We start from the raw sequence: 72089 nt of genomic DNA, 5'->3' as shown, positions 1-72089 counted from the left end.
TAGTTGCACGCAAAAAGAAGCAATTTAATAAACACTGTAGATGAAGTAGTGTCCTGGTTTCAGCTGGGATAGAGTTAATTTTCTTCTTAGTAGCTGGCGCAGTGCTGTGCTTTGGATTTGGTGTGAGATACTGATGGCACACTGATGGGTTTGGTTGCTGCTGGGTGATGTTTACACTCAGTCAAGGACTTTTCAGTTTCTCGGTCCCTGCCAGGGAGAGGGCTGGAGGGGCACGGGGAACTGGGAGGGGCACAGCCAGGGCAGCTGACCTGAACTGGCCATAGGGATATTCCATACCATATGGCATCATGCTGAGTATATATGTAAGCAGGCAGAAGAAGAGGGAAGGGGGGGGACATTTAGCATTATGACATTTGTCTTCCCGAGTAACTGTTGCGTGTGATGGAGCCCTGCTTCCCTGGGGAAGGCCAAACACCTGCCTGCTGATGGGAAGTAGCAAATGAATTCCTTTTTTTCCTTCACCTTTGCTTAACTTATTGAACTGTCTTTATCTCAACCCATGGTTTTCTCACTTTTACTCTTCTGATCGTGTCCCCCATCCAGCTGTGGGGGGACTGAGCAAGTGGCAGCATGGGGCTTGGTTGCTGGCTGGGGTTAAACGACAACAAGTAATCTAACCAAATGATTTTTTAAAAATAATTCTGAATTTTAAAAATTCAAGCCAAAATATATATATGAAACATTTCTGTAGGAAGTATCTCCACAAGTGCAAAATGTCATACATGAATTGAGGTATGCATATTTGTTGTTATTTTGTAGCTGTATAGGGGATGAGAAAGTGGCTGTGAATATAGCATTTACAATCCCTGAAATCTTCTGAAGAGATTTAGTATTTACATTATGTACCCCCTTATATTCATGTAACAGAAAAAGGTCTGATGCAAAGTTTAATATTGCTCATCATTCGGACTGACTGAAAAAATACTGTTTGAGGATGCTTTTCAGTGAAACATTTTCAACTAAATTAATTTCTTTACTGAGATACTGTCAGATTAGACCAACTTTGCAAGAAAACCTAGTAGGAAATGCAGGAGGATGTATTTTGGTCATTGAATGGCTGAAAAATACTATCTAGTCAAATCCTGTAATACAACTATGAGAAAAATACTGTAATATGCCATTGTGGGATTTTTTGATAAAGTCCTTCCTTCTGTATTCCGGAAATGCCTCCTTTTTCCTGGGAGCTCCCACTTCCTAAAGTTGCTATAAAGCAATATGCTATAATCTCTTAGGTCAACTTTTTAAAAGAAAGAAATGACTGTTGGTTTAGGACATGGAAAAAGTCAATGAGTCACAATTCACTATTTCAGAAAGAAACAAGAAATCTTTCCTCAGAGGATTAATGAATGAGATACATTAATTCAGCAAGTCCTTCTTATTTCCTTTGCTGAAGGATATACTCACATTCTGGCAGCCAATAAAGCCTGGGAGGCCAGAAAATGTATTTGGTCCAGCTGAGTGTGTTTGCCTGCCAAATTAAATAATAGAGCAGAGACACTGGAATAGGACTAGAGGATGCAGAAGATAAGTGAAAGCAGTGCCAGATAAGAGGTCTAATGGTCTTACTGGAAAGTGGCTTGAACAGCTTGCAGCTGAGATGAGACAAAATGTCCATGTGGGTAGGAGAAGTCCATCTGTCTCTGAATGCATTTTTCCACTTAGTGTTTAGGAAAGATGCAGAAATTATTTGGCTTCCTTGATTTGCATAATAAAAGGAAAATGGAAAAAGATTGTTATGTTCTTCTGACATTGCCACCATAACTTCAGAGCAGCTTTTGCTTTGTCCAGGTAAAAACCTTCCGCTTGAAGAAGCATTAAAAGATGTGTCTGGCATCAAAAAAATCCCTATTAATAAAACTGAATGAATGGTCAGAAAAAAATCTATAGCACATAGCTGATTCTAGCAGCGAATAAACTCTATCCAGATGAAACTCATTGGACATATAAAAGACATGCTTTCTATGGTTCAAGAAATATTGACTGTATACCTGAGAAGTCCCCAAAAAATGTCTCCTCCAGAGGAGGTGAGTTTAGAGGAAGAAAATCTTTCTGGAGTTACCCAGCATCCTGGAAGCATGAAACTATCTAAAACAAGAGGTAGAGTCCATAGTTGCCTTCTAGTGTGCAATAAGCTGATGGCTGACAGCTGATCACAGAATTTATTATTTTCAGTGTGATGGTGGCCTTTTAGAGAACGAATAGCTCCTAGCTAGAAGAGGACTGGTTGAACAATTTCGGTATGATTCAAGCAATCAGTATACAGTTGGCAGGTTTTGGAACGGTACTTAAATTGAGGTGGATTTTGTTCTTAAAGGCTTATATTTTTCAGGCATGGTTCCCCAGCGGTCTAAGTGTATGCTTCTCTCCCTGCAAATCCAAGAACAGATGAGACTGAAGGACAGGTGCTAACAAAGCTGTAGTAATTTTTTAAATTTATAGAGTATCACCAGTGTGAGCTGCATTTGTCTAAAAGATGTGGCAATGCAATGTGTTTGCCAAAGTGCTTAAAATCTGAAACAGTTACATTTATAGCCAATACGTTAGATTAAAGAAAATTATCCAAATACTACAGAATTATTTTTTTATACTGTAACACATAGGTCTAAACACAATAGACTAAAAATTATTAAGGCAAACAGAAAAGTCATAGTCAGATTTATGCAAAAAATATTTTAGGGCAGATGATATTTGGAACACAAGTGTAGGGAAAAGTTCTAGGTATTAGTAGACAATGGAATATGCTTCAGTGAGAACAGCAGGCAAAGGAGCAATCTAATGATTACTGCTGTCCTTATAGGCTCTACTGTGCTAACCAGGAGCCACAAATAGAAAAAATCCCAATATTTTTTCAAAGTAATTCCTCCTCTGAAGAATGTACCCACATAGAAAGAGAAAAAAATACAGGGATGAAATAAACATGTAGAGGAAAAGAAGGCAGAAGCACAAAACAAATAATGAATGTTCTTGCTTATTTTTAACTGATGGGAGCAGCAGGAGGGAAAGAAATAAATGCCTTTGGGATAGCAAAGAGCATTTTAGAGAAATGGAGGGAATAAGAGATCAGTATAGATGGTATAGTGTAGGTAAGGGTGACTAAGAAACTTGAATATGATGCCAAAGGAGAAGTGAGGCTGATCAAGGGATTCAAAGAGGAAATTGTACTGTACTGCATGCAAAAGACCAGTTAAGATGGAGAAGCTACAAAAAGCAGTCAAAGAGAGGATACAATTATTAACAGAATCAAAACAACACAGATAGAGAGACAAAATATTTTTTGTTTTTCAAAACTCAATTTGATGGCCTTTACATGCTGTACTTTATGAGTTCAGCACTTTTACCATAGGCAGCCAAGAACATTAGGAGATTGTTGCTGCTACTCACTTGCAAAGAAATAGCCCTCATGAAGCAGCTCTTACTTGACGAGACTTATTCCAGGGATGTACTGCATGCTCCAGGGTCTCTGAAAAAAATGTTTAAACCAAATATTATATTTATTAGCTATTCAGTTATTAAAGACTTTGGATAAAGTAAGAGTCACAATGGCCTAATCACAGCGGGGCTATAGTCAAAACCAGATCAGATCAGCCTTGACTTTTTCTAGCTGCATCTTGGAAATCTCCAAAGATTTTCAGGAAACCTCTAAGGATGGAGATCACAGAATAATAGAATGATTTGGTTTGTAAGGGACCTTAAAGATCATCTGGCTCCAACCTCCTTGCCATGGACAGGGACAGCTTCCACTAAACCAGGTTGTTCAAAGCTCCATCCAACCTGGCCTTGAACACTTCCAGGGATGGGGCATCCACAGCCTCTCTGGGCAACCTGTGTAAGTGTTTCACCACCCTCACAGTGAAGAACTTCTTCCTTATAGCTAATCTAAATCTACCCTCTTTCGGTTTAAAGCCATTACCTCTTGTTCTGTCACTACATGCCCTTATAAAAAGTCCCTCTCCAGCTCTCTTTAGGTACTGGAAGGCTGCAACAATGTCTCCCTGAAACCTTCTCTTCTCCAGGCTGATGAACCCCAGCTCTCTCAAGTTGTCTTCATCGAAGAGGTGCTCCAGCCCTCTCATCATTTTCATGGCTCTCCTCTGAACTCCAACACGTCTATGTACTTACAGTGGAGACCCCACAACCTCTGTGATTGCCAGTGTTACATTGTCCTCCCAAGACAGGTTTTACCTAATGTCCTGTTTGAGCCTTAGTTATTCTCCCACAGAAATGCCTATAAATTCTCATAATTTATATCAAAAGTTAAAAAGTCCCTTTACTTAAGACAGTTTCAATGCTGGAAGACAAGTTCCATGCATTCAGCTACACTTCTCATAGACTCTTTCTGCTGTTAGAGAAGCAGCAACAACACTAAACCAGTCAACATCTGAAAGGGGAGAATCACACAAACATACCTAACTATTTATACTGTTAATTTTATATTTAGTGTTTGCCTCCATTTTACCATCACCTACCTATGTTACGACAAAAATGGCACATAGTTCTTGCAGTCATGTTTCCCCTCATGATGCTAAACAGAGCTTTAACCTAAGAGCAGAGTGGTAAAAAGCTTCTTGCTGCATGCAAAAGTAGAAGTCTGAGATTACACCTTCTCCTGGATTCATGCTACAGGCTGCCCCTGTTATGAATGAGGTTTTGGTCATTTGAGCTGGGGAATTGAAAGCAGCTGGATATAATGCTTGCCTTATGTGCTGTTGGCTACAGATGATGGCATTCCTTAGCCATGCAAGTTTCCTCTGTCCTTGGGGAAGCACTTTTTGAGCACTATAATGTGCGCTGTAGGTGTATCCTCCTACTGTCACACTCCAAGCTGTTCTTCAACCCATTCTTTCTCCTTCCCTCCTCAAAAGATTTCCCAGTTTGGAGAAATCTGATACAAGTATGTATATTGGATGCCTGTGCTGCCTCTCATTTGCAACTTGTCAATGCTAATGTTTTATTTCTCTCTGCTGGTTCTAACAGGAAAGCAATTTTCTCCATGTATCTGAGTGAGGAATCAGTCAGTACCAGCAACAGGGGGTACTTAATAGGCTGTCAGTATTTAGCACGAATCTTAGATCTTACAGTTTTTAAATGCTGATCCCTTAATTAGTAGTCTTCATGTTTTTTGGTTTTGTCTTTAATGAAATGAGCACTCCAACTCTGTTGTGGAATCATTCATGCAAGTCTGAATAAGCCCAGTTATTCCCCTCATGAAATGGATGACCACAGCATTGGAATGACATTTGTGGTTTATTTCTAATTTGTATTCTCTTGACAATGTACGTTTTCAAGTGTAGAAGTAACTTTAAAATGAGTAACTTTGCCCTAACATAACCATCTGCAGCAAAAGAGTAAGAACTTGGCAACACTAACTAGTTCATAGAAGTTCTTACTAGATATAAATAATCTCGTTTTCTGGCAGAGAAAATCCTCGCAGTGTGATCTTTAGTTAGAGGAAAGAAAACTTATGTTAGTTGGCACATCTAACAGCATAATGTAGTTATTATTAAAAAAGTGACCATGTAAAAGTGGCACCTTGTTAAATAATGTAACAACTCTCTGTGTGTATTCTGGGGTAGATTGGCTTACACTGTTTAAAACAAAAACAAACTTTTACTGCTTTCTACTCCTATTAACACTGCTGAGCCAACACATCCACACAGAGCAGCAAGAGGCCAGAGCCAAATACTGACTGAAGTGTTTTAGCAGGACCAAGGTGGACTTTAAATGTCAGTCATTAATGCAGATTAAAAAAATGGGGCTACTGTAGACGGAAATTTCTAACAGAATCCTCTCTCTAACAGAAACCCTGATCACAGGGGTTTTGAAGAACATGCCTGGAATTTCAAGACCTCTTGTGATACTGGCAGCCTTGGTGCTTCCCACCCAGCAGCTGCATGACCAGAGGTCTCAGACACACTCCCCTGTTATGGGCACGGCTGAGATTTCTGGACATGCAGCCGCCTGGTCAGAGCCACGCTGCATTTTTTCTCCACTCTGAGCCCTCTGCTTCAGGGAAGCTTGAGGTGGATTAGTGATGCATGCTGCATGGTGGCTGCTTCTAGACCAGTGAATTAGATGTGCTCAGGATGCTTTTCAGCACAGAGGCCACTGGAGAGAAATGCGCCTTATGCCTGCTGTTAACTCTATCCTCCTCCAGTTCACAGTGCCTGTATTTCCCTGCAAGAAGATTCAAACACCAAGCCATGGAAATGTACCGAAGACACCAACTTTTTGACAAGACTGGATGGGGGGTGGCGTTCTCCACTCATTTTCTTGAAGCTAGATTGTTTTGTTCCAGCAGATGTAATGGGCATCAGGACAGTGTCATTACAGCTTTGCGACAAGGTCTTCCTTTCATAGAAGTCTGCAATTCTTGATTTCGATGTTGTCCATGCCTTTTACATTAAGTAGTTGCTACACTAGAAGGAAAGAAACAGGCTCTATCCGTAGTTTAGGACTGGTTCCTAATGATTTCCAGGTGACTGCCTGCCACTGCATCCGCGCGCCGGCCCCCTGGTTAAAAAGTTTGAGGACCCCTGCCATAGACTATTGAGCAGATTTTTTTTCTCTTTTCAGGCAGATGGTGTAAAGAAAGCTTTTGATACCCCTATCCTTGTGCAGAGCATATGATTGTAGATGTGTTCAGAAACAACTACTGGTTAGGGACTGATGGAGAAGGATGACCCACATTTAGGTGCTTGGGTGGTCAGCTGTGTAATAGGCGTGGTGTTTTTGCTAATGCCCATAATCAGGGGTGTAATCACCTGGGGGACACTGACATTGAAAGCTGAAGTGCCTACACACTACAACCACCCTGTGGGCTGGTGAGAGGAAAGGGAGCTGAAGATGCATGTTTTGAAAACAGATGTCTGATCATATTTGAGTTTAATGGATCTAGGGCTTATCCATATTTGGCTTTAAGTAATTCATGCACAAAATTGTGATCTTCCCCAAACTGTTTGTTCATTTTTGTCATGGAAGATAGTAATACATACAATGGAAAGAACCTCACTGGAGGTAGGTTTGTCCTTCTGTATAGAGGTGAGCAAAACATTTTTTCTTAAAAATTGCATTTGAATGAAACCATACCTGATCTACAGCTACTGACAGCCTGTTGTCTCCAAGAGATAGAATTTGTACTTCTTCAGTACAATAAAAATGCAGCCAAAGTTATTGTTTCATTTCTTACTTTTTTAAGGTTTTCCACCACATTGCATTGCAAACCATTTACATCACAGAATTTTCAGTATCTGATGTCTTTGAGACTTTTAGTCCTGGTTTACTAGAAATCTTAAACTCCTGGATTTTTTTGGTTATTATTTGTTCCAGCTCTAAATGAAGTGATTAATGTTAAGATATAAATAGAATAAAAATTAAGTAAGGTATTTTGTTTTGCTACAGAATTATGTTTATGTACTCTTTATTTGTTAAGTTCTACCAATAAATTGTATTCTTAATTCCACTATTTGTATGCAAGTTTAAACCAATGTTTAAATGGAGAAAATATTGATATGGTAAAACCTACTTTTATTTAACATTGAATCTAAAAATGTGCACATAAAATTGCAAAATTCGTGTCTTCTCTAACCAAAAAATGACAGATTGCTACTGGCAATAATCAATGACACCCACCTTCTAGGGGATTTACTGTAAACCCTCTGTGATACAGTTTTAGGATGTTTCCTCACATTTTCAAAGGAGTCTTTGCAATAGATTTTTGGCCATTTAAGTTCTAATACCTGTTTCCATCTTCAAAAAGCTTTGGATTTTTTTTTACTTTTCTGGAAGAAAAGCACTATCCTGTGATTCACTCAGATAATCGCCACAGGTAATTTTGGTTCTAAAAAATGTATGCTATGTAATTTATTTTTGAGCACTTTTGAAGGTCTATAGTGCTGACTCAGACATAATGGTCAGTTGTATGAAATGACATTTAAAGCAGCTTTTAGAAGACTGGTATGTAAGCCTTAAATGTTACTATTATAAGTTATATTCTCAAAGGCTATTCTTGCTTATATTGTTAGAATAAACTACTTTGAGACAGCTAGAGTGAGGTAGGAAAAATCCTGCTCATGACATCCAGAAAAGTATCTACTGGCACAGACTAGGAGAGTGCTACAGGCACATATGTAAGAAGTCGTATGTGGAAATATATTCTCTTAGCTCCAATGTGGATTAGTCTGATGCACCAGGAAGATGACCAGTAAGCCATTCTGTAGCTATTTAATTGCAATTTATTTGCCTCAGTGTGTTAGAGTTTTAAAACTGTGTCTCTTTCCTTTAAATGGTTGAGAATGAACATGTGAAGGAATGGTTTAAATAGTGCCAGTTGAAAAGTAAACTACTTAGGGACTGAAGGAATTTTCCTCTCTCTGAAGAATGCTGGTCCCACTGAGCCAAAATTGATGCTTGTCCTTGATTTAAGTGAAACCAGATTTCATCAGAGGCTCACAGGTGTCCAGCTCCATTGACAGATGTGGAAGTTCAGCATTTCTAAAAGTCAGCCCTGAGTGATAATCCAATTCAAATCTAGAAAGTTCAACTGGAAAGTCAGGTATGTCTACAATAGCTAAAGTTAAAGTTGTGTTTTCAAACAAGAACTTGCAGACCATTTCTGCCTGGTTTTCCAATGCAGTACTGCTTTTACAGCCACAGGTGAAATTTTGTGCTGCAGTGTTTGCAGAGCCCGGAGGAGCTGAGGGAATCAGTTCTGACTGGTAAAGGCGGCAGCTATTGACATGCTGTCTGCCTTCCCAGCTACTTCATATCATCCATTAGTGGAGATATTATCTTAGCGGGTGCATTAGTGCCCAGCATTGCCAATAATATTTAGGTGAGTACTCAGGTACATTATGAAGAGAGGACATTTTTTACTGGTACCGGTAAATATCTATAGTTATCACTCCTGTATCACTGCATTCTCTTTCCTTGTACCTTGGTCTTGTCCCACAGTGGGTTTTTTAACTCCCTATTGTTCTGATGTGATTTTTTGATGATGATACAAAACCTGTCAGATGAGGTCAAATAAAATTCTCCAAACCTTCAAAGATACTGCCTCACACTTATTATATTTATGATGTGTTCTGAGACAAATTCGCAAAATTCCTAGCAAAGTTTTGCTAAAGACCATTCTGTATAATTCTATCTTCAGAAGTCCTACTTCTTGATAATGAGAGTTTTGAAATGTGGATTAATGGCTAGAGCTGAACCCTGTCTCTTGACAATGACATTCTCCTTTACAATAGCAGAGAACAGTCTTCCTTTTCAACAAATTCTTGAATTCAAGATAGTTACTTTAAAAATAAGATTAAAAAGAACTATATATAGTGTTACCCACACAGGTCTCTAAAGGCATTTCTGAAGTCAAATAAATTGCTAGTAAATCCAGACTTGATCTTAAATTAGTTATTGTCATGACCCTCTGAAAGGCTGAGAACTTTCTGCAAGATGTTCCTGTGAATATTTATGTATCTACTCTGTAGTTCAGCAGTCAAAAAGATAAGACCTGTGGCACCGAGCATATTGCCAGATGCTCTCAACTTCTAATACAGTGATTTTATTCCCATTAAATCCTGTTGAGGAGAATTTACAGGTTTGGCCTGACCTGGAATGTAGCATGGGTTACAAGGGGAAATTCAAGCAGCTTTCTTTCGCCATGCTTATTACAAAGTAGGGAGAACATCTCTCTTATGTATGACCTGAGGGCACTGGCAGCTCCAGAGGAGCCAGGATAGAGAAATTAACGCACTGTTCCTTCTCTGTAAAAATGAGCAAATTGATACCAAAGGGTTTCTACAGCCTACATCCTTTTTGTAACATCTGTTCATGTGACTAGTTTAAGAAAGAGGATAAGGAAAGGAAAATTCAGAACGATATTTTCCTCATGGTGCAAGCTGTGTCATGAGTCTTGCAGAGGCTGCCTATTCACCACTGTGTTTATTAGCTATAAGTAGACATTTCTTACACATAATTGTTTCATCTTGTTCAATCCCGTTTGTACTGATGGCAAAACATTCAGACACAGCGAGTTCCCAGCAACTTTATACAGGATGTAGAAAAACTTACTTCTACTCTTTGCTTTTGACTTGATGCCTCATGATTTCATTTAGTTCCCTCCAATTCTGGTTTTATGAGAAATAATGAAAAATTATTCAACATTAACTTCTGTGCCATGCTTCTTTAATGTGTTTCTTTCACTGTTTGTTTTCTAAGTGAAGTTTTAGTGAGCTTAGGCTCTGCTTAGGCTCTCCATTTTCTTTGATTCCTCCTGTTGCCTTTTGTATAATTTCTTCCTCTGCAGTTTTGTTTTGGTTGTTTTTTGGTGGTGGGTTTTTTTTCGGTGTGGGTTTTTTTTTTGGTTTGTTTGTTTTTTTGTTTTTTAGGTGGAATGACCAGAACAAGGCATGATAATTAAAAACAGTTTGCATTAGAAATTTGTACAGCAATATAGCAGATTCCCATTTCATTTTCTATTCTCTTCCTACTAATTCCTAGGATTCAATTTTCCTTTTGGCTAAACACTGAGATGGAGATTTTAAAAACCCGTCTCTTACAGATCTCTTCCTTCAGTGCTAGGAATTCATTTAGAGTTCATCATTTGTATGTATAATTGGGGTTGTTTTTACCATGTGCATTAGGCAAATTACTGACAATGGATTTTATTTTCCTTTTTTATCACTCTGCCACTCAGTATTTCAAAATGGTTTTAAAGAACATTATTGTAAATTTTAATTTTGGCCACTGAAGCTATTTTTGTATCATTTGCATGTTTATCTGTGTAACTGTTTGATCTCTTTTTCAGATTGTTTAAAAATATGCTTGGTCCCTAAGATAGTTCCATATAGGGTTCCCCTGACAATCCTCTCCCTCTTTTTAAGAATGAACATGTATTGCTGTAATTTGTTACTTATTTTTCAACAGAATACTGATCCACAAGACAACTTCCTGCTTTTCCACATGACAGCTTAATTTCTTTTAAATAAAATTGCAATAATTCCTTGGAAATCCAAGATGAGTTAGATGGGTAACCGTCTCCATACGACTACTGACTCCTTGAAAGAACTAATACCTCTCAAACTTGGAAATTTGGGAGGCATAATTTTGCTCTTCAGATGTTAAATTGCCTCAGTTTTATTATATTTTTTATTTGATTACTGATACAATTTCTATTTATTTCTATAATTTCTCTTTGATATCTTTTTTTGTTTGTTTAATTTGCATTATCTTTTTTCCCTGTGAAATGTATAATTCAGCAATTTTATATTTGGGCTTCTTTGGATCCCTTAGGTGAAGCTCTTTTGGTCACGCTGGTTTGTTTTTATACACATTATGAACCGATTCCAAAATTCTTTCACCAACACCAGTCTTGCAGAACAGGTGAGGTAAACCAGGCAGATTGATTCAAGATGGTTCCCTTTATGACTGTACTTGTCTCCCAGCAAAGATTTATCTCCCCTCCAGATCCACACAGGACAGTGACCTCATGTTGTCTGTTGCTGCCTCTCATACCTAAGAGATGCAATGTACCCTATGGTAGTGAAAATCAAGTTACCATTTCACACGCACCAGAAAACCACCATTCAAACCATGTGTCTGAAACCAATGATCAATGAAAAAGGGCAAGCCGTATTTCCTATTTTATTTGAAATTATTAAGAAAGTGGATGACTGTGAAAAAGACTGTGTAGAACTACACTGTAAAAAGTTTAATCTGCTAGACATTTGTAAAGGCAGCCTACAAAGAGACTGAAAATAAGGGGTCTAAGCTTTTTTGCTTTCTTTAGAATCTGATCTGAAAAATGATATGGAAAAAAGGGACTCATTCTCTTGTTACATATTAACAAAACAGATATATGGAAGGCAGGGGGCAATGATCAGTATTTGACTTTTCTATAATGAAAAATTCAGATTTTGTTTCTACACCTGTATTTTTCAAGAGTTTTTTAAAAAATAAATTATTCTAAGACAGGCATGCATGATTTTTCTTTGCATTGATGAAATCTTGTCTGATTATTTCATTTTAGCACCTATGTACACATAAATACTTGGAAAAAAGAGTGTATGAACATCTTTAACGACATCCCTTGTTCTCTCTTTCAGCTTTAATCAACAAACAGGTATGAATGTGGGTAAAAAGTCCAAAGACAGTCCAAAAGACTGACATGACATTACTGATATTTTTGTGGTTTAACAATAGCAGAATATTAAAGTCTTTAGAAGGGAAAAGCAAAAGCTTGTTCACAGTGGTTTTATCATAAAGAAACAAAGGTTACCTGTTAAAAGAAAGGAAAATTGGGTTATGTTCTCTTTAAGTATAAGTATGTAACAGGTCAAAGAGCCATTTGAAAATAGTCTTCAAATAAATTTTCTGGTACATTGTTATAACTTTTTTTTTCCCAAGCTTAACAAAGCCTCTCAGTAAGAATTTGTAGAAAATTTGAACAAAGCCACAAGCTATTAACTACTGTTAAAAATAACCACTATCTTCAGAAAGTTCTTTGCTACTTCAGCTACAGATGGAACTTGCTATTCCTTAAGGAACATATGAAGTAGTGTTGACTTAAAACCAAATAAAAATTATTCTGAATTGCAACATTTAGCTAGGTATAGTATCTCCATTATGCAAGAGGAGCTGTATTGTTTCCTCTTTGTTTTCCTGTACATGCTTTACACTTTTTTGTCCTCAGGGTTCGGATTATTGCCATGACTGAGAAAATATCCTGGAGACTTAAGACATCTTTCATGTTTCACTTGGAGTAGCTCCTGTTGTTGGAGACATTAATAGTTACAGAGAAACTCTGCTGTTTTGGATGGAAATTTACTATGATTTGAAACTTAAATAAGTAAATACAGTGGTAGGCATAATGTCTGATTGTTGAAACTACATAATGACAGGTTGTTCGAGTAGGTAAGCAGAATTCCAGAGTATTTCAAAAGCAAGCATTTGAAGTGAATGCAGAGTTATGACCTTTTCCTAATGACTTTTGCAGTAGGTACTGTCTCTTGGCTGCCATAAAATCTTAACCAGTATTTTCCCCTAAGAGTAAGCTCATCATATATAGAGGAAGTATTTCTAAGAAAACAGTATCTGGTAAAACCATGAACATACTCACAGATAACACCATTTTTTCATTGCCATTTCCATAAGAAATTGCAGTAGTAAATATAAAGTGTTAGTTTAAGATTAGTGTAAGTATAGCTACATTTACAATCTGCTAACCTGAATAGATATATCTCTCCAACATCTCTTTAACAGAGCTTTAATAAGACTTTGTATGAGTTATAAACCTTCATTCATATACCACACTAAAGGGCAGAGATCATGAGTTAAGTAATTTTCATTTATCAGGTACTATGTTTTCTTATATGTTTATTAGTGCATAAATAAACTTTTAAAAATAAGAATGAATCAAATGGGACTCTTTTACTCCCTCTCATCTTCTCACTTGTCTCATATTTGCTGCCCTTAATCTTTCCTTGGACCTTTCTTGCCAAACCATAGGAAAATAAGAGCTTCCACCTGTTGCCACATCGCTACTGAGTCCAGCTGATTGACCAGGAATGCTTACAGCCAGTGTGAAATGCATTACAAACACTCTCAGGTTGATCCCAGAAGATGTGGTCACTTGACTAATCTTTTTACCTCCATCCTTCAGATAACGCAAGGCATTAGCCTGTAAGCAAGTCTCTGAAATCCTTCCCTTCATACAGATTAAGTGGTAGAGTCGCATGCATCTTAGTCAGCAAACTGTTTTGGGAATGATGATTGATTTTTAAAAGCCTACTGATACAAATGCCTTCATGTTTCTTCTCATGCTGTTGTACCATCTATACATGCCTATATTGCAGCTGTGTCCATTCTTCCTGACTGCGTCTCAGGCATTCTTCTACAGGGACCTGGTAGACTTCTTGTGTTTTCTATTTCTTGATCCTCTGTCAGAGACTTGTCAGAATAAGAATATGTCATGCAGGTTTAAGGCTTTGATTTTTGAAGGCATTGTAGGGGAAATCAGTACTTAGCTGCCATTCTTTCCCAAAGTCCTGAAGTCACTTATGCCCTCTAAGTGGCACGTCAGCCTCATAGACGAGCACAGACCATCTTCCATGCTTAAGGTACATGTGCAATGCTCAAGGCCATCCCAAGGAAGTATCTCGTCTCCGAGCCACAAGAAAGAAGAAACCTATTAACATGAAATCCAGGGCTGGGAGCAATCCCAGGAGTGCACTATTTCAGTTGCCTTTCCTTAGGTAACCAGAGGTTCAGAAATGTGCTGTGCATCCCGGTGAAGGACCTCACTGAACTTTCCTCCTTCCCCTTATAATCAGGCTGTCCCAAAGTAGATTCATAAATGCTCTTCTTCTTACCTGATACAAATACTGTTCCTTTGAAGATGCCAGGGACACACTTAGATCCCCAAGCATATTGCTGGATTAATACACTTGAAGGATGGCAGCTTTCTACCAAATTTCTAGTTAGACAAATGGGTTGCTCATTACAGCTTAGGTGTCTCTGCTAGGTGAACAATCCTGTCAAGGCAAGTGAAGAGTCTTGGTATGGTAGAAGGTGTCTGAGTAGCAACATTCTGTTTTTGTGGCAGAAAATAAAAAAAAAGATTGTGGTAGTGAGTCATCTTTCCAAAATTTTGGTGTAGGGAACACTCCTTCCTACCTGGATAGAAAAGGGAGTGTGCTGCTGCTACTGAGATGTGCCCAGGCGGGCTGCACACTTCTGAGGCTGCCAGCTTAGCTGGGCTGGCGGAGGAGAGACTGTAAAAGCCTGTGCATGTCAGCCAACCCACAGAGTGATACTGTGCAGCATGGCGGGGGGGTGTGGTGGTGAGGCACAAGGCTGTTGTGCTTCAGGGTGTAGTGGCAGATGCAAGGATGCTCTCACCAAAGGCCTGAGTTTCTATCCTGTAGACAAATCACATAAGCGGAATATCCCACAGAGCTTCTTGGGTTTATCAGGTGGCATACTATGTGACATTCACTCCTGTGGTTAGCTAGCACAGGCTCTTCAGGAATTTGTCTTTGAGGGGAGAGATGAAGGTGCTCTTGCAGGACTGTAAATACAACTACTGATTCTTTTGCATTTTTTCAGAATATCCACTGATTTCAACCAGATCTATAACTGCATAGCTCAAACTGGTTAGGGCATCCATTAATAATTTACAGTATAATAACTCATATTCCACAATCAGCGACCTGTCTGCCACAGCTTCCAGTAGAGCTTAATGTGTGCTCATTAATGAACTACCTCTTAGAGAAAGAAAAAAGTAGAATCTTAAATTAATTTTCTTCCTTTGCTTTAGAGTTTCTTAGCTGTTTCCTTTTCTTGTGTGTGACAATCTTCTTCCTCAAATTTACTAGACTTTCTTTTTATATTCTCAAACAGAACTTGTTTTTCCATCATTGCAGCAACATTTATTCAACCAGGATTATTTAAGCATTTGAAAATGCAATATGCACCCTCCACGTGGGAAGATTTCTGGATGAAAATATAAACTGCATTGCATCAGTGTAAACCAGAAGTATCCTCACTGAAGGTGATGTAGTTATAACAACATAACAATAATGCAAATGAGATGTCTTCAACACCTAGTATTGTAATCCCTTGAGTAATTAATTTCTTAGTTTGTTTGTACCAATCAATATCAATCAGAAGTGGGATGAAGAGAGAGAAAAAGAGAAGTTAAATAGAATCATTATACACACCTTAGTTTAGTAAGCATGTGATTCTATTACTGTAAACCTTACCACATTTTTTACTCTGTTTTTCATTTATTTTCTTATGTTTCTTTGGACAAAGAAATTACTTTCATCAGGTAAGTTCTAAGCACATGTCTGAATAATAATTAGCAAGAAGGTTATACTATCTCTTACTTTCAGGCCCACAGAACATTGTAATTCATGTTCCTTCTTTTCTCTGAAAAAATCATATGATCTTACCAATTTGCCATCTTTTGATTTGATTATATGATGTTAATTTTTTTTTCATCAAATGTGAATCATAATTTTTTTTAATTTCCAGTTAACCTTTTCATGCCACAAACACACCAGCTGAATAATGCTGCTTTTTCTGCTTGGAACAGTGAAAACTGTTAGTTCACTATCATCTAATCTGCCTACCTATTCTTTGTCTGGATAAGGGTTTAAATGTATAGATAAATACTTAGCGTATCTAAAAAAAGAGAAGCAACATAACAGTAATCCCTAAATCAGCTTTACATGCCGCCTTAAAACAGCAGAATACTTTGTTATCATTTAAATAGTAAACTCCAAAATCTATTGTAAGTTAATTGCTGTACTCCCAGGGCAGAAGACCTGCTGAAATATACTCCTAGACATGGGGTACCACAGACATGTGTTGGTCTGGATGAGTAAAAATAATAAGGGCTACTGGTCTTTTAGACTATGACTAACCCACTTTCTAAGTCAGTGACACCAAAGCAGTTTATCTGTTTTCTTGGAAACATGCCTGTTCTTCTGTCCCCTTCCTTCTTGAAATGTACTGCACACAGAGCAGCTGCCAAGCCAGATGAATTGCACACTAGGGGGAATTGTTGAAAATAAGCAGAATGCAGACTGAAAATCGGACTTGGGAATAATTGCAGTAAAGGAAAACAAGCATGGTTTTCTCCACTGTGGTTTCCTCTTAACCACTTTCTAAATGCTTCATGTACTATGGAAAATATTCTGGAGAAGAGGTGCAGTGGCCTGAGCTGAAAAGAAAATTCATTGTTGTTAATGACTTTTGACACCAAAGGTTGACATCAGGCCCTCAGTCTCCCCGCATCCTGCATTCAAGGACTCGTGTATTAGTGACTAAGACCTAAAAGAGTGTGCTCAAGTACAATATGAAGTTTGGTGCCTTTGTCCAAAACTGAAATCAAGTCCTGCCTAGCTTGGAGGCTGCCAGACAGTAGGAGCATGTTCCTGACTGCCCAGGCACTTTCTTCCTCCTGCGTCCCTGGGTAGCTCTGTCTTTTCAGGGCTGAGCAGCCCAGTGGCTATTTCACAAGCCATCATATAGATCATCCAACACACAACTGGAACAGACTCCTGAAAAAAAAATTTATGAGGTTGACTTTCTTAAAAGACAGCTAGATAACCAATTTCCCCTGGGTATACAATTTGAGCACTCATCCTAGAAGCAGGGAAAGGCTTATTTCATGCCCTTGACTACCCAACAAGATGCACACTTACATTTTCTGCTGCTTCCTAACCATTATAGACACTTTAATGCACTATGGGAGAAAGAGGGAATATTTCCAACCCTTCCTGTTGAAGCAGTGTTATTGTGCAAAAGAATGTAAGATTTATTGTTCTATAAAGGCAGTAAGACACAACACAAAGCAAAACTGCCTTTTCGTATTCTAGCTTGGAGGCAGCCATCTAGGTTTCCTGTCCTGATCAGAGGCTTTATAAGGATTTAAGGAACAATCACTGTGTAAAAAATGTGTAAAGGCTGTTTTGAAAAGGGTTAGGATCCAGATATCTTACTCCCAGTGTCTTAACCATTAAGCTATGAACCAGGTTCATATATTCTGATTCATTTTTTGTTCATTCACCAATCCGATGGGTGCTGATTTTTTACTCTACAACTTAGTTTCATTACCATAGGGACCTGAATTTCTCTATTTCTCCCTAAATATATTTCCAGCTAAACCCAAACACTTTTATATGAGGCTACAGGTAGCATGATGGTTAAAATATTTTCCTAGCGTGCTTTTGTACTCAAAAAAGAAGTGCCCCACTTTGTTATGAATATTCCAGCAATTGCATGGTGATAAAACAAGAGCAGGAGCAATGTTTTAGAAGACAGTAGCAATAATTACACTTGTCTTGTTGTCCCTATTGGGGCATGCTTAGGGGTTCTGGGAGAATGCTTGTCAAACCATATCCTTCTAGCTACGCAGATGGAGGAATGCCAGGCCCAGCCATTCCTTATGCATCAAGCTTCTCATCTAAGTCAACACTGAGAAAGAGCTACACATCTATCAATTAGGTGCTGCTGGGATCAGGAAGCAACAAAACTGGCATATACAGAGTCATCATTTAGGACTGCAGAAGAATTTAGGCTTCCAGCTCAGCTTTTAGATGTTTAAATCCTTCAGTAGGTCTGGTCCTAAATTAACCAAATACATGTATGCCTCCATGAGAGAGCATCAGGTCAAGAAGCAGAGTAAAGTCTAGTGTGTTCTTAACTACCATATATATCTTATTACTGGGATTATTTCGTACTGTGGAGTTAGACTGAGATCTATGTGACTGTAGATGGTTCCCAACCTAACAGAAGATGTCAGGATCCATCCCACATGGATCCTTCAATCACTGCTGGTTCTGCAATATCACCCCAAAAGGAGCTGGTGTATATATAATGGTCTGATATAGCTCCTCCATGGGGTTACACTTGAGTCTTTAATAAGAGGCAGCACAGTCTCAAGTGTTGTCTTCAAACTATGGAGCAAATATAACCTGCACCTAAATGCAAGCATGTGTCCTTACACCTCTAGATGCTAGTCCAAGCTTGTCTGAGTCCCATTTTTTAATAGAATGTTGGGGAATTTGGTCTCCAGTACTTGAAGACCGGCTACTTTGGTCTCTTTGGTTAGTGGGTGATTACTGAAAACAGGAATAACAAGAAAAAAATTCTGCTTGTCACCATTGATGTTACTTTGGTTTTTGTCATTAACACAGCTACTGTAAGAACTGGCCAGTTATCTTGGCTAGTAGAAATGCAGGTCTATTTATATTACAAAGAAAGTTAGGCCTGATCACCAAATTACAGACCATACTCCAAACTCTCAAGTGTTTTGCTTTCTCAAACGCATGTATTGTATGAATATTTGGTTTTAACACTACAGTCCTTATTCAAGCAAACCCACCCACTATGGTCAAAAATAGTGTAATTTGGCATCCAGTAACAATCTATTCTCAAGTGACATTATTCTCCTACCATCACCATTGCTTCTTGCTTGAATAATTATTGTTCTCTCAGCTTTCTCCAGCTTTATTAATTAATTTTATTTCTCCTTCTAATAAGAGTGATTAAAACTTGTCAGAACTTTAGGATGAGGACACAGCATTCATATACTGTTATTATTTCTTGCATATGCTAATAAGATTGCAATTAATAGTGTCATATTTCTTCTTTCCCCTTATTAATGCAGTCTTAACATACCAACCACTTTTTGGGGGCTCTGGTAAATATTGAGCAGATCTTCCAGTGTGGTGGTTGCATAAAACCCCCACCCTTATGTACACTGGGTTTTTTTCATCTATAAAGAGCAATATACTTATTTTCAAGGAAGGTGACTTATGATATGGAAAGCCAGCAAAAGACAAAGAAAATATATTAGAAATAGCGTTTATTTCTCTTCTGCGAAGACCTTCCATTGTGAACACGTTTCTAATCTTGCATAGATACATTTTATATTTCAAATGTATTTTGAGAGAAAATAGCATCAGAGATTTAGACCCGAGACTTTTCTTAGGTCTCATTATTTGGAAAACAAATTGCTTTTGATTGTGCATGCATGTATACATATGTGCAGTCATACATGTGCATGCCAATAGTTATAGAGTGCCATCTGCTGTCATATGGGACTAAATAGTGTTATTTCTGTTAAGTTCTTAGGATCAATAAAGTTGTGTCCTTCAAGGACTTTCTAAGTCACCCTCACAGACAAAGCACATTTTTAAAATGTAGGAAGATTGGAGTGTTTTTTTCCTACCTTTGAACACGTTGACCCCTCTATACTGTATTCTGCTTTAATTCATATAATTGATTAATCTTCCTGGCTGCCCTATCTGTGCAGTCTCTTTATTCTTTTGGTCATAAACGAAAAAATACTTTTGTGACAGGCTTGTGCAAAATATTGATTTTCTTAAAACGCTAACTTATTTAGACCAACACGTTGTTTTCTTATTGATCTAGAAATAAATTACAGAGTCCAGGCACAATGTAAATAGCAGCAGAGGTATTCACAAGCAGCATTCAGTCTCCTTTTTGGGAATGAAAATCTAAACTTGTTCTTCAGAAGAAAAGTCTGCCTTAAGAATAGGAGTCATAGAAATGTTAATGCAAAAAATAAACTTTGCCACTTGTCACAGCTTCCTCAGAGAGGTAAATCCATCTCCCCCAGCCATATGGCGTTTCATTCAAGACTGAAAACTTGCTCAAATGCTGTGTCTCTTAAGACTGTTCAGCATTTCCCTCTGGTGCCTGTCCCATAAAATATTTCTCACAAAAGTTAAATTGCTTAAATTACTCTCTCTTTGAACTTAGGAAATGTTGCAAAGATCTAGATGCATAGAAGTTTGCACCAGTTTTCAGATGGGGTCTAAAGTGGTTTTAACTAGAAGGTTGTAAAAAAATATTTTAATATTATAGCATGTTTTGTAACAAGATCTTGGTTTCCAGTTTGGGTTAGGTGGGTCGTATTGGTGAAATTTATTTAAACTTGAAATCTCAGGAATATCACAAGAGCATATTTACCTCAGTTTTTAAGAAAGCAAGAAGAACGAAAGCCAGCTATATACTATTCTGGGCAGGCTGACTTTTTAATCCTTTTAGGAAAGGTAGCCAGGGAATCAGGACATATTCTTGTATCTGACATGATTGTACAACTAAACCTTCCACTCTGCCATGGCATCTTTATGTGCTGCCATGATTATTTTGTGTTCCCCATGAAATGTATTCCTGTGGAAATGTCCTAGTCTTGAGATTAATAAGACAACATTGTTTGCTTTTGTTGCTTATGTATTTTCAAAAACAAACCCAACTTTTACTGTTCCCTCTTTTGGCATTCAAATGTGGACACCTGTAACCTCATTTTCAGAGTTACTTGCATCAGCATTTTCAATATTTTTTGGCAGTGAGCACTTAAAATAGGCTCTTGATACAGGTATCCACATAAAAAAGAGGAGGTAAAAGGAGCTAATAACTATGGGTAGGATTTGAAAAGTGGTGCCACTTTCTTATTCACTCTCATTTTCCTGAATCACTCCTTTTTGTCTTTTACTGTGCTTTTCAATGCAAGTTACCTGCCATTCATACTGTTGTGCATGGCATTCTTCTGTGAAATATTTAACTTTCTGCTTTTTTCTCATTATGCATTTGATTATGTAGTCTTCATTATTTATTTTTATACACTACTGTGATTACATGAAATATTTAATCTGTGAAAAGTATATATTCTGTAAAAGTTGCTACCCTCTTCACTTTTTCACCTCCTTCTACAAGACCATATTTTAAAGTCTTTCTTTCATGGAATACTGCAGCAGTGACTTAAAACAGCAGTCAATGTAAAATATGGAAATAACTGAACCTAAACTGAAAAACTCACTCTGTTAGGTCTCATGCTGATGCTTTTCACTGTTGCCTAGTGTTTTCAAGTTTTGGAGGATGCAGGAAAGACAAGCATATCCAGGCCATAGATCTATATTTTATGTATAGGAACCTAAACAGAGTTAAATGTGGACCCGCCTTGAAAAGTGAGATTGCCACTGGAAGGATGGTTCAAAAAATATTAGCTGGAGGGAACTCAACCCATTTGTGTCAGCCTTCAGTGTTTTCTTATACAAAAAAACATTTCTAAATAGAAAATGAGTGAGACTTATGTTGTCATGTAAAACTGACAAAAATGTGTATTTTGGAAATAGTACCATAAAAAGCCAACACTGAGGTGGATATCTGGAATGGATTTAAAATTCCTATATTTCACTAGGTTTAAATTTTGGCAGAAAAAGATAGAACACAATATTCAAATGATTTACTTAAGATTTGTGTTAGGTGATTGACTGTTCTATGGGCCATGATCAGGGACCAAGAAGGAAAAAAGATACTGTATTACCTACAGCTTGCCAGAAATCTGGCAAGAAATGTCATTTAAATTAATAATATTCTTGAAGTGAGACAAAAAATGATGTTTGGATTTATTTTTTGTGTGAAAGAGGAATAGTGATTTTAAAAATCTGTTTAAGAGAGAAGCAACAACAAACAGAAAGTCATTGCATTTTCAACTTTCCCTATAGCTAGACACATCCCATCTTCCTAAAGTTCCTGAGGACCCAACAGTGTAACTCCAGAGGCAGATGGAAATTTGGTAGTTGAGAGAATATGGCAGTCTGGCACACCGTTCAGGAATGCCGGCAAGCAGGCAGGTAAGAAACCAGGCAGAGAAGGAGACAGTTTGTCTTAATCCCTTAATTCCTTAGATAAATTCAACAGAAGCAATATAGTATCATGTAGTATTTTAGTCTGGTGTAATTGGTTTATTGTGCCAGAGAACAGTTCCAGTGGTAGATTTTCAATCTATCCTAAGGGTAGTTTGCACTGCCAGAAAGGCTTCTACCAGGGATCTCAAAGCACTTCCCAAATGCTCATGAATGAAGCCTTGTAACATATCCTTCTCACTGGGCAAGAAAAAACATGGGAATGAATGGAAATTTATCCTTTCATTGGAAATGATCCAAATTAGCATCACTGAGCACTCCCCCTTCATTTCAAGTGGAAATATCAATATTTATTTGACACACATCCTCTAAGAGAGAGGACCTATCCTTAATCTTGTTCTTTCACAAATGTAGGTATGTTCTGGCAAGAAAGACAGGAGCAAAGGAAAAGGTAGATCCTAGTATTATAAACAATCCTTATTTTTGCTTTAAAATTGCTTAAGCAAGGCCAGATTTGACTTCCACAGTAATCAACTTGAATAATTCTCTTTTCAGATGTGTGCTTTACCTGTAGGCCTGCAAATTTGGCAAGAGTTTTATATGCCCAGTTTTATTTATAGACTTTTTACAACATACGAGTGATTATTTTAAGAGTAAATAATGCTCACTTTAAAGATGGGCTGCTGTAAGTAAAAAGGTTGAGGACAAAACCAGCTCATAACCCCACTTGCCATCGAAACCAGGAAAGTGAAAAAAAAAAAAAAAAAAAAGGAATTTAAAGCCTTCAAATGCCTCCCAGGTTCCAAATATTATTACAGATATAATATCTGTAATCTGTCTGTGAATATACACCATGACTTAACACATAGTCACTAAGCACTGGTTTTCTTGAATTCTTTAATGAAAGTAAGTCACTATGTGTCCTCTTTTTATGTGCAATATTTACTGTTTGTCTTTTCACTGTATATATCCATCGATTAGGTGCCTTTACCAAGGAACTTGGATCAATGAATTCCACTTTTTCTTGTAACTGAAATATAAGCACCTGGTGTAATTTTTAAGATCTATGAAGTGCCAGTGAGACATCAAACTGAAATTGATGTCTGTGCAAGACCGTTCTGTAATTTTCTTACAGTGTCAAATATCAAGGTCAGATGTGATTACAACAGTACAGTGACAGGTAAAGAAATCTTTGGGTACTCTATCCCATGAGAACAGGCTTTTCATTACAGATCATAAATCAGAAGAAAAATGACAATGTTTCACACTCCAATGTGAAAGCACTTATTTCCCTTTTCAAGCTTTTGTTATTGCACTATTATTATAGACCTTATCATCATACACTTACATTATGGTGCATTAGTACCATCAAAAAAAAGGGATTCACTTTGAATAAGACAGATCATTATGCCTTCTAGAATTAAGAGAGTTTTGAGGAAAGCTTGCATTGATGTCCCTAGGGTTTGGAAAGCCTTTGTTTAGCTCTTGGGGATGAATGCTGCCCTTTAGAATTGTACTGCTCTTCTTTTGTTACCTCTAAAAAAGCTCCCAACAATAAACTGTCATTGACTCCAGAGAATAATTAAGTTTAATAGTATCCCCAGACATAATATTCAAAACACAAGCACTATGCTACATAGCATAATGTTGTCTTGCAATAATAAATATCTTAATGCATTTTGGATGCTTATTTATCTCCTGTTTTTTACACATTTGACATATATTTAGGTAATTTTTTCAAGCTTTTCATTGAAACTTGATTTGGGATAAGAGAACGGTGGAAGTTGTTTTATTGATGATGTTTAATGAAAGCCAACTTTCAGTTACAAGAAAAGAAATCTGGTAGGTAGTAGACCAACCACAAAACTGTGGGAACTGGCAATCCTAATACACCTTCACAAAGATGCAATGTGAAGTCATTTTTATATCACTTTTATAACTAGCCGAAGCTGAGTCCTACCTTTAGATTTCAGGGGACAATTACTAGGAAAGCTCTTTCATGTTTGGAAGAGCCAATTTTAAAAGTTATGAACATGGGCACATAGAGAAAAAAGTTTCTAAATTAAAAACTACTCATCTTTTCCAGGAATGGAGAATAGCATTGGAGTTACACTATCAAATGCAAAAGCCATACAAAGAGAAAAATAAATCTATTTTAAGAAACTTAATTTATTTCTAAAGCTAACAGATATAGAAGATAAAGATACTGGTATAGAGTTTCTATATAATTTTAGAAGGTTTAAAAATAGAGTTTTAGGGGAATACATATATTTTACAGCAGTCACTTTAAACTTAGGAAGCACATTTCAAGGGAGGGAGAGAGAGATGGAAATTGCCAGAGCATGGCAGTTCAGATTCCTGCAGTAGGGTGGGAAGAATTGCTGTCTGGAGAAGCCTGCCTTTCTCCTCTGACTGCAGGCTGTCTTGAGCAATCAGCTTATACTTGATTCCTAACATTTAGATAGCTAAAATTAGGCAAAATAAATTCCACCTTATGTTAAATACTTCTCCATGAAGACAGAAACATGAAAAAGACTGTGAGGTGGAAGATAATGCTATTATCTGCATTGCTTGTGCCAGGGGTGCACTGAAGTACCTCTGGTCTTTAACCAAGCTCCTAGTATGCAATGTACAACGCAAGCACAGAACAAGAGAGCGTGCCATGCCCTGAAGAGCTTGTTCATTCCCCACTGTCAAAAATACTGATAGTTCTACCAAATCAGGATTATCTTCCCACGCTGGTCTGCTAAAAAACTATGATCTCAGTCATAATTCAGTAATGAGCTTTCTAACGCAAGTAGAGAACACATTAGAAATGAAAAAAATATTAATACATTATATTGGTATCTTCTGTGATTCTTAAGTTTGTCTTATTCATAAAGTCTCCCCACAATAAAAGGTCTAACTTCCATCACAAGCTGAAACTGTTTAAGAAACTGATAATTTTAAGAATTCAAAAGCATTTATAAGCATCTGGACTCCTATCTTATGTGTACCAAGTGGTAAGATAAAGGTTTCTGTGTATGTATAGGTGGGTTAGTGTCCCACTTCCTTACTAGAGTATATAGAAGCATCATTTTCTAAGAGATTTAGTTTAAAGATCCAAGGCTGAAATCAGATAAAATCTTATGAATTTTATGGTATATATTCCAGCCCCACTATCCATCCAGTATGATTTGTCTTGTTTTTCCTTTAAGCTGTACTCAAATAATCACTGTGCAGACTATCACAGAAGTTCATTACAATGGACAAAATCTCTACAATACTGGGTGTTTTTTCTTATAAAACAGCTTATAGAATCTGTCTTTGCCCAAATTGGCTTCCTCCTTTCTGTGTGACACACCAAAGATATAGATACATCAAATCCTACATTAATATCCCATACAAAATGGTGACCCTGATAGATACACAGTTGATGTATGCAGGGCATGCCAGAATTTGTTTGACATGAAGATGTTACAAATTCTCCCATATCAGGGACTGAGTTATATTAACCGCATTGTATTAACTAGTTTTCAAAACTCCAATGACATCTATAGGAACTAAAAACATTAAAGCCGTAGCACTGTAAAACAAGGAGAGGTCATCCAGAATGCATAATACATTGCAACACAAAGTTTATTTACTACTAGTTTGCTTTTTAACAAGCTTTAACATCGTTTTGAATTTTCAAACATACCCAGATGTTGGGGTTGGTGACTATTAATTCATGTGTTTATTTTTAACCAGAAAAATGCTGTAAATTACTTGTTTCTATGAGGCATACAGTAGCTGATGAATAAATCCAGTAGCTGAAATATAGCTGGACATACAATAACATCTAAGATGAAACTTCAGAAGTAATAGAACAATAACTGTAATGAATTAAGAGATGATGGAATTTGAAAGCAATTAATCTGGTGCAATTTTTTTAGCTGATATATCAGTGACATAACTGTAAAATTTGAGCACTTCCATCAGACATTACTGGACACCTCAAGAGACAGACAAACCTCTTATTAAAAGGGTTTATGTAGTTATGGCATCAAATTAAAAGCTGGTGATTCATTTTGCCATTACAGAAGAAATAACATTACTTCGAATTTATACATTATTCTTTTTGTCATAGAATGCATAATGAATCACAATTTTTGTTCATCACTTGCTTATTATTAATTTAACAGGCATAGAGATAGTGTAATATATTTTCTTCCATTCCATTTTTTATTAATAGAAGTCTTCCTTTTCAGGTTTAGCATGGTGCCCAAGAGGAATGTAGTGTTGGGGTAATGAAGGAGCAAAGAAAACAAGTCTCCTTGAATTTCAGTTCTCCTGATTTACATAGCAGTCTTCTCAACAGGGAAAACGATTCTATTACCTGCAACAGAACACACACCTCATTATGGATGAGTGGTGCACACTGCTTTAATGAAGCCACAAACTACAACACAGGAATCGTGAAGGGCTCATCTGGGGTGCAGCTGCTTACCTGGTTGTAGAAACACACAGAGAATGTATACATTTTATCCTTTCTCCAGCTAATATGCAAAGAGTTGTAAGGGTAATTAAATTAATGATATTACATCAGTGTTTATGTAGAAAATATTTATTTATATGTGTTTAAATATAAAATATCAGCCCTCTTTCCATCCAATAACTGCCGTCATTCCAGGATCTACTTTCAACGTTTCTGTTTCTCTGGAGAAAACCGTACAAAAGTTATTAAACACAGAAAGGAATTTTGCTAAATGTTCCTTTTCAAGATATCAGCAATATATTAATATATATTAAGGCTCATTTAAAATATATTCCATTGTTTTCAAGACAACACATCTATTATTAACGCTGCATTTCTCAATTTGAAAGCAGTGCAAGTCTCAGGAGGAAATCCGCATGGCGCAGATACAGCAGATACTGTGGGTGTGTGTTGAGTGCCTGTTTGGATATAACAGTAACAAAGGAGTTTCTGGCTTTGTTCATGTTGCACAGCTATAGTACCCCTGAAACTTTCATTTGACTTTCAAAGTGAATCCTCTGAGTGCCCACAGCGTCTGACCCCAGGACATCCTGAGCACAATCTGGCTGGAGGAAACCAGTGAGGAGAAGCTGCCCTTTCGGTACCTGTCAGAAGATCCTTAGGCACACTGTGAATCACCCTGACATGGAGCATGTCAAAGGCCCAGCAACCCCCAACACATGTCCCATCTGAGAAAGAGAAAAGGGAGGAGCTGCACCTACAGTATCCCATTGTGTGGATCTTCATAAGGAACACCTGTAAGCCATTCAGCAAATCCATGCATTTTCAGGTTCTTCTGATCACAGATAAATCTCTAGTCTTATGTGACAGTCTCATATCACAAGCACATACCTGCCTGCCATGCAGCCCAAGTCAGCCATCTATTAGGAGTAAAAGACATGTAAGAGACCATCATCCTGCTGTGACAAAGGCAGTAGAAACATGATTTCTCTGTAAACAGTGCAAGCACAATCTTCTCATCCAGTATCCAGGCCTCCTCCAACAGTTCACCCATCCCCAGGGCTGAAAACCAGCCATTCTCCGCCTGGAACCAGGTTGCAAGTATTCATCTGGGTCAAGCCTCATAGCCAGTAAGGAAAAGATGAACTGCTCTTTTTGGGCAACCACTTTCTGGGGCGGGTCCCAGAATGCTTAGAGTCATCTGCTGTTGCTCTTGACACACCATCAGGTCATGTTCCTGGATATATGCCCTGTAAAGTGTATGGCAGCGTAGCCCCTCACAACAATATGCCTTGATCTTTTCTTGCATGACGATCCCTAGGACCTTTGCCTTTCCACTGTCTTCCAACCTCATTTATGATAGCTTGTGACACATACTAATGCGAGTGAGACCAATACAGAGACTGATGATGGGACATTTTAGAGTAAGATGTTATTTCATGGCACAGACAAGTAGAGTGGGTGAACACTAAGAGTATCTTGCTAGACATGCTGTGAGGACTGGTGAAATGTCTTGATGAGAAAACCTTATCCAGTTGGGATATATCTGAGCTACCCTAGAAATGTCCTGGCAGTTTGGTGTGTTGACAGCAAGTATGAATGCAAGGTGCTCTTGCTGGAATGGTCTTTAGAGTGGCTGAAAAGCACAGTGGAGACAGAACCAGTGAAAATGAGAATTACTAAGTTAAACCTCCAGCTTGCCAAAAGCACAACTTCCATGGGGTAACTGTGTAAGAAGGGGGGTAGAGGTGTGAGGCAAAGAAGTTACCAGTTCCAAATTACCTTCAGATATAACACTACAGTTAATACTCACAAAGTTTAGGCTTTATTTTCAAGCTGTCTATATTTCTGAAAGCAAAAGTGAAGACAGAGCACAAGTATGGGGAACGTGGAAGGTCTATACAGTCTTGCTCTAATTTTCTTGCCACCGAATGAGAATTCAGGTGCCTGGATGAGGGAGAGTCCTGTGGTAATTCTTCAGTGCTTGCTGCCCTGAGCCCCGTAACCCTTGTGAATGCAGAGGTCTCCCATCATTCCCTCAGCTGCCTCTGGACTTCTGTCCACTTTCCTGTCTCAGATCTGCTCTGAGTCCTTTCAGCCCAACCTCTTGCCTCCCATCACTCAACTCTTCCCATCTCAAAACCTTCCCTGTCCTCTGCCCATCTGTTCCCAAATCCCATCCTGACTTAACAACCCAGGTTCATGCTCCCTGACACTTCTCTACTACCTTTTCCTACTCATGGCTATCTCTACGAGGCACAGCTTTCGGCATGCAGGCTGTTGTGCTCCTCTACCCCTGTAGTGCCTGCAGCCTGTGGAGGCAGCTGCTGCCACACCAAGCCACCACTGCTGCAGGCATCTGCCTGTACCCTTCAGCTTGTCTTCACCCACGTCCTCCCAGCAGTGGTTGTGGCTTTTATTCTGGCAGGGATTTAAAAATCCTGCAGAGAAGTTACATTTATAAAATACTGCCCTAGATGCACTTCAGAGGAAAAGTTCAGGAAAAAGATTGGAAAAGAGAGGTTTCCTTGCAGGAGCACTCGCTCCTCTACCAGCCGTAGAGATTTTCTGGGAGAATCGTTGAGGGTTAAATAAATCTTAAAATGGTTGGAAAATGTTTTTAGGAGATCTTGGCTTTGCCTCAAGATCCTAATATAGCATTAAGGAGAATTACATAATTTAAAGACGGCAAAGGCCAAGCAGATGACCCAGTGCAACCTCTCAGCAGTACAATCTTGCACTGTTTAGCATATTTTGTGGTGTCTTTGTCCAGTCTAGATCCGATTTACAAGAGATGAGGCTTCCTGTACTCCTTTGACAGTTTACATGATATTAACCTTAAGAAGTTTGCAACATAAGAAGTCTGATACCTGTGACTGTCATTCAGACTACAGAAACTTCCATTTTACACCATACTAATTTCAGTTATGTACAAAAGCTGAAACATACTGTTATAGTTCAGCAGCAACATAAATAAAAGCAAAAATGGGCTACTCAGTCATTTTCTCTTTACTAATCATTCACAGGGAAAAAGAATTCTGACGAAGCAAGATCTCTCTCTTCCTATAATTGTCAGTGCACCTCACCTGTTTTCAACACTTACCTCTGCTCTTCTGGCTGAGGGTGTCTTTTTTTTTTTCTTCCTTTCATTTCTCTTTTTAATTTTCACCTTTTCAGTCATTTCTCAATACCTTTTCTCAGTTGCTTTGGGGGATTTTATGAAATACTTCAGATCATTCTGCAAAGCTGTAGGATGCCTGAAGTTCACAGTAACTCTTACTGATTTACTATAGTGTGTGAAGGAACCACTGTTCCACCGAAATCAAAAAGGATTTTGATACAGATTTTTCTGGGGTTCAAATGCCACCTTGTTTCTGCTGTTTTTCAGGTTTATTTTCCACTTCCAATAAAACTTTGAAATCACTAATTCTGATAAGAGTGATTTGATACCAAATATTACAGCAGCAAATAAGATGTGTCAGATTGACTTTTAACACTTGTGTCAAGCAGGATTTTGTTCTAGTAGGCCACACACAGTACTACAGATTTGTGTGCTTAGTTGTGCAGATAAGAAAATCACATTGACTTGAGCAAGACTACATGGAGGCACAAATTCATTACAGATGACTGTGTGATGAAGGATGTCATTGTCCGCATGACACAATGGGAACAGCTTGGCTTGCGTTAGTGCTGAAAAACTTCAGAACTTCAGGATTTGAGTTTTCTGCATGAATTGTAACAAGGCCATTCCACCAGTTACGTTGCTCTGTGCAATGAAAAAAGGTGAGAACTGTACTAGAATTGGCATTGAAATAAAGAGATAGTATAAGTGCTTTTGCTCTCAAGCGCTTGGGGTGCCATTTGAGTTGTCAAGTCTTCTTATACTGAGTAACATCCACACCTGTCACGTGTTGTTGAAAGACACTTCTAATTCTTCGCCAATATATTTTTGGACAGAGAAAAGCATTTCTTGTTATGATAGTGAATGACAAGCTTTACAATTTCATTTGTGGGGTAGTATCTGCAGAGAATTTAAGTTGAAATGAGAAAGACCTGGCCTCTGCTTGGACATGTATGTACAATGGATGTAACATTACCTGTCATACAACAGGCTGGGACTACTCTTCAGAATTTTTCTTTGTAACTGTGTGGCCTAGATATATTTGAAATAAATCTGGGTAAAATGTTTGCTATTATGTAATGGGTATTCTGGCTCAGATACCTATACAAAACACAATTTTTGCTTTGTTGTAATTTGATGTGCTCATTTTGAAAAGGCATTGGCTTTCCCCATTGGGTTGAAATATTCATAAGGAAAAAAAATATTTTGCAAAACTTGCATTTTTCCATGAACCTAACAAAGTGAAAACTTAGTAAATGGCTCAAGTTATAAACTATTAATCAAGCTGATAATTTGACATTATATTGTTATAAAAACAATGTTTTTGAGTCACCTTAAGTGACTCAGTCCTCCTGGAATAAAGCACTGAACTTCCAAGAGATGATAGTCTTTCTGGTAATCTGAATGCTGAACAAGATAATTGTGATTAATGGCTATCATAATTAATGTAGAATAAATTAGTAATTGCTTTCAACTTTGCAGTAAAATGCTGAAGATAACACGTATCTTCTGTGATGTACTTACTCTACATCTACAAGACATTAATGTTTTAATGCATACTATTAAATGATGTGAAACTGCTATTATTCATTTGCTTTGGAAAAAAATATTTTGTATCTTACTCTTGATCAGGTAGTAAAATCTCATTAAATTAGAGATATTTACAGGGGAAGTATGTAGGATATGTCCTTAAAAAGAAATTACATTTTTGGACATGGAACACTTAATAATGAAGTATAAATGCATTTTCACCCCAAAAGTCTGTTGCCATAAACTGGCAAATTCTAAGGCTGCCTTAATGGAATGGCTTTTGGGCATCCTTACAAATGAAAGCTGCCATATTGAGACAAAGAATCTGATGCAGCTCTTTTACTGTTGTTAACTTAAAGCATAAGAAAAAAAAATCAATGAAAAAAAGAGGAGTGAGGTAGCTGAAACTCAAGATTCAAACTCTTACTGCCATTTGTTTACGTTCCTTGAGAAGTGAGGAAAACAGTTGTTTAGATTGTCCCTGCATTTAAGGGAAATGTCAATATTCAGGCTGAATGTCTTGTAATTGAATCTGAGTGTGCTTGCTTCCATGCCTGTTTGATATAGATCCTCCATGTTCCAACACCCAAAAATAGAACCAACCTTAAATGTCACATCCTTTCACTGTTCACCGCTAAGAGAATAGAGGTCAGTTAAAGACACCTAGCAGCATTGTACAAATTAACAGTTAAGAGAAAGCAAGGAGATCTGGAAAGCAAAAACGCTCAGCCGTCTGCCTTCAGCCTGAAAGATCACACACAGTAGTGCTTATCTGCAAAGCTGTGGAAAAATCCCATCCACAGAAATCAATCTATCACAAGGGATGTGCATTTTTTTCATTTGCTCCATGTCCTTTCTGATGTTTATTTTCAAATGAAGGACCTGCTAGGCTGACTCTAACTGAACAGCTCTCAGGTCTGCTGGCTGGCTTGAGGAAGAAGAGGGGGCTTGGTGTGGGAACTGTGGTCAGCCAGCCACCATTCCAGTGTGCCTCTGGGACTGTCATGCAGGCTTAGCTCTTCATGATTAACTCCTGCTGAAACTTCACTGAATTAGATGTCTTAATACTTCAAAGCTGTAGAACAGGATCAGCTTTGAAAAAATCTTTAATTTTGATTAGTTGAAAAAAAATTGGTGTGTGACCAAATTTCCTGGGCCATTTTCTGAAGAGAAGGTCTGCTGAAGCCAAGTGCTGGAGCTCCACCCAGAAGCACTGGGGCATGAGGTTAGTTTTCTCCTTCTTCTAGCGTTATTGTAGATAAGTTGAGCTTTTATTTTCACAGGTCCCTATTGCTATGCTGGGAAAAACTGTCAATCTCAGGCAATAACACTTATTGCCTTTCCCTTTGTTACCTATAAAAAAGCTGTTGTGCATTAGTTTTAAAAAGTAAATGGAATTTGTCCACCTCAGCCACTCTTGTTTTTTCACCAGCTAAACAGGGCAGTCTACTTCAATTGTTTTTTTTTTTTGCCTACTGGGAGCACAAGTAATAAATAGCAACCATATTTAAAGATCACTGCAGTAGGCTTGTGATAGCTGTTCAATAGTTTCATTGCCACAGGAATCTTTATTTGATGGCTATGTGGGTTCCCACTAGGTCTGAAAACATTAAAGATCTTAGGAAAGCCATTTTCCTTCTTGACAGGAGAATCAATTGGACTGAACAGATAGGTTCATGCTGATATGATTAAATGACATGTGATAAGAAGATGGACTTCTTGCCTTATATTTTAGCATCTAAAGAGGCAAATGTTAACCAGCGCTGATCTTCATATTAGGTCAGCTAAGAGCATGAGGTTGGACAAGGCGATTTTTCATTTGTTTTATTTATTTTTGATGTGTAAAGGAACAATATTACAAACTACTTTCTTTGATTTATTGCCTTTGAGGCAAAAGAAGTCTGAAACCTAAAGTAGGCTTTGGGGATTAGAACTCAGCCAGCAAAGGACAATTTCTTTTTTTATATATACCTATGAAGTCCATTGGCAGATGGGACAGGACCTAATTTCATTTTCCTTCATTTCAATGGACATGTGATCAAGAAAGGCTGCACATAGTGCAAGATGCCATTGACTTTATTGACCTCAAAAGCGTAATCGGCAAAGTTTTGCTCCTTGTGATAAAAGAAATTCTTGGTGCCATACACAGTTGTCCCCTTTGGCTGTTCCCCTTTCCAGTACTCATTACAATTTGGTGTTGTTACATGTATTACGAAATGTGGAGGCATTTAAACTGTTCAGTTTACAAATAAATCTAAAATAAACTTTTTTTTCAACATTAAATAATTAGAATTCCTACAAACAACAGATGAAGGATATGTTTATTTAAGAGTTTATTTTGTACCCCATTTCTTATCTATGCATATATAGAATAACAAGTACAATTTTACATTTTTCTACACCACTGTAAACTATTGTCAATGTCAGAATGTTCATTCCTTCACTAACAGATATGAACCTCTTCAAAGTTTAATTTTAGATAAGAGTCGTCACACAAATGCAGCCTCTGTTTACTGAAATGTTGTAAAGTTATTTCCATTAATAGTAAAAAGTGTGGTTTATCCCACAAAAACTATGTGGTTTTGATAATTTGCTTCACTTTACAGAAACTGGAATTTCTTTTCCCAAAATCCTACTCTTAGTCTCTGAAGACAGTGACAGCACTGACATTGACTTTACTAAAATTAGAATGTAAACCTTCAATCTCCATGTAATCAGTATTAAATACACAGATATCTTTTTGTCTTCTGTTGCACTTGCTTTGTAATTTTTTGTTGTTTTCTGAATTACGAAGATTCATCTTTCAGTAAATTACTTAGTAACCCAATGGCTTCCAGATTCTTCTCATGGTCTCTTTTTTTTTTTTTTTCCTCTGGAAGGAGCTTTTCAGTCATATTCTATTGGAAAATGTCATGGGTGACATAGTAATATAAAAGTAAAGATTCAGCTAACGCTACCCATATTTGGGGCAGGATATGCTGCAATCCAATTAGAAAGTGGAGTGGATTGAACTACACCATTCTGAACTGTTCTCACATAAACCTTAGGTGATGGTTGCTGTACAGATTGTGTGCAATATTCTTGTCTCTGGAGGAAATTAATTAAATTTTTAGATATGCCATCTTAATTGCAGAATATTGAACTATTAAGCTCTTATCCATCCTTTCTTAGAAAGGAAATAGCTGTATTCTCCTCATTTCTGTTAGTTTTACATGTAAAAGTCATTTATCCATCAATAAACCAAAAATGGTCATGATTTCATCATTGTTAAACATGTATCAGTGTAAAATCACATAACCACTGACACAAAATAACAAGTCTCCTAGGTGCAAAAAATCCCTGCCTGAATCTTCTTAGCCTATTTTGGGAATTCTTGAGAGAAATAAGCTTGCAATTCTGAATTCCTCATGGATCAAATAATGTCTGTTGATTTCTGTGGAGCCTCTCAACCTGTGCTGTGTGCACCCTTGAAACTGCCCACACAAGCATCCAGAGAACTTACATCTTCAGGTCAAGGCCAATTCACCTCCATGGATCGTTATAAAAGTTTTTGTTTCCTGAGGGGAAGTAACATTACGTTCAAGAAGCGTCAGACTACAAAGGCTCTGAGAATGGGGAACACACATCTGTATCAGTGGCAGAAAAAGCAAGCTACAAGACTTGGTACTTATTTTAAGCACTGCAGTGATTATGTAGTTTGAGAAATTGAAGGCCCAGCACCTGGGGGAAAAATTTACTCACTATGCAGCAGCATGATTTTAGGTACAATGTGACGTTCGCGAGTCTGTCTAAAAAACACCAAAATGTAGTACTAAAGAGGACCAATTTTCTCTCCTAAATCAAAAGGCAGAGGAAACAACATAGAAAATAGTAAATAACATGCTTATTAATCCCAAGTTAAGCTGCAGTTGATTATTTTCTTTAGATTTTCTGGGCTTTATGTCTTCGTTTCTATGGCAAATTGTCAGGGTAAATGGAAGAAAATTACTAAGCAAAGCATTGCATGATGATCATCTCTCATACATTAACTCCCCCACAACACGCATATAACTTACTGTTAGGCGTGCACCGAGGACAATAGGAGTACAACCCTCTTACTCTTCACGACAGACTACACTGCCAGGAATGGAAATACAACTCACTGACCTTTAACACCCAGGATGCCTTCTACATCCCTTTCTATAGATAGAAGTTAAATTTGCCATCCAGCTGCGATCCAGGGGCTGCTTGTAATAGCATGTTACACAGCTTGGCTAGCAGTCCTGTGGTTTCATTAACATATTAATATTTAACTTAATTATTTGATCTAATATTTCCTGCATATTTGCTTCAAACTCACCTTGTGCTTCTGACCTATCTGCACACAGGATGCATCAGCTATGGGATTCTCCTCAACTTCTTCAGCAGTAAAGACCAATGGAGAGAAGTCATTGGGCTCTCCTGCTGTGGCTTTATCAACCCTCAGTGACCTCCTACACTTCTGCCATCAAGCTGTCCTGTCATTTTGTAGGTGGTTTTCTGCTTTTGATGTACTTAATGAATTTTCTACCATCAACGTTTATCCTTTGCTAAGTGACCTTCAAAATATTTTTTACCTCTCTTAATTCCTGGTTTATAGTTCATAGACTCACAGAATCATTTAGATTCCACTTCCCTGGGCAGCCTGTTCCAATGCTTGATAACACTTTCAGTGAAGAAATTTTTCCTAATATCCAATCGAAACCTCTCCTGGTACAATTTGAGGCCATTTCCTCTTGCATAAGACTTAGTACCTGGGAAAAGAGACCAACACCCACCTCATTACAACCTCCTTTCTGGGAGTTATAGAACATGATAAAGACTCCCCTCAGTCTTCTTTTCTCCAGACTAAACAACCCCAGTTCCCTCAGCCATGCCGCATCACACTTGTGCTCTAGACCCTTCCCCAGCTCCGTTGCCCATCTCTGGACATGCTCCAGCACCTCAGTATCTTTCTTGTATTGAGGGGCCCAGAACAGAACACAGTATTCGAGGTGCAGCCTCACCAGTGCCCAGTACAGGGGGCCAGTCACCTCCCTAGTTCTGTGGCCACACTATTTGGATACAAGCCAGCATGCTATTGGCCTTCTTGGGCCACTGCTGGCTCACATTCAGCTGGCTGTCGACAAACAACACCAAGTCCTTTTCATCCATACAACTTTCCAGACACTTTTCCCCAAGCCTGTAGCATTGCATGAGGTTGTTGTGACCCAAGAGCAAGACCCAGCACTTCTTTTTGAACCTCATACAATTGGCCTTGGCCCATTGATCCAGCCTGTCCACATCCCTCTGAAGAGCCTTCCTGTCCTCAAGGAGATCAACACTTCTGCCCAACATGGTGTTGTCTGCAAACTTACTGAGGGTGCATTTGATCCCCTCATCCAGATCATTGATGAAGACACTAAACAGGACTGGCCCCAGTACTGTATGGCCTCATGACATCTTTCTAGTCTTCCTGGGTTGCCTGACTCTTCTTCTAAAGGTTGTATACTCTGTTTTTTTCCTGAGTTGCAGCCAAATCTCTCTGCTCAGTCGGGCCAGTCTTCTTCCCCACCAGCTTGTCTTTCAGCACATAGGGGCGGATTGCTCCTGTACTTTTAAGATTTCCTTCTTGAAGAATGCCTAGCCTTGCTGGAGTCATTTGCCCTTCAGGACTCTGTCAGACCCAAATGACTCTGTCAGCCAGGCTCCTAAACACACCAAAGTCTGCCTTCTGGAAGTCCAAGGTGGCAGTTCTGCTGACCCCCCTCCTTACTTCTCCGAGAATCAAAACATCTCTCATTTCATGACTGCTGTGCCCAAAACATCCTCCAATCATCACATTTCCCACAAATCTTTCTCTGTTCAGAAACAGGTCCAGTAGGGTGCTTTCCCTAGTTGACTCACCCACCAGCTGTGTCAGGCAATGATCTTCCACACACAACATGAACCTTGTAGGCTGCTTCCTTTCCACTGTATTGTATTTCCAGCAGATTACTAGCAAACTGAATTCCCCCATTTGAACAAGGGCTAGCAATTGAGAGGCTTCTCCCAGCTGCTTATAGAATATTTCATCTGTCTCTTCATCCTTCTTGTGTGGTCTATAACAGACTGCCACTATATCTGCCTTGTTGGCCTTTCCCTTGAGTCTTACCCATAAACAGTCACTCTTTCATCACCGTTGTCAAGGTTTAGATAGTCAAAACACTTCCTAATATACAGGGCTACGTCACTGCCTATCCTTCTTTGACTATGCCTTCTGAAGAATTTATATCCATTGCAGCTCTCCAGTTGGATGAGTCATACCAGTGTTTCTGTGATTGCAACTGTATCACAGTTTTCCAGCTGCACAATGGCTTCCAACTCCCTGTTTGTTGAGCTGGGGTATTGATCCTGTCACCTTTCTAGGAGGAGAAGCCATAAATCCTATGTCACTCTTTTCATGTGCTTCTGAAGTTTCTAACACATCAACAATACTTGCATCTTTGCTGCCACATGAATCTCCATCCCCTACCTCCACTAAGATGGATGATTTTACCTGTTGTGTTTCATGAGTTTTCCTGTTGTCTTCATTTGTAGAGGTATTTTGCTTTAAAAATATCTATTTTTTTTTCCTTACACCAAACTTTTCCACTGAGACATAAAAATGCTTGCTTTTCTTTTTTAATTTTAAATTTAGGCACTTTTTTCTTGAGATTCTAGCAAATAATTTTTTAAACAGATTCCAGGTGGCTTAGGGGATTCTTGCTTTTTGCATTGTTCTTTTTCCCCCCTTCTTTTTGTTATTATTTTTGTTATTTTTTCCCTTTTGTTTTTGGTTTGGGTTTTTTTCCCCTCCTTTTTTCTTTTTTTGGCAATTTGCTCATTTACACAGTAGCCTTTCTTAAACTGAATATGCATGTAATGATTTTAAGATCCTTTCTCAGTTAAATGGTGATTGGTACCACAAAGTGGATCATCCATTCATATATGTTGAACTAGGCCCTATGCTCCACTGAAAATCAAATCCAGAACAGCATTTTACCTATAGAATCTAAAACAACGTGTCTTATTAAACAGTCAATCCTTATCTTTGTATGCCAAACCTGTGTCTCTACACCTTGTCTTTAATAGGTATTCATCCAGTCTGTATGTAGGCAGTTGAGATCTTCTTACTCTTCATAACTGTCATAAATTTGCAGTTTCTCTTGTCTTACGTAACATTTCCTGATCATTGTCATTGCCCCATTGCAGCGTTCAGAAGTGTAATCCTAATAAAACAATCTTTACCATTAGGAGTAATCCCATCTGGGATTTCCACCTATAAGGATTCTACAATACCTTATATTCTACAATACTTTATATTTTACCAAACTTCTATGCTGCTACATTAAACTAGTAGGAAGTCCATTGTCTTATCATTAAGCAATACTTCCTATTGGTTTTGCTTTTGTGGTTTAGGATTATTATGTCACAGACTGAAAAACAGAGAGGACTGAACAGTCCTGACAAGCTAACTACATCAGATGAGACTGAAATAGTTGATGGTTCAGTAAACAGAAGGTCAACTGGCAACCCAAAGTGTGAAAAGCTTTTAAGACTTCTTCCCTGCAACAAAAAAAATCCTTATATTATCACTTCAGAAACAAAATGTTTTTATGAAAAAACACTGGTTCAAGTATTCAACTAGGAAATAAGAACACAATTTCCCCTGTAGTATTGAGAAGAGCATTAATTACTGTCTGGGGTGTGTGTATGTGTGTTTGTGAAAATACTCCTGATGATTATTTTCTTGCCAAGAGGCTCACTTATTTGCAATTTCTTGTTGGTGAAAGAGGTATTGGAACTAATGCCTGACTAATTAAGTAACCACTGACTACCATAATGAAATAAAATCCCATATTTGACTACATCTTTCTGTATAGTCCTATTGAGCTTGGAAAATAATACTGAAATATGTCCATTGATATGTGTTTAGTTATTACACTGGTATTTCTGTGCCTCTCCTAATTTTTCACATTAATCCTAACAATCTTATTTTTCATGTTAATGCTTTCTAGAAAAGTTATATGTATGAGTTTTCATGGAAAATAAATTTTAAATTCATGCACACTTGCATTCAGGCAAAAGAACAAACTTTCCCTGCCTGCCAGGTTATGCCTGCTTTGTCTTTAAGAGCTGTGTCCAGAGAAGACGCTGAAGCCTGGTGTGATCCCTGAATTAATCCTGTGCATCTATATCCACATGTGATATCTGTAGCAGATCTGTCTGTACTGTAAGGCAGTGATCAACTCATTTCTTTGGTTAGAAATCCCACCACTCTGGGGACAGATGAGGACTACCACGTCACGAGGCATGTTTCAATTGCCCAAACATAGGCAATGACAAGGTCCTGTGCCATTAGTGCTCTTCTAAAGTTGCAAACATTTCTGCATGAGGTTAAGAGATATTACACAGGATATGAAGAAGACCTCTGCCTTTCTGGAGTGTCAGCACAAGGCCACATGGCATCAGAAAACTATATTTAGGCAACTAGATTTTGACACCTTAATGAGAGCAGATGAGATACCTGGTGTTGTCAGGCCATGGACACTGTGACTACTCATCTGCACTATGGAAAAATAACTGCTATGATACATAAAAAAAGGCCTACCACAGGTTCAAGCTTTCTTCTCTTCCTCCCTCTCCCACCTCTGTCTCTGCCATCACCCTCTGGAGGTACTGCAGATGAGTGGCCTTGAACATGGGTTCAGGGGCCCATGGTTGATTCACACAACAGGTAGATCAAAAACCAGCAGCCAGAATACATGACTTCTGTGGAAAATTTCACCTACAGAATGTAATACTAACAGCTTTCAGAAACAAGCAGATTTGGCTGTTTTTTCTTTGGTAACCTAGGAGATAAAAGGTTGTATATAAACCATTCCTAACTCCCTGAATCAGTGCCCTGAAAGAAGATATAATTATTCCTTTAAAGGATGTCAAACACTGTTTATAGACAATGAGATTAACTTGATTAAACATCAACTTCACCAGTGAATATAAATGATTAGAATTCACTAATCATAGTTTACTGTATTTTATAAGTTCTCAAAAGAAAATGGGTGTTCTTAGGATTCAGTCATTTAAAATGTTGCTGTCAATCTTAGAAATAATGGCAAGAAAATGAAAATAATGAATTCTCTGATATCTGTGCATGATTTTGCAACAGATTAGAGAATAAAACTAGCTGTAGTTGCAGCATTAATAATGGCAATAATAATAATAATAGTGACAAAACAAGCAATACAGTGCTTGGAGATTATAGGACACAGCTTTTGGATCACTTTAGTATTTTTAAAATGGAAAGGAACTCTTCTAATATATACACCTGTCACATCCAATTGATAGAGGTTATCAGTGCCTGCTAGTGGTTAGTACTTGGATGCCAAAGACCTTAACAGGAAAGCATTGTAGTCAATAACACGTTAATTCGCCTCATTCCATTGATGTTATCAGAGCTAGAATTCACTTCACTGCATTCAAATCTGGCCCTTAATATTTACAAATAGCACATGAGAAATATTTGATCAGTTGCAATTACTCATAGCTCACTGCAGGGTTATGGGTGATGGCAGGCTGGGAAATGTGCTGAGTCTGAATTTCCAAGCACAGATGGATAAAGCTACACAGGAATCACTATGCACATCTTATGGAGAATTTGAGATTATTTTTTTTTTTTTTGGTAAGAAAAAACCCAAGCAAACAGAAAACTGGAAATGCACATCATACCATGCATTTCTTTGAAGAAAATTTCAAGGCAGTGAGGTGGCAAGGGATACAAGCTATTGTGGTAAAACAGAGAGCCCAAGAAGCATGTATTACAGTATTCAGCCAGGCAGGTCTGGAGGTAGCTTAGAACCTACCTATCTACCTCCCAGGTTTTCACAGTTGTCATGGAATCTTAATGATCCCACAGAAAACTTTAGATGTGTTGAATCACCACTTACCAGCTGAGATCCAGTTTACCTGAACTCTTCCAAACAGTTCTAAAAAGACAAACTCAATTTTCCTCATACTGGAGCAAGATGCTTTCTAGTTCACATTTTAATCAACATCCCTGCCTTTGTAAACCAATGGGAAACAGCTGAATATATTTAAAATCAAATTATGAAGCAGCTGAAAATAGTAGCTGTGTTTGAATTACTACACAACAACATGAGGAGAAAAGGTATTCCTGAATAGTACTAGCAGCCGACAAGACAATACAGGGCTATGATAAGAACATAAACAATTATTATTATTCTTGCCTTGAAATAGCACTTGCATGTAGACAATTTATGTTTTATTTTAATAACATGCTAAAGGTAAACAAGATAAAATACGTTGGGATGACTTGCCTGATTCTGAGGAAATTACTCCCAAGAATTATCTAATATTTTGCCTCAGATTTATTGTTGTTATTTCCTGCTAGTCTTATCTTGTCTGTGTCTTGTTGTCAGAAGCCCTATAGTGCATTTTTTATATATATATATATATATATATATGTCCTGAGGGTATTGGCAGATCATTTCTTCTTTCTGTTTCCTTCCCTTTCAACTAAAGGCTGAAGAATGTTAACTTCTTTACCTCTCCACCCCCTGAGACCATCTACCCTGTAGAAAAATGGAAGTTAGACCTGATCAATCTAGAGACATTACTTTTCAGTTAATTTCATTCTCATTCAATAATCATCACTAGTAAACAGCACAGGGCTGTTAATGACCTTTAATTTGCTTTAGAAACTTAAAATAGAAGTAATTTTATTCCCCCTTGGTATAAAAAATGAGGGAAAGCAAAGACTGCATATGTGATTGGTCACAGAACAGTCATTAAATCTATTCATTGGTATCTAGCAAATTCTTATTTGACTCAAGTTCAGAGAATTCAAAACAGCCAAGAAAAGAACAGTGACAAGTACAGGGAAATGTGGTTTTATGGCTCGGCCTCCATTCTGCTGCGGCTTTCATGGTGACTGAAACAAGCCACTCATTGCTGGCATGTACTTAAAAGGAGAACAGCTGTTTTAGCCTCTCCTCCATCCCTGAAAAGGTGATGGAACCGCTCATTCTGGAGGTCATGTCTAAGCATGTGGAAGAAAAGAAGGTTACCAGGAGTAATCAACATGGATTCACCAAGGGGAAATCATGCCTGACCATCCAAATAGCCTTCTATGATAAAATGACTGGCTGGGTAGATGAAGGGAGAGCAATGCATGTTGTCTGCCTCGACGTCTGTCTCCCTCAACACCCTCACAGGTAAGCTCAGGCAGCGTGGGTTAGGTGAGAGGACAGTGAGGTGGGCTGAGAACTGGCTGAGTGGCAGAGCTCAGAGGGCTGTGATCAGCCGTGTACAGTCCAGCTGGAGGCCAGTAGCTAGTGGTGTTGCCTAAGGCTCAGGACCGGGTCCAGTCCTGTTCAACTTAGTCGCCAATGGCCTGGCTGAAGGGACAGAGCGTGCCCTCAGCAGGTTTGCTGATGCCACAAAACTGGGAGCAGTGACTGATACACCAGAAGGCTGCGCTGCCATTCAGAGAGACCTGGGCAGGCTGGAGAGTTGGGTGGACAGGAACCTAATGACGTTCCACAAAGGCAAGTGTAGGGTCCTGCACCAGGGGAGGAATAACCCGGTGGACCAGCACAGGCTGGGGGTCTGACCTGCTGGGAGGCAGGTCTGGGGAGAAGGACCTGGGCGTTCTGGTGGACACCAAGCTGACCATGAGCCAGCAGTGTGCCCTGGTGGCCAAGGAGGCCAATGGGACCCTGGGGGGCCTTGGGAGGACTGTGGCCAGCAGCTGAAGGGAGGTTGTCCTCCCCCTCTGCTCTGCCCTGGTGAGGCTGCACCTGGAGTGCTGTGTCCGGTGCTGGGCTCCCCAGTTCAAGGGAGACAGGGAAGTACTGGAGAGGTGGAGGGCTACCAAGATGTTCAGGGGACTGGAGCATATTCCTGTTGAAGAAAGGCAGAGAGAGCTGGGCCTGCTTAACCTAGGGAAAAGACTGGGGTATCAACGTCTACAAATATCCTTAAGGGCGAGTGTCATGAGGATGGGGCCAGGCTCTTTTCAGTGGTGCCCAGCGACAGGACAAGGGGCAATGGGCACAAACTGCAACACAGGAACTTCCATCTGAGTATGAGGAAGAACCTATTTACTTTGAGGGTGTCAAAGCACTGGGACAGGCTGCCTAGAGAGGTTGAGGAGTCTCCTTCTCTGGAGACATTCCAAACCTGACTGTACATGATCCTGTGCAACCTGCTTTAGCAGGGAGCTGGACTATATGATCTCCAGAGGTCCCTTCCAACCCTGACCATTCTGTGATTCTGTGATACACATAAACAGTGGGATATTGATTAAGAAGGATGATTTAGAGGAAGAATATTAAAATAAAAAATAATTAAAAGAAATAGAAATGTAAGAAAAATATTTTTTAAATGTGGTATCTATTGTGATGCATGCAATACCCTCACAAGTGAAATGAGAAAAACCCTCTTCTTTGTAAAATTAGTTTATAAATAGAAGTACAGTAAATAACCAAGCATTTGTAAATGTACTTGCAAACATTCAGGAAAAGCAATGCAGTGTAAATTAAGGACAACTCCTTAGCAGTCAGCAGTTATATAAGCGTAAAATCAGCACAAGTGAGGTCAGACCAGGGTCTAGGAATGTTAATGTGTTTGAATTGGAATGTTAATGCATCTGAACAGGAATGCCAGGTACAACTTTACAATGCAGCGTCTGGAATTAATATTCAGTACTCTTCCCCTCTAATAGAGTTTGGTACTGTGGAAAATACAAGAAGCACAAAAGAGGAAATCTCATTCATCTGCCAAAACCACAATCAGCAAAGCAAACTGTGAGCTGATAAACAGCTGGGTTTCCATCTTGATGTAATAGTACCAGAAAGAGAAATATGAAAACTGGAAGGCTGCAAATGAGGTTGTTTCCTTCCCATTCAACTCTTGAACATCCCAAGGAGCAAACAGCACCTGAGTTTTGGGTGTCCTTCTCTGGCATTGACTTATTTTCACTCTTTCAAAGCGCTCCAGTGCTCACTTGTATCTCACAAGTGAATGCTGACAAGCACCATGTATGTCACAAGAAATCAGTCGTTCAAAAAAGAACAACCATTTTGTGTCATTTCAAAGAAAGCTCTCTGCTGAAGCCACACAGCCAGAAGAAAAATAAAATAAAATAAAAGGTCTCCCCCACCCCAAAGACAGCAGCCAAGCAGCAGAGTGCTGAAAGAAAGCTAATTCAAGAGAAGCACAAAAGAAGGAGAATGAGAAAGAAAGTGGGTTAGCCCGACTGATTTAGGATGGGGATGATTCAGAGTTGAGGCCAGCCCATTGTGAGCTGAAGTCAGATCACAGTGGACTTGGCTGGTTGTCTTTTTGATTAATTTTTGGGCTGTAAGCCTTTTGGGGGGAATACTATGAATAGTAACAGGTGCTCATTTCACAGCATTTTAGCTTCTGACATTTCACGGTTCTGTGCAAAGATACCATTCTGAAGAAAGTTGTATTGCACCACTAACTTAGCAAACATTAAGACTATAAAAGGACTGAGAGGTAAAACATAAAAACACAAAAAAAATTGAGCTTCTTTACCATTCTTTCAAAAAATGCTGCTGAAGTGATTGTAAGTAGTTGTTGAGCCCTCTTCTTGGCTAGATCCATTTCTCATAAAGCAGCAAGAAGTGCAAGATTAAAGAAAAACAAACATAGAAGGGTAAAAATGTCCTCAAGCCTGCCATGCATTCAAACCTACCTTTGACCTTGCCTTTTGCTACTATGAGACAAACCATTTCTCTAACTGGCAGGACCTCAAAATTAAATCAGGTCCCTGCCTCAAGGTATTTAAATTAAGTAGCTCTCTTAGCTGGGGCAATGTAAGTCAGCCACTCATTTGACCAGGCTGGGGAGGGAAGGACTGGCTTTTCTGGCAAAGCTCCAGGCAGGCAGTTGCCTTCAGAGCCCAGCAAAGCACCTTCCAGCACAGAGCAGAGAGAAAGAGATAAAACACTTCTCCCCAAGCCATCATCAGCTTAATATCTACTTCTCAATGAATCCCTGCTGAAGGGCTATTTAGCAGATGAAGGCTGTTTCTTTTGGGCTGAAGGAGCATGACCTCTCCTATGGCAGAGAAGGACTTTTATCTCCTGTAGATGGCTGGCTGTCAGACACTTGGTTACTCTACCCACACAATGCTGCATGCATCCTCAGGTGGCAGCAACAGCAGCCACGCTCACATGCTGTTTTCTGGAGATGTACCAGCAAGTCTCAGCTCTGGCCTACAAAGGGACTCAAAAAGGGGCAACCAAGCACTGCAGGTCGCCACCCTGAAGAATTCTGCTGGTGGTGGGCTGTTGGGTGGCATTTCTCAGCCAGGGATGCTTCTGCTTGTGATGGCGGATGTCTAGCATGCCAAATCTGTACTTTTCTGAATAATTTGTTCTTCCATAACTAAAATCCCCACCTTTGGGTTTGTTTGGTTGGTTTTCTGTTTTGGTTTGTTTGGGGTTTTTTGTTTGTTTGTTTGTTTGTTTGTTTTCCTGAGCACTCTACCCTCGCACACAGTTCTCGTAACAGGGCAATCCTGGTTATGCTCCTGCCACTGGAAAGGAGTTTTCAGAGCAGCTAAAGAATCAGCTCATTCCTCAGTGACTATTAATTATATTTATTTTTAGGCAATAAACCATGTTAAATTCTAAAGTTTCAGAACTACAGACAACAAAATCAACACCTGAAAGAGACAAATAAGGCATAAAGATAGCAATGGAGAGAGTTGTATCCTCCATCATTTAAGAAATCCGGGGCTTTGTTTGTGGAAGGGCAGTAGTAATGGTCAGGTAAAGAAGCAAAACAAAACAGTGCAGAAATTAGCAGCAGACCATGGGATTTTCTGAATAAGGTACTTTGGAGCAGACAGGGCTAAGAAAATCTCCTCAGAAGGTACAGGGGAAGTGGGTAGATGAGGGAGAGAGAAAACTTGGCATCATAACTAGGGAATTCTACACGTTTTATGATTTGAAAAGCCAGATCAGAGCATTTTTTCTGGTTCTGCATGCCCAATAAATGTCCTGCTGGAGAGGAGTAGGTGCACAGGTCATTGTAGAGGTGGAGAGAGCTAATTGATCCTGATCTGACAGCCTTTACAGTGGGGCCGTGCCTTGGGAAAACAGAAGCAAAAGTTAATTTTCTGTCTAAAAGGAGGATATTAATAGTCCCATGTCATTTAGTATGATTTGCTCTTTTGATCTGCCTATGGCTTTGTCTATCCTTCATTAATTTACTTAAGTGTTTGCAAGGAGGGGCCAAGGGGAAAAGGTTTTCATTACAGCTACAGAACAGCTGAGTTGTTTGACAGTAATTCTATTTGGAATTCATTTATTTAAGTACAGACAAGGTGGGGTTGAGGAGTGGTTTTGGTTTTTTTTTTCTTATGCGAATAGGGTAAATAGTTAAATGGATGTGTGCATTGATGACTGGAATTACTAAAAGCTTATCCCTGAGCAAAGTTCACCTAGTGCAATGCTGTATGGTATAGTGACAGGGCTTCCTTGCTGTGCCTGGCACACTCATTCCTGCTCTAGACCAAAACCAGGCAAATACACATGTGTACATGCAAGTACATACACAGGAAAAGCCACAGTGGAAGCTTTGCCTGTATTTTTCTCTCAGCGTGTCCCAGGACTCCCAAGGGAATGATTTATTAGAGACAGTATTTAATTCCCCAGGACTATATTCCAGCTTCCTTGCAGAGGCTGCAGAGATGACAGTTGTGTTGCTGGTTGCTAAAATGTACTTATGCAGTGCACTGAGGTTGTACCGAAATGACCAACAGACTTTTCACTTGAGCAGCAGTCTCTTGGGAACAGATTTCAGTCACTATTAACCTAAGCTGTGTTTAAATCATTGACATGGAGATAAAAGGCTTCATATCTTGTTACAAGTTCTTCAAGCCAGCTGCTCCTCCCTTTTGTTAAATAAAGTAGAACTGACTCGATATGAGTTGTGGTGTTCATTGGCTTTCTTTTTTTTTCTCTCTTCAAAGGGGAAAAGTGAAGAGGATGAAACGTTAGAAGTCTCATGTCAACAGCCTCTCTGCAGACCAGTTGTGACGTGCATCTGTGCTTTTCCACACTACTCTCTGTACCAAGGAATTCTGTGTGGTCACTTCTGGTTGGGTTTACTCTACTTGGTAAAAGAAGCAGAGATGAGAGACCCTAAATATGAAATCTGAAGGAAAAAATGCCATAGTATAAAAAAGAAGGTTATATAATAACATGATGAATAGCTTATTAAATGCCAGAATTTTAAAACAAATAATAAGTGAAAAATGCAAAAGAATTCATGATAAGAAATTCCACTAACTAGATAGTTTTCTATCAGGAAGTAATATAAAATTAATTATAAAACATAATTTTTCAGAATATATTCTTTAAATGATAGTCTGGTTTAACCAAAAAGTCTTAATGTGTATTAGTACTTAAAACTTGAAGTGTTGATTCATTATAATAACCATTATGTACTATTTTTCTCTGATTGCAAAAAATATTATTTTGTTGTCTAATTAGTACACAAGTAAATTGAAATGAATGTTTCCATGAATTAACTTGAAATAATGGAAATTCTGGAAGTATTTCTATTTATACCTTTCAAAACCACTTACTTATAATGAATTTATTTTAGTAAAACTTAAACACGTAGTGATCTCAGTAAAAGATACAACTGATGTTAAAGAACTGTTAAATTAAATAAATGAAAACTCTAAAGGAACAGGTAATAACTTCTCTTAAAGTGTTTGCCCAGCTGTAGGTAAGAAATACAATTTCTTCCAGATTATTTAGAAAATATCACTGCGTATTTCATATATATGTCTTATTTTCATGGATTTCAAGATGATTAAGTCCCTTATTTCCTCCAGGAACAGTACCAATTAATCTTGTACGCCATTAGCTCTGTCTTAAAACTCTGAAGTACTTTTTCCACATGTATGAAAGGTCAGGATATTCCCAGCTTTATTTAACTACAACCAGATTCAGATCACTGTTTTCTGAACCATTTTATTTTTATGTTGTCTGTCATTTTGCATAACTCCCAATACAATATTAAAACTAAAATTTCTATGCTGTTGGTGATTTTTCATATTAAATTAAAATGCAGCAATAACACCTTTTATTTTCATATTATTCCTCACAGTAGCTTCAGACTACTTTTATAATTCAGTCAATATTGATATGTGTATTAAGTGGAAATCTCTTCAAATTTTAAAATGCAAAGATGCATCACTTCAGCTAATTTATATGATTGATGGTAATTTTTGCCTGAAATAGCTTTTAATTGGATTAAAGATAAAATATATCAACTATGGACAAATATGCAGTACTTTAAAACAGATTTAAATTTTACATCAGAGGTTGAACACAGGGTGCAGAAGTGCTGGATCCATATTATCCCTTGTCAATGAATATGCCTCTACCCTCTACCCTCACCCATGACATCCCACCTTTAAAGGAGGAATGCCTCTCTAAGTGAAATCATGATGCCATTGGAGTCAGTGGAAAAATGTCCAATGTTTCATCTGCAATGGCTTTTCACCTCTGTTCTTATATAATACTCTGTAACAAGCAGATTTTATATTTGGCTATATTAAAATTCATGTATGAGGTACTAATGAAAGCTAAATGCCAGATTGTGAAAAGTGGTTCACATTGTTCCACTGTTCACATTTGATTTTTCTCTCCATTTATCTCCAGCTCTTTTCTTTCTCTCCCTCTCTGTTAATAAAATACATAGATAATATTTGTAATATTGGGAAACTCAGGATATTCATCACTTCCCATACAAAACCATCACAGGCACTTCAAGTCTTGCAGGGAGGTTATGTGGACATTTACAATCAGCCATTTATTTACTCCAACTCTTTTACCTCATTCTTTAAAAATTTGCTCTTTCATTTTACAGCTCAATTCTCTGACTGTTTAGATGGACTGTATTACTAAAGTAAGTTTGCCTTTCCAGAATCTTCAATATCTGCAACAGATATTCCTAGTGACTTTCCATGACTTACAGTTTCTCTTTCTTTTTCCATGGGCTAATAATTCCTTCCTCAGAACTCAAGGCTTCTGCCACCTTTTCCAAACATAGTATTTTATCCTGAAGCTTTTGTTAATTCTATCGTTCTCCTTTATATCTTTATATTTCAGCCTATTCACAAATTAATTTTATATGAACTTTTACTGTAAATAGCCAAGGCCTTTATATGCTACCTTTGCATCTCAGTTTTCTCACAAAATATTTTATGGCTTACCCAGCCCATGTACAAATTAGCTTCAGGAGTTATTTCATTCATTCACTGCAGAAAAATAGGGTGAAATAAAGAAGACTTTAACAGCACATTTTAGCATTATGCAATGGTTTAAGACAAGAAATGGGGAATGTCATATCAATTTAGTCCATGGAGGAACATGGAAAGGCAAAATGTTGTTAACCTAGTTACAGTTTGGGGTAGAGACTAACATGCATTATAAAATTTTCTCACAGGGATATAAAATAGCTATGACTCATAACTCTTCCAAAGCTACATAAGATCTCGTCCATCCACACTCACTGCACCAAATGTATGCTAATAAAGTTTACTGAGGAAAATTTCTAGATACTATATTGTGCATAAAGATAATGAAATTTAGTGAATTTAAAGTATTATATACTCTGTGTATTACAATGTTCTGTCTGCATGAGTATTTTTAACAAATTCCTCACCAATGTCTAGGATTAAATAAGGTAACTTTGGCAGGAACATCCTTAACCCCTTAGTAGAATGGGAAGAGGTTGAATCTTAAAAAACCCCATGCATCAGAAATTGACTTGTGCCTTTTTGTTTGTCCAGCACAGAAAGCAGAGAAGATCAATGCACAGGCAGTCCTCACAGAAGGTTAGAAACAGCTCTGGGAAAAATCATGGCTCTTGGACCAAGTGACTGAGCTGCAGGTCTTGTAGGAAAGTAGAAGAATAAATGAAAGCCAGGGCAGAAAGGTGCCAACAAGCTGTGTCCCTGAACCCACGCTAACAAGCCCTTGTTCATGGACAGTGGACACTGGCTGGAGTGGCACCCAGGGTCTCTATCTGCCTGTCCCATGGCCATGCTCCTTCATTTAGCCATGTGTACAATAGGTACCTGTCAAATCCAGCCTGTCAAATCCATCTTCTACCTATCTTTAAAGCATCTTAGTACCAGGTTTGCTATGGTACTTACTGAAGCAGTTCCAGCAGCTTTGGCATGTGCATCTTGTTTGTTAGCACAGTCTGAACTGAAGCTTGTTGGGTTGACAAACTAAAGCAGCCCATGAATGCTGAAGAAATGCTGCACTTTGGTGCATGAATATGAAAGCCCTGGGTCTCCCATTTGTAACGGTCCCATCTGTTGGCAGATCATTCACACAGAGGCTCGGAGCAGCACCATGGCAGAAGAAGTGATGTCTTGCAGTTTTATGCATTAACTTTTCCATGATTCATCTACCAAGCTGTGCAAAATATTGTACTCAAACCTACTGGAACTCAGGTTTGGATTTTTTAATGTTCATTAAACTCTGATTATATTACTGAAACTCCTACAAGCTTGGCTGAACTGCAAAACCAGTGAACCGCCTTCATCTGGAGACACACCAGAGGGAAATGGTGGGCAGCTGCTGTGTTCCAGTGTGGGTTCCCTGGAGGCTAAAAGGATTCAGCTTGCTCCTCACTGTTCAAGATATATTAAGCTATAGAGGAAAAAGATTGTCCTCCAAAATATACAGGCTCCCAAAGCTTCAGAAGTGTGTGCAAGTGCATTTTTTACATGCTTTTCCATTTATTGTATGCCCATGTCTGTCTGCATCATGTACCTATTAGCCCCTCTCCCCCAAGAGCCACTGTATGATGCCATCTCCCTCAGCGTTTCAGACAGCTGCCATTCCTTTAAATCAACCTGTCAGAGGAACATTTCCTCATTCTCTTTCCAAATGGTGACTCCCTCCCTCCCCACTAAATCATCCTGGCTTGAGGCCCAGAATGGGCAATGTTCAGTTCTGGACCAATGACAATTTTTCTTTACAGATGAAAATGTGGTTGTGTTTAGCATTTTCTTTCCCAAGCACACAAAGTTAGGAAGAAGGGGTTTATACTTTTATAGAAGTCATTCCTGCTTCCCAATATTTCCAAGTCCTAGAGTGTCTTCCAGGTATCAGATTTCAAAATTTTGTCAGTTTTCTGAACAGAACAGTAAATTATTTTGTAAGTTGGTTTGTATTTATTCAATTCAATTTGCCTCTCTTTCTGAGGCATGAGCTGTCAGGGAGAGGAAATGAGTACAAATAAGAGCAGAGTGGGAAGAAGATATGAACCCTCTGAGACAAAGTTTCAGTGAGATGAGATGAGGCATGGGAAATGAGGCTTGAAAAAGAGCAAAGAAAGGTGTAGGGAGCTAGAAACCAGTGCATACTGTGGCTAGGAGGATATGGAGAGAGAAGTTGCTGTGTCTACTTGATATAAGGTGAGAAAGGCCCAATGTATACAAGGCAGTAAAAAACCAAACCAAAACAAAAGGAATTTTAAGATTCCTAGCTGTGTTATCTTGAACTTTGTGACTATGTGTCTTTCCTGAGGTTCAACATAAAAAAAAAAAATTGTCAATGGTTCTCTTAGCCAGTTCCTTAACAATTTCTTCTTAAATCCATACCCTTGATTTGAAGAAGTTGTCCTTATTCTGGGAATTACCCCCTGATACCTTCAAGAAGCCCCCAGGTTTTACTCCCATGCTCATGCTTCTAATTATGGGCTGCTTTGATGATGTCTCCAGCATATTCTCTTCACTTCCCTGGAACTGTCAATAAAGGGACTTTTTGCCAGTGCTATCTCTGGACTGCTCTTGGGTGTTGGCTCCCTCTCAGCACCACCACTTTCAGTCAAACATGTAGCCTGCTATATTAAAGCTACCTTATGGCCAGAGTGTGTTAGGGAAAACCCCTATCTATAATCTTCTCAATGTACATAAAAATACACAATGACACATTTGGTGACATCTCCCTCTTATCATTCCTCCTGGGGTTTCAGGACTGGTCCTCACCAGGAAAAGTGTTTGGGTAACTGCCTAGAAGAGCTACTATGTGTCTGGGGAATTTGTTGATAAAAGGTCATCTGAAAAGACTCCTAGCATTGCTGCTACCTCCTTCATTCACCCATTCATAGACAGCAAAAGCTCTCAGCCTGCCAAGCATTCACAGAGTCCAGGCTCGCTCACATGACTAGTAAATTCTCTCTCTGGGAAAATTCCTTGTGCCATTTAGGAGCTCCTTGCACTGGTTGCAACACATGCTTACAATAATCAAGTGATTCCTTGGGGTGCTACAAATAACATTGGCAAACAGATGTCCTCTACTTTCTTCTGGGTGTTCTTCATAATAACTAGCACACAAATGGCATGCAAACCCCTCACTTTCCTCTAGGTCTTTGATTTAATTAAAGACTATACAAAAACATTGTATAAAGCAGTATAAAAACTTTATGCTAAGATGCAGTACTGCCTGCTGGTGACAGTGCTGTATCTTTTGGTCATGATGATGCATTTGTATGGGTACTTACTGAATTAGATTAAATCATCTAAAGAATGCCAAAAGAAACATTAAAGGAATGACATTGCAACGCACTTTTGCAACCTAAGCTTATTAGAGTTAATCAATTTTGCATGTATGTAACAAACTGTTTAAATCTGTGCTTTAATTGTGTCAGCAGCAAAAGTCTTGGACTTCTAATCTACAATGAAAAAAGTCACCTGGACAATGTAATGTTAGTTTCCAGAATACAGAAGTGAATACAATGTAAACAAATCTGATTTTCAGGTGTTGAAATATCTCCTTCAAATTTGTATCTGTTATAAAATAAACCAGGGTAGCAGTGTCTAGTAAGCAACCATCCTTATACAAGCTATAGGGACCACTCTGACAAATAATAGGGTATATGCAGAGCGAGCCAACGCTGGTAGGTTTTCCACATCTTTTGTATTAGAATCAAAATCATCATTTTGCACCTGCCATGCAGATCATATTTTCTTAGCAAAAAGCAAGGTCCTTCATTTGCTTATTTTGTGCTGGTGAATTTCACTTGCTGCCTTTACCTATTAAGCACATCTATTACCAGATCATGTAATATTAAAAAAAAAACCCTAAAACCCACCACAAACAGTTTTAATGAAATTTATCAAGGGCTTGGAATGAAAGTGTGCAGTATGAGGCTTTTAATACTGATGAGAAAAAAAAGATGAGTTCTTAAAGTCTCTGTCTTTGTGCTCTTGGCAGTACCAGGCTTGCGAAGTTAACTCCTAATAGTTCATTCAAAAACATTTTGAATATTTTCCTGTATATTATTACAGGAATATATTATATATTATTACCTGTATAATAATATACCTGTATATATAATACACCTGTATTATAATATACCTGTATATATAATATACCTGTATGTATAATAATTATTACCTGTATAATAATATACCTGTATATTATTACAGGTATATTATTAGCAACAGGTATATTATTATTATAATTAATAATAGAAAATATTTTCAAATACATAATGTATTTGAGAAAGCTGGACCAGTGAAGAATAGATAAAATATTATCAGCTTGCTGTTAAAGTCTGTTTCACATTTCTTAGTTGCTGAGGTTTTCCTACAGGCTATATAATTAGTTTTAATCTAAACTTTATCCCAACACACTAATCTAGAGTATGAGCTTTTATAATTAATGTAAATGCTATTTCAGCTCAAAGAAAAGCATCATACAAGTCAATATATAAAACCTTGGTTTACTGAAGTCAACAGCAAAACTTGAACTGATTTTCATGGCACTGTGTTTCCCTTTTTTGCCTTTGCCAAAAAAAACATAGACAAAGAGAGGGAGAAAGATAAAAGGAGGTGGCTATTTTATGAAATAAATTTAATTAAATGAAATTTCTTTCACCCTATTTGACTTTTGAGGAAGAATGGGCAGGGAAGCAATAAAGAGGAAAAGTATTTGCCTTCTACTGACCAGCAAAAGTTTTCTTTGAACAGACACTATTAAAGAGAAATAGGAGATTATAGAAAGAAATTGAATTTAGATCAGAGGCAATTGTGTAGATGTCATGTTCATTGAAATGGTCGCTGAGGAGCAACTGGGGCACAGTGCTATGTCCTTCAAGAGCTGGACATCAATATATGAAGCTACTGTCAAAGCAGCAGCAGGAAAGCAAGCTTATCCAAAGAGTCTATTTTGACAAGTAAGGCTAACTACTTTTCCCCTCTTTATTAGACTATGGCTGCTGGGAAATTGACTGTGCTAGTCTTTGCTGAGAAGTAAAAAAAAAATCCATATAGAGCATTCTGCCTTGAACGCAATGATGTTATGGGGTCTGTCTTTCATTTAACAATGACTTAATGCATAAAGAACATTATTTCTCAGGAAAGTATAAAGGCCACCACTAAACCATAGGTACAAGATTTTATTATCAGAAAACCTTCAAGGAATTATGTAATGCCATACTGCAATAGAAGCCACAGTATGCTTTTGTGTAAAACACTGTCATGACTGCTTCTTGATGTTTAGGCTGCATTCATCACTTGTTTGGATTTCTAATTTAAGGGCAAACACTTTTAACATTTGTACTTGCCTTTTTGATGTTGCTTTCTGTAGCATTATCTAAATTTCTTTTGCAGTAATCTACCCCTACATACCTCATTACAAAACAGCTAAGGGATAATGCTTTATACAAGCCTTATGAACAGAGTAGAAAGGATGATACAACCCTACTCCAATGAGGCAGTGAGGTGAAAGAAGCTTAAGCTTCCTGCTACATTTTTTGTGACTCAACATTAAATGAAAGTACTATTATTGTGATGTTATGTTATAAATATATTAGAAATATCTGCAAAGTATATTAATGCAAAGATGTTGCTAAGTGCTTTGGGTGCATTTGCTTAGTCACACAAAGAGACACAGACATATAGAAAATATAGTCCAAATGCAAAGCCAAGGTAACATGCCTGATAACTGCAACATTTCTGTGCTTGAATATTTGCTGTAAATTTTGCTTGAGTCAGAAATCGTTATTTCCTCATGTACCCGGCATTGTGCATTTCATACTTACTAGGAAAAACACATACAGGAAAAGGCAGCTTTCAAAAATATTTCCAGGAAGGCAATGGCCCTGCAGTCCCAGCCCTCATTCACTGCCTTTATCCTGTGTTAGACAAAAGCTAGATAGGGCAGTTGCATCTCACAAGGGAAAGAAATACATTAGGGATTTCCATAGAGATTTACTCTCATGAGACTGCAAGTATAGGAGGTTGCACATGAAGTCTTGTTGCCCAGGTCTGACAACAGTAGGTGTAAGGACCCCCAAGATTACTGAAGTATAGTGTAGTGAAGATGGCCCTGGTCATGGCAGCACAGCTGCTCCACAGATGATGGAGTGCCAAACTCATGAACATGAATTTCAGCCTCTAATACCTACCTGTACATCATCACAAGCATTAACTATATACTGTCAAGAGAGCACAGGATATGCTTCCCTGTCCCATAGAGATTTTATTTGAACTAATTTTAAATGTTGTGGAAGTATGAGCATTTCAACACAGTTGTTATTTGAGTAATATTCACAACAACTAGGAGGAGAGAAAACAGCATCACATATATTGTTTGTTGTTTGACTGAAAGGAAAGTCTTTAGATGAGGCGTGAAATTCAGGAACTCTGGCTAAGATCACCCAAAAAGTGAGGATATTACTAGATCTTAAAAGTAAAAGATTTTTCAATCCACAATTTCGCATAAGGGAGTTTTGTGACATTAAAATTGCTATATAAAAATTCCAAAGGTATAGACAAAGTCTGAAATAACACAGTTGTCCAAACTTTGAAACATTTTTTGCCAAAATGAAACACCCCTGTCTTTCAAAGTTCAAGTGAAATTAAGAAGGTAAAAGCCCTAAGACTTCAGGGGTCCTCAAACTTTTTAACCAGGGGGCCGGCGCGCAGATGCAGTGGCAGGCAGTCACCTGCAGCTGCTTCGTTCCCCCCCCCCCAACCCCTGGCTGGGGGGGGTGGGGGTGGGCGGGGGGTTCTGTAAATACCGGGGGCCGGATTGAGGACCCTGGGGGGCCGTATCCGGCCCGTGGGCCGTAGTTTGAGGACCCCTGACCTAAGTCATAGGATCAAATTGACGTTCTGTGGCAAAAGTGAGATACCAACCTTCATAGTGGCTCTATTGCCACTTTAACATTAACCCTATTAGGAAAAGTTATGCCTTTTATAGGATGGGGGTTTTTGACCCAAGCAACTCACCATGTTTCAGGGCTCCTTGTGTTGCTCCAAATGAAGAGAGAAGTTGATTTATCTCAGGCAGCTTAGGAGCAATCACAGCTATTCACAGACAGTAAACAATTTTGATTTTCTGAATGCAACAAGAATAAAACAATAGCACAGAGCTTCTTTGCTTCAGCTTTAAGTCTCTTTCATTCAAAAGCTCTTTATGCTCCTTCAGTAAGTGACTGCTTCAGTGCTTGTTTGGTCACGGGCTACGTTCCTGCTCCCTCTCTGTGCTTTATTCTGTGGTGCTTCTTACACATGCAGGCTTCTAACTAAAATTATATTCAGTCAAGCCCTGCTGCCCAGCTGCTTTAAAATCTGATGTTTTCTCATGTCAGGTTTTGGTTGGGACAGTGATATATGCTTGCATTTTTATCTGGAGACAGTTCTTACCTCAGCAACCTATTTATCTCTTATGGACAGCTTAGGTGCAGGACAGGCTTTACTCATCAGTGTCAGTGTACCCATCAGTCCATCTCCAAATTGCATGCTTTTGTAGCATCCGGAATAGGACTATAGGTCTAACTGGGGATTTTGGAGCCTAATATAATATAGCATAAAATTATGAAAAGTTATAGTAGGCATGATATATCTGGGTTTGCAGCAGTGCAGGTTATGAGCCCCTGCAGCAGGTTGATGGTACCCATCAAAGCTGCTTTATCACTCCCTTCCTCAGCTGGAGGAGGAAGAGAAAAGGCAACAAAAGGCTCATAGGTCAAGATAAGGACACAGGGAGATTGTTCATCCATTACCATCACAGGCAAAATGGACTCAGCTTGGGGAAATTAGCTTAATTGATTATCAATCCAGACCAAATGGAGTAATGAGAAATAAAACCTAACTCTTTAAAACACTTTTCCCCCATCCCTCCCTTCTTCCTGGGCTTAACTTCACTCTTGATTATTCTCTACTTCCCCTGCCTCTGCAGTGCAGGGGGATGGGGTTTGTTGTGGTCAGCTCATCAGAGGCTGTCTCTGCTCATCCTTCCTTCATGTGCTCTTCCCCTGCTCCAGCATGGGGTCACTCCCACAGGAGACAGTCCTCCATGAACTTCTTCAAGGTGAGCCCTTCCCACAGGCTGTAGTCCTTTAAGAACAGATTGCTCCAGTGTGGGTCCCCCATGGGGTCACAAGTCCTGCCAGCAAACCTGCTCCAGTGTGGGCTCTTCTCTCTGTGGTGTCACAGGTCCTGCCAGGAGCCTGCTCCAGTACAGGCTCTCTACAGGGTTACAGTCTCCTTTGGGTGCATCCACCTGCTCTGGCATGGGGTCCTCCATGGTCTGCAGGTGGATGGATATCTGCTGTCCTGTAGACCTCCATGGGCTGAGTGGGACAGCCTGCCTCACCATGGTCTTTACCACGGGCTGCAGGGGAATCTCCGCTCTGGTGCCTGGAGCACCTGCTCCCACTTCTTTCTCACTGACCTGGGTGTCTGCAAAGTTGTTACTCTCACATATTCTCACTTTGGCTGCAATTACTCCTGTGCAATAACTTCTTCCTCTTTTTAAATATGCTAGCACAGAGGCACTACTGCCATCACTGATGGGCTCAGCCTTAGCTAGCAGTGGGTCCATCTTGAAGCCAGCTGGTGTTGGCTCTGTCAGACATAGTGGAAGCTTCTAGAAGTTTCTTACAGAAGCCCCCCTGTAGCCACCCCCCCCCCCAACACCCCCAAACTTGCCACATGAGGCCAATACAGTCCCACAGACAGCTTGCAAAGTTTCATGTTCATAAAGATGGGTGCAGTCTGTGTGATCCCACCTGTATTCCAGCCTTGAAGCCCCAAAGCTGCATCCACATGACAATGAACCAGTACGGATCCTCTGCTCATCCCATCACAGCCTGTTTGTCTGGTCTCAGCATCCCAACAGCATGGCTTCAGGGCATCTATACCGGTATCTGGCCAGGCTTGTCAGTGCTGGTTCATCCAAACATGCAACCACTGGCACTTAGCTGAGCAGTGAGATGACCCAGTGCAGACCTAGCAGTGATCCACTTACAACTTTTCATAGAGGCACAGTGAACAGCCCAGTCTCAGAAAGAGCAGGAGAACATCAGATTTGTTTGTATATCAGCTAAGGCTATGATGATAAATCTCCAACCCCTTCTGAAAAGTCAGTCTGATTGCTTGCTTTTTGGGGTGAAGGTTATGTTTCGTGTAATTTTTAGCAGGAAGGAGAGGGAACAAGAAAGAAGGTGGTGGTGGGGGGGGAAGGCAGCCAGTTTCTTCAGCTGCACTTCATGACTCACTGGAAAGTGTTTGACTTTGGTTTGCTGACAGCAGCTGCCCGCTGGCAGTTGTGGGTTTACACAGGTTTCATTTCTATGCTTCACTTTTTTTTGCAAAACAGATATAAATAAATTGGAGAGTTTGACATGAGTGAACTCAACATTGTGTGTTTTCTCCTGTTGGGATACTGAATTTTGACACTGGAATGGGTAAAGAAAAAAACTGGACACAATAGATGAACAGTGTGGAGACAAAAAGCTGTTTGCTTGAAGAATTAGGGAAGAATAAAAATCTAAAAAGACTCATCTGCCTGTCACACATGAGGATTACTGCTAAGAAATTGGAGTAGAAGGAAGCACACTAATTACAATGTGTAATTAAACCTATTGTCTCATTTACCTTTTTGGTCAATGTGACAAAACCAAAAAGACAGGGAGAATAATCAAGCATGATAATGATGACTATAGTATGTTATTCTTATCAGTACTTGTAGAAAATATTGGGTTGACTCCTCCGATTCTCAGGTTCAGTTTGCTCTCGTTCAGTTTGCTCTCTTTCAGCTCATGGTTGTCTTTTATGCATTGCATTTTTAGTATAGAGCAGCTGGATGTTGTCCCATGGGATTTCTTTCTGTGTATTGGGAAGCTCTGCTGTTGTAAAACTTCCTATAACCACCTGCATGGCTTGGCCTAAAGTCAGCTGTGGGGTGAAAAGACAAGAAGGTGAGGGAGTGCATGTTGGACCCATGGCTTTTCGGTGAGCAATTTCCCGGGGGAATTATGTAGCTGAGAGAGTTTGGCAAGGCAGGAGCCAGCACTGATCCTGTGCACCTGCAGCCAGATGCTGGATGTCACAGGAGCAAATTGAAACACTATTTGAAAAATTCTTTGGAAATTAGCCATATTCAGGGAGTAAAAGGTGATTTATAGCTGGGATTTCCTACATGGAAAAAAATATCCACCAATCAGCTGTCAGGATGGGTTTGTCTTCCCAGAAAACCAGGGTTTATCACACTAAAGGAGTACAGATAGCCTATAGAAAAGGAACGCTACACTATAAAGGAGTGTGTTACATTTTTGTTTAGGTATTGGTCAGCTTTATTATCCATGCCCTTGAAACTGATGATAAAAATAGTCATTCTAAATGGGTATGGACTACAGTACTGTTCCTTGTGAGCACTTTCATTCCCTTACTAAAGCAGTATTAAAATTGTGTCTTCTAATCCACTGCACTTGAAGTTGCTTTCCCACACATAGAGGGTCATCTGTACATCTTCTCTTGCACATCTTTTCAGTCTTCACCTTTCTCTGCCTCTTTTGGTTATTTTCCCCTGCAGCTTAACTTGGAAACTTTCAACATTTTAGGCAGACTGTATTATTTTTAAAATCCCACATTTGATTTCCTGAAAAAACCTGGAAATTTATTTCTGAAAAAAAGGACCCATAGAGACATACAAAAAATATGAGGATTTATATTATTGGAATGCAGCTTACACACTAGACATATGGCAGATCTGATTCCCCCAAAAATGCACAGGGTGTAGGTATGGTTATTTTTGAGTACTGCCAACTCTGAACATGAGAAGTCAATAAATTTGATGCTGTTAGAGACAAAGATTATCTTTAAAATTTCTGTCCTTCCAGTTGAAGGTAACAGAAGACTCTCTGTAGAAAGTACAAAGAAGGTATATAGAAGTAAATCTAGTATATAGAAGCTATATCTAAATGTTTGCTTTGCTTGCACACAATCTAAATTACAATGGCTGTTCATACATTGCATTTAGATGTAAAGATCATGACTACCACAATTTACCAGGAGGGGAAAAAAGCTTTCTAGGAAGAAAAAAAGACCAGACCAACCTGGTGTTTCAACTCTTTCTCAATCTCCTGCTATGAAAAGATAATCTCGCTTATTTTTTCAGCAAATGTCAACCATGTCATCTCTGTTTATAGATGAATGGATTTCGGTCTTGAAACGTTTATTCTAAGCCTCTGTTAGTGGACAAATTTTTCTTTGGGTAGTCTAGTGCAAAGAAATGAACTATTCTGAACAAAGGGAAGAGGAAAAAATTGTAAAGGATTATGACTGGATTGCAGCTTTGGGGGCTATCCAAGTTGGTTTTTGTGGACTGCATTATACACCATATAATGGGTATATATATATATATAATGGGAAATATATATATATATATATAATATGGGTATATATGTATATAATGGGAAAAGTAATGTGCATGAGGTAAGATATAAATATGACTTCCTTCAACTCTAGACCATTGAAAGAAGTGAAGAGTGCAACTGAAGAGTGGAAATATGACACAGATGTATTTGATGAATTACTTTCAAAAAAATGTTCTTAGGGATAAATTTTTAGACAGTGTAAAAAATGTAAATTAATAGAAATTGCTTCATATAGGCAAGTATAAATACATGTTTGTAGAGAAAATGTGTTCAATGAAGAAGAATTAATGAAAATGAACAGAACGTAAAGGTAAAACCAACATGTTCAAGTCAGATTAATCAGGATCAGTTCAATATATCCACATACAAAAAAATACAATACAAATTAGAATGAGTACAGTTAAAATAAGGAGCAAATGTGACCTAACACTAAAGAAGGGGTCTCACTCAAAGATTCCATAATTTTAATCTTTATTCTTTCTGTTAACTTTTGTTGGTCAAAGAATTGTCTCCTTTAACTCCTCCCTGCGTCAGTTCTCCCGTGATATAAAACAGTAAAAGACAAGGCTTGTTCACCTATTCACTTGCTCACTGCTCTGCCCAGACAGATTGAAGTGTGTAGTTGCATGTGTGTAACGTCACAGGTGAAATTTTATCTCTGTTTGAGATCACTGCCAAAACTTACTGATTTTTCAATTGATACTTTCTTCTACAGGCCATAAGTGGAATGACAGCTAGTACCATCATCTGCATCTCTTAATCTTTTTGTTTTCTTTCTTTTACATCATTCAACACTTTGCACCATTCTAAGCTTTACAGTCAGGTGAAGCTGGAAGTTAAAGTCCTTCAGAGACTGCCTGCTGCCTGCCTTGCCTGTGCCAGATATCTGGAGAATCGTTTTTTGTTGTTATCACCACTGATAGTCAGGTCCCTCTGCAAGGATGTGGCCATTGCTAGGCAAGGCAGGGGACTTAACAAAAACAGCAGCCTCTGCTGTGAAAACAAATCACACATCCCCTTGCGAAAACAAACCCAGCAAGCCTGTCTCCCCAGGGGTGACTAATTTTATCCATAACCTTGGGGCTGTAAGATTCAGTTTTGCCTACTCTCCTGCTAAGAAGCCTTGAGTAGGTTTTGCCTCTGGCTGTTGTTTGGTGCACAGAGTCGCTGGGGAGACATTTAGACAGCAGTTACTGTACAGCTCAAAGCTTACTGAAGTCAACAGAAATGCAAGCATTTCCTGAAGTGAGGTTTGGTTTTAGCTTGTTATACTGAGTATGTGACAACATTCAATCTTCTATTATTAAAGATTAAACTGCAAAATAATAGATTTTAAAATAATTATGTGGCTTAGCAATTTCTCATTGAGAATTAGTGTCACGCTATCACCAGTACTTACAAATTATTCAAAATTTCAAGACAGTTTGTGTTCTTCCCTGAGATGTGAAGTTGCATAATTTATCACAACAAAGATTTAAATGCACTTAGAGATATAGATGTTTTCATAAGAACTCTTTAACAAGTAAATTTAATTCAACATTTTTTTTCAACAAATGCATTCTCTTCCTTTTTAAAAGACATAATTAGCAACACTGAAATGATTTTTCTTTGAAAAAAATCTATTTCAAAATAAATATTGATTTGGAGAAAGTGAAAGCTTTCATAACACAGGCTTAATTCTGAACATATCGTTCTTTCTGATTTTTCATTAAAATCATCCCATCTTAAAATTTAAGACACTTTTGAGTTAAAACTATAAATAACTGATAATATTTAGAACTTTTATGTTATGCAAAGAAAAAAGTCATTCGTTCTGAGACAAGAATTAGATGACAAGTTGAAATTTTAGGCTTGGTCCAAGGTGGGGAATAAGAACCTGTTTTTCAGTCTTATTCAGTTACAATGTTTGTAAATCTATGGGAGAAAACAAGAGGAAATGTGGGATACTGTAGATGGTCCAGTCATGCTGAAAGAAAAAGCTAAATATGTCATAGGTCTTCTAAAGTTATTTCCATGAAACATGATGGAGGTTTTTGCACAGGTAAAACTTGTGGTGGTATTGCTGACAGCAATAAAGCAGAGGAGAATGGGTTATTTTATCAGGAATATTTCTATGTAACAATATCTGTCTTCTTCCTCCTTTATGAACTCCCCATCAGCCAAAGGAATCAAACTAATGAGTCTATGCTAAGAAGTTATTGAGAAGGCAGTATAACATATTATCCTCTGTAATTTTTGCTGATGCAGTGTTTCTCCTGAAAAGTCTTTGCGGAGTCCAATTTACCAACGTGCTATATTTTAAAAAAAACCAAAAACTTTAATTACATTATGAAGTAGCATGGGAACTGCAAAATACCATTTTTCTAGATTTATGAAAAGAAATTAACTGGCCCAGGTTACATGTATAAAATGAGAAGGGAAATGGCATTGTTTCAGGCTTTCTGCCCAACGTGGTTCATAATTTCTTAAACATTAATGTACTTGGAAAGGCAGAGATAGTTGAACTTCAACTTGTCCAAGTGAATTTCTTATAATAGCAATAACAGATTTAGTATGTACTGGGTGACTTCTTGAGGTTCCCTAATCCTGATTAAAGCCTAAGTGCTTATAGGAAATGAATTTTATTCAGCCATGCTGACTTTCAGTCTCAGCCTATAATTTCTGAACAACTGGCCTATTTCATGTGGTAAGATGTTACTCTCAAATGTGTTAAGTTCCTGAAATGTTGTGAAAATTCACAGCTGAGTGAAGGAGAGAAATGCAAATTAGTGCCAGAGTGCAGGTAAAACTTAGGCATCAACTACAGTCAAGAACTTCTGCAGTGGCTGAGCTGGAAGGGGGACCCAGACCACCAAATGGTGGCCAGGGATCAGGAAGGAAAGACCTGGAGAGTGCTTATGGAGTCAAGGTGTTTGACAGGGGCTGCAGGGTGAGCAGTCACTAGTTCCCAGGAGCAGCACACAGAGATCAGGACCAGAGTAAAAATGAGGCCAGAGAAATACTGAAAAGGCCCTTCAAAGCAGGCAAGTATCTCAAGGTCCCAAGAGGAGGAGCTGTGTCTCCAAGGCAGAGGCTGAAATTGTCCCTGGAGGGACAAGTCACTGGAAAAAAGATGGATTGTGTGGGATATTCAGTGGGCACCAGTGTGTTTTGAAGCATCACCCTCAGGGCTTCTCAGGAGTATATGAACCTGACTATTCCAAAACAAGGGAGGCACTATTGGAAAGATAATGAATGAAAACAGTCCAGTAAAAATGACTGACAGGGATAGGTACGCAATCAGGAATGAATTAGATTATGACAATTTGCTATCTGGTGCCAGTGGTTCTGTCCTTACACATGTGTCAAGACCTGCCAAACCTTGCAATCAGATGGCAGAGCTTTGATGTTTATTTGATATGTTGACACTGAATGTTTTCTTTTACTTTGTTGTATTATTCCCCCAAATTCTTCAGAGAAAAAACAAATAACAAGCTTGACTTTTCAGTCAAAAAATATTTTGTATTTCAGTGCTTAATTTAGATGAAATTTAAAAAATGCATTTTTTTTTTTCAAACTTCCCTCAAAAAACAGTGCGCTTCAAATGACCAAAAGCGAGGTTTTGGTTTGCTTAGCATGCTTCAAAAAAATTGGGGGAAAATTTATTTTGTTTCATATGAAAACATTTTTTCTAATTAATTTGATCTGCAGGCACACTATTTAAATATTGGTTTGTTCAGTGCTACAGGAAAACTGATCACAGGGCAGTTCATCCACCAAACACATTAACATCTTAAATGCAGAGAGGCTTATGGATCATTATGATCTTTTTCCCTAACCTTTGTGACACAGACCTGCCTCCTCGAGCGTTAGTCAGGGCTGGGTCTGGGGATGCCAGTGCTCCTGCCTGGGAAGGAGTCTGGCTCCCTGCTGAGCTGCCATAGTGGCAGAGCAGAATGACCTCCAAATGAGCACAATTTAATACTTGTTTCTCTATTTCAAACCCAAAGTATAAAAATTTCTGTACATTCAAATGTTTATTCATAACTGTTGGTTTAGTTAAAAGAGATTTCTTCTCCAACAAAACTATTTCGCTTATTGTACCATTGTAGTTAAAAGAGCATGAGCACTAAGATTAGGCCTGAGGTGTATGTGCTCTCTTAGCCTGGTAGGTCCATCAAGACATAGGCCTATGGGCCCACCTCTCTGCTTTCAACCTCATTTCGTTTGCAATCTGTACAGCGTTTCACCTGTGGCTTAAGTTTGGGCTAGACTAGCCCTAAAGGAACAAAAACATTTCGCTTTGTCCCTGTTATGAAGCATAGCAGTACGGTCCCGCTCTCAGCTTTAAGAAGTTATTGAGTATTGGAGAGGCCATCAGACACCTCAGATAATCAGGCCACAGCGGCATTTCAATGCAAGCAGCAGTGATGTCTTTGCCTGTGACGAGAACAAGAGTGAACGAGTGCATTATGTGACTCATTTTGAACAGTCGCTCTAAGGGAAACATGAAAAGCAATCAACAAAATATCAGACATACTACTCGAGCTTTACAGGTGTTTTTTTGTTTTTGTTTTTGTTTTTTTTTCTTCAATCATAATAAATATATTACATGAATATTGTGTGTTCTGCCTTGAAACATTTCAGTAAAAATGTACCTCACATACAATAATACCTGTATCTGTACTGAAAAACCCCAGGGATCCGAAGTACGAAGCCAAAGCACAGAGAGAAAAGGCACTGCGTAAAGTGTAAAGTTGAAAATCAGCCTGTTTGAGACTGAGAGAACTCAAACCTACCAGAACTCATATCTGCCTACCCCTACATGTGAACCCTAAGCACTTGTTCCTCTCCCCCTCTCTCCTACTGATCTCATGTATCTCTTGTCACTTGATGCAATAAAACCATTTAACGTTGCCTTTCAACTCCTGGCTAGAGCATTCCCCAGGGAAGGGGCTGGATTGATGACAGATGCCCTCTGACCACTAGAACACAGGACTGTGAGGTTTCCCCCCTGTGACCACTCACTCTTCCCAGGACCAGTGCAGAGCCCTGCACATGTGTTCAGGCTTTACACCAGAAAGCCTAAAAAAATGACAGGTTTAATTGCTTAACTTATAGATGCCTGTGTTTGTTATTGACTCTAGGCATAGCTGCCTGAAAAAAGTCACAACAGTTAACATTAATAGATGCTTGCAGCATGTAGTGAAACCACAAAGTTTATTGCAATAAAATAAAAACTGTAAAAGCCTTATTCCCCTTTGCAAGCAGACCTGGAAGGTTAGTGAATATTTATAACTAAGAAGCAAATATTCTTCTTGTCACCCTTCACATCTTCCGTTTACAAGGAATGATTGCTTAGGAGATTCTTCAATTGACTTAAACATTTCAGTTAATGGCCAACAAAAGCACCTTGTACATTATAGTTTTCTCTAGGCTTCACATATATGAAGAGTAGTGGTGGCTGCTACAATTCAGGAAAAAGATTATAGAAACTAAAGCCTGCCAATAATATACTAATGTTGTTCATAATCTTTTATTTTGTAATTAATATTAATATGCAAGCTCCTGGATACAACATAGAGATTTCTAAATCAGGGCACTTTTGGTTTTATATAATTTTGCATATTTTTATGATTTTCCAAATCTCATGACACCTTTTGCTTTTCACTTTCGAATAATATATTATTTGAGAAATGGCTTTGCATTTTCCATAGTTGTGTGTGATTTAAGCCTGATGGATATTCTGAGATAGCTTTCCACTATACCTCTATTAAATGGCCTATTGATCCCTGCAGTTGTAAATATCCATAGCATGCTCATTTAGCAGGAATGTAGTTTAGCTAGAAAAATTAAAATGGTATAAATGATCCATCTGGAAATTACTGTCTTCTTGCCAGAACACCATTTGGGATCTGTTCTATACAGCCTGGCCCAAGTCACTGACACTATAAAAAAAGTCTAGGGACTGTATTCATTTTAATATGTTATATATTATGCCACCATATTAGTCACAGTGTCATTCATCTACAAACACATAATTGGGAGCCATGAAATGTAGCTGTATCATGGACCAGCTGGGTGGCTGAGAAATCTTTCTACAGAGTGAGAACAGCTATAATCCAGCATTCAAGGCAGCCTGCCTGACTCCAATCAAGGACTCACACCTGGGTTTTCCGAACCTCAGATGTGCCAGCTGCCCCTGATGCCTGTCTGTTCTTGTGCAGAAATGTTTGTATACGTTTAATGCATATAAAATGTCTGCAGGATCCTACAATAAGGGGCACTGAGAGACATAGTCTGGCACTGCTGCAACATATATGCTGTTATGAGTATCTGTGAAGTCTAATTCTGCTTTTTCCTTCAGTCAGGTCTTGATTTTGTTGCAATGTATTGTGATGTTCATGAAAATTTAGACCCAACCCCAGTGTACCTTTTTGATTAACTTTGAAATGTTTAATTAATGAAAGCTGAATGATTTGCTGCATGAGAGTCAGCTGCAAAGCCAAGCCAGTTTGCTGGCTACTTTACAAAGGCTTGATCTCTAACTAGAAATTTGGGAGCTCCCAGTGAATCATTCATGAAGCTTTTTAAACAGTTTCTCACATCTGCTCAGAAACTGCCTGAAATAAGAAGGTGCTCCCATTAACATAACATGCCCATCATGAAAGATGAAGTTTTTTGTTAAGATTCTGTGTTGATGGAAGAACAGGCATTTTTGGAATAGTGCTGGCCCTGCTTTCCAAACCTCACTCTGGCAGCACAACTGGCTGGAGGCAATCTTTCTTCTGAGTGGGATGAGAGAGCTTCCATGGGGCAGCAATTTCAAGGGGTATTGGGAGGTATTCCTTCCAAGTGACATTAAAGATTCATCAGAAACAGTGTAGGTGAAGTGTGGGTTATAGGGAAAAGGATTCAGGGACAGGTTCAAGGAGCCACTGGTCACATGCAGAGGCCCGTAAGCTGGAGCCATAACCTTTTTGCAACCATTGTGCAGTCTTCACACTGAATGCAACAGTTGATAGGTGGGTGATTCCTGTTTGCCCGTGACCACCAGGCAAGTCTTATGAGGCCCATGTGTTAAGTGTGCAAACAGCTTTCCATGAGAGCTGGGGAAGAAAATTATTAACCTCCAGTGAGCTCTTGCTCACTGACTCTGTTTCAGTCCAAAAGCCAGGAATATGCAAGGGGGGGGTGAATTAAGCAATAGATGTCTCCTGTACATGAAGGTGGAACTAACTACCCAAAATTTTTGCAAAGCAATAGAGACAGAAAAAGAGCTGGAGTGAGTTTTGAAGGTTGCTAAGGCACTACAATCCTCACTTTGTGATTAGACACACACAGGTTTGGGCTATCTCATGAGCTATAATAATGTTTTGCAGTGCAATCAAGCAAAGGAAAAAAACAGTGCACTCCCAGTTACCTACAGGAACTCTTCATGCTCATTCTGTTTTAACACAGCAGGTTGCTGTTTCACTGTTTCATTGTATTCTCTTGACAAACAAAAACTATGAGATGTATTTGAGAAGGAAAGTTTATGTGATGAAAATACTGTTGGTTTTGGGTTTCTTTTTTTTCAAAGACAAAATTGAAACCAAACTTAGAAACATTTTGCAAGTTTTAGGTAGTACTACAAAAGGTACTGCAGAATTACAGTAACTTCTCTTCCCAGGTACTTTTCTTCCTCCTTTTTCGTGTAGGATACATAGCTGTAAGGCATCTATAACTAAAGAAGGTAAATCTTCTTGGTATACTCTGAAGAGATCAAAGTTATAAAGTTTCAGTAGTTTGCAAAGATATTATGCCCATGAGACTAAATAATCTTAAAGGATTTTCTTTGCAAAAACAGGCATAGTTAATCTCTGCTCAGGATAGTTCAGAGTCCATAGAAATATCAAGACACCTTAATCTTGACAAAACATATAAATCCTTTTGTGCAAGCTCAGGAACATGTTTTATGGTGAAACCTGTGTGTGTAGCTTTAATGCAGAGAAGGAAATTAAGCTAGCTAGTAGACTGAAAAGTGTTGGGGAGGACTGGAGTCAATGACAAAAAGATGTCCTCTCTTGCTTGAAAGTAGAGAAAGAGAGGATCAAGACACTGGCAGGAAGCGGGCAAGTATTTGGGCTATGATTATTAACTCAATCATTACAAAATATTTTCATCATTTTTGACAGGATGAAACCTCTCCTTTCCCATACAGTGAGCTACTGTAGTTCTTTGGGTTAGGTTTTGAATATGAACTTGCCCAGCAAGAGACTGTCTCATGTCCCTGAAGTGAGTGGCAAAACTCCAGAGACTGTCTCATGTCCCTGAAGTGAGTGGCAAAACTCCAGACATTTACTTGAAAAGGAGCAAAAGTAAAGCCAGAAAAAAACCCCACCTTTAATGTGAAATTTAGTTCCAATAAGATATTTCTATAATATTTAAGTGTGAATCACCTGCTTTGAATTAACAATTCTGTTTATTTTGATTAGATATACATTCATTCGATATCCCTAAATTGTCATATTATATGTTATGGAACATGTTCTTGAAATTCGACTACCATATGAATTACAAGTACAAACTTAACTACTTTGGGTTTATTTCAAATTTCCTGAAAACAGGGGTATTCACAATACTTCCTTTTTTTAAAAAATATGGAGAAAAAGTCATGAGTGAAAGCACAAAACTGATGTTTGCTATATATTGAGGAACATGATCTAGCAATTCATCATGCTTTTATTTGCTTTTCAGTTCATTTCCTCTTCCTGACCCTATTTGTAAAATTAATAGCATGGTTTTTGTTAGGCATCCAAATTGTCCAGGTGAGAACATTCCAATGAAAAGAAGCAAAGTACACATTTATCTTTGTGCAAGGAAATAATACCAAATGTAAAATCTAATTGGAACCATTACAGCCAGTAGTTAGCAAGAGATGAAAAATGTTAAAGGGGTGAAATAATATTTTATAATCAATTAATAAAACCTGTAAATGTCCATACACATTGAGAGTCACAAAGATTATCTGTAAAAATTGTAAAATTTTCTTTGTTAAATTTATTTAATATGCTTTAAATCTAATTTAAACCAATGGAGGTATTGTTGTTTCTTAGTTGATGCATGCCATGCCAAATTGGGACTTCCAGCTGTTCTGCGTTTGAAGGATCTGGTTGAATCCCTTTCTGAAGTGAAATGCCTTACCCAAACACTCTTTTCTAGAAAGTGAAATTAAGTAAAAGTGCAGTATGATTGTCAAACGTCTTCTACCAAGTATTTATCTACGTAAAACAGAAATGAGAGGAGTTAGAATCCGATTTAAGATGCCAATTCAGCAATACAAATATTTAACTTTCATGCCCTTTGCTGCTGAAAAGACTGCAACGTGGAAATACTGTCCAAGGTTTGTAATGCAAAGCATAGGTATGACCAGTATCTAACCAGGAAGCTGCTAGTGGGAAAATCTGGGGAGAGGAAAAAAAAAAAAAAAAAAAAAGCAAGCAGCAGCTCAGGGGTGAGTAGACCGAAGAGAGTGAGAAGGGAATTTTCTGTCTCCTTGGCTTTAAGTTTGGGTGCTCCCTGCCTGCATGTGGCACTCACATTTTATGTGTGCCTTGTTCCTCATGTTCATGAAGGCACCACAGAGCTCTGAGACCTGTATAGAAAAGTCTCAGACTACATTGTTGAAGAAGTCTCACTCAGCAGAAGAAAACTGAATGCTACCGACAGCAGCAAGAACTAAAGCCAAGTTTTAGGGAAACAGAATCTGGCATTCAATCATTCAGACTTCTCCCTAGTGCATGGAGTGTTCAAGGGTTCCTGAGAGGAGGAACAGCACCAACAGGACTCCAACACCAAAAGTGAAATTCTGGGATATACTGCTCCTCAGTGGATAAGAGCGCTCCTGACAGGTGAGAACAAGATGAGTTTCCTTTAGGAAAGACATATATTTGCAGGCAGATGAGTAAAGGAAGGAGAAAGCCCTGTTACCTTTTTCACTCTCTCCTTGCAAGGAGTGCTTTAGGTATCTTAGTTTATGTCTCTGGATGTGAGTGTGGATCGCCACATGCATGAATCCTGTTGCAGAGGTGTGGGGTAAGAGCTGAGTTTCTCTGTGCTGCCAAGTCTAAGGATGTCCTTCCTATTGCAGTGGTGAGATGCTGCCCTGGGAAAGGCTGCTGCCTCCTGGACATAGCATCCTCTGGCTGTGTGTACTTGGGGAGGAGATGGATGCCTATGCCACTTGGCAAATGGTGCCTGGCATAAATGATGAATGGCTGTGGGTGGGTTTTCTCGTCCTTTTAATTTGGTTTTAAATATTTAATATTTACTCGGAAGAAACCAGTTTTAAGGATGTTCATCAGCAGATCATCTATGCTTTAATTCAAGACCAGGAGTGATTTCTGTGTAACTCTCATGACTGATCCCACATATAAGCATTTCCTCTGTGGCAAGGAAGAAGCATTTTAATGGGTGCATGGTCACAGGGATGTGTTACATGTCAAGTCAATTTATTTTGGGAGCCAATAGATTAAAAGGAAGCATGATGCTGTTTCACAGTTTGTTCCTTCTTTATGAAACTTTGCTTTAAAATTATTAGGCAAAGGAGACCAGATGTCTTGGCTTTACCAAGGCAACCGTTTTTTTGAGACCCTATTTTAGTGTTTCAACAATTTTTACTGCAATGCTAAATTTTTTTTCTATTTTTTTTTCTGCTATTAAGCAACTCCCACCCTGAAGTACCATCTGTTGAGAAATGTTGAATGTCTTTTCCATTTCTCAGTACTTAAATGTATTTCTACAAAGGAAAAGAAGTCATGATGTGTATATGTCTGCATGTGAGAATGTATGTGGAAAACTGCATGAGAGAAAGGAGATATGCTGTGGTATGCCGGTAGGAAGTAATTAATGGTAAATGCTCCATGACAAACTCTAGCCTTGACTGGAGCAGTCTGAAGCATAAAATATATTAACGCAGAATAATTTATTTGACATCTGATTGATTTTTGTATCACTTTATAAATAGCACTGAACTATTTATATA

At 38.6% G+C, this 72089-nt stretch overlaps 1 long non-coding RNA gene across 1 annotated transcript; it reads left to right on the top strand.

Annotated features, from left to right (window-relative positions):
• Positions 1-14996: 14996 nt before the first annotated feature.
• On the top strand, positions 14997-33599 carry LOC119149409. The gene is made up of 3 exons (XR_005104682.1): positions 14997-15081; positions 15412-15562; positions 26426-33599. It is a non-coding gene; the product is annotated as an uncharacterized LOC119149409 (long non-coding RNA).
• The last annotated feature ends 38490 nt before the right edge of the window (positions 33600-72089 follow it).

Source organism: Falco rusticolus, chromosome 5, assembly GCF_015220075.1.
Source record: "Falco rusticolus isolate bFalRus1 chromosome 5, bFalRus1.pri, whole genome shotgun sequence".
NCBI classification, from domain to species: domain Eukaryota; kingdom Metazoa; phylum Chordata; class Aves; order Falconiformes; family Falconidae; genus Falco; species Falco rusticolus.
The sequence above is the reverse complement of the archived record's forward strand: the minus strand, read 5'-3'. Positions and strand labels throughout refer to the sequence as shown.